Here is a 72,089-nt window from a genome sequence, read left to right on the forward strand (position 1 = left end):
TGTCATTTCATCGTCTGGGTGGCCTGCAGTCGGGAATGTGCCTCTACTGTGTCCACAAGAGCCACCCCTGGCTGTTGACTCACTGGTGGTGCTGGGCGTCCCAGTTTACAGGGGTCTCCACTTTAACCTTAGGCCATTCCCTCCACTACCAAAAAATGGGATGGTGGTGGCGGCATTCCTCGCCACCCGGTGAGCCAGAAAGTGCCGGGAGGGATGCTAATGAGAGCCTGGGGGCCTGAGTCCAAGAGGCCTAAATGCTTAGGCCTGATGTACTGGAGAGAAGACATCAAATCCCCGGGGGCTTCCCTGGCCGTCCAGTGGTTAAGACTCCACGCTGCCACTGAAGGGGGCGCGGGTTCGATCCCTGGTCGGGGAACTGGGATCCCACATGCCGCAGGGCATGTCCAAAACATAAAGCAACAGCAAATATATATATAAGGAACAAATTGGGAAGAAATATTTGTAACATATATAATAAAAACTTAAAAAAACAAACAACCAAACATCCAATCCCAGCCCCAATCAAAGGGCTCAGTGTCCAGATGTCTGGGAGGCTGGTCTGCCTGGGAAACAGAAGCCCATCGCCCTGGGTATCAAGAATAAGAGACCTGGTATCTAAGGCCAAGTCTGCATCAGTTCCAGGCTATCCCTTGGCAGGAGACTCAGGGCTGCAGTGAAACAGAAATGAACCAACCCAAGGAAATCACCAAAGCCGTCTCTGAATAAGGATTTGACAGCTTCTCCCTTTTCATTGTGTTAGACTCTGTGATGCTATAGATGGAAGACCCCATAATCATGATTTTATTAAAAAAACAAAAACAAAAGCAAACTGCTACCGAATGCAACTCCTGCGAGCAGGGAGAGCCAGGATGGGCCTTGAACTTGGAGCCAGAAGTTACGGAGTGCGGGTCTTGGCTCTGCCCCCTGTGAACAGAGGGAACCCCATTTCCTCACCTATAAGAAGGGGGGGCGTAACATGATGCTGATCACTGTGTGTGTGAGAGCGCTCAGGCCCTGGGGGTGCACAGGTGGGCGTGCTCCCGGGGCTCAGGTGCAGTGGCGGGAGGGGGACGTTACCCTCAGGGGCCACCAGGGGGCACTGATGGGGTCCCCTCCTGAAACTCCTTCCCCCACCATGCGAGCCGCGCTTCAGGCTGTTGAGTCACCGTAATATTAATAGTAAAAGCCATGATTTCCTAGGTGGGTTTGACGAGCCAGTTGTTTCACACATACATGATGTTATTTCTAAGCTTGAGTCACTATGACATTTATAATATTTACAGCTGTGAACTGTCCTAAATTCCAAATGAAGAAACTGGTTCTCAGCAGATGGGATACACGGCCGAGGTCGCGAGAGGGTTCTGGAAGGACGCGGGTCCTGTCCTTAGCAGAGACGCACCCGACACGGGCGCCACTTTTCCTTAGAATGGGAAGTCCTTTCCACACGTTGTCCGCTTAATCCTTGCCGCCATCCTCTGCGGTGGTTTATTATTTGCACCTCCTACCAGAAGACAGTGTGGCTCACGGTGCATGTGGTGGCACCAGATTCTGCAGCCCAGCAGCTCTGCCAAGGGTGGGGATTCCCTTTATATAACATACTTGAAACAACAAAACTACAGAGATGGAGAGCAGGTTACTGGTTCCACGGGTTAGAGGCAGAAGGAGGAAGATATCTGTATGGAGGCGTACCACGAGGGAGCCGTGCGGGGATTGGACAGCCCTGGATGGGCGAGGGCTTACATGAAGCTGCGCACGTGGTCTAGCTGCAGAGAACCCACACATGCCCCAGGAAGCGCCGGTGTGGCGAGAAATCTGAATAAACCCTGTGAGTGGTCCCCACGTCAGTTTCCTAGTTTTTACCTTGAACTATGGTTGTGCTGGATGGTCACTTTAGTGGGGGGCGGGGAAGGGGGGCTGGAGAAAAGGTGCGTGGGACATTTCTTTGCAGTTTCCTGTGAATCTGTGATTGTTTCCAAATAAAAAATTGGAAGACATCTTGCAGAGTCAGAAAGCAAGGAAGTGCTAAAAAATATGCACGTTGATGGGGCATGTCAAAAGCACACGGAGCCAACAGAAAGCGCTCCCAGTGGCCAAAGCTGGAACCTCTTCTTCTTCTTCTTCTTCTTTTTTTTTTTTTTTGCGGTACGCGGGCCTCTCACTGTTGTGGCCTCTCCCGTTACGAAAAACAGGCTCCAGACGCGCAAGCTCAGTGGCCATGGCTCACGGGCCCAGCTGCTCCGCGGCATGTGGGATCTTCCCGGACCGGGACACGAACCCGTGTCCCCTGCATTGGCAGGCGGACTCTCAACCACTGTGCCACCAGGGAAGCCCCCATGTGGACAGTGAAACCTCATGGGTGTACCCCTGCCGTGATGCGGTGAGGATGTCCTTGGTGGTCTTCACACCCCCAAACCCATAACCCCAGTCTAATTGTGAGAAAAAGCAGACAAATTCCGATAGAGGGACATCTTACAAGACACTGATCCACACCCCAAAACCATCAAGGTCGCTGAAAACAAGAAAAGTCTGAGAAACTGTCACAGCCCAGAGGAACCTAAGGAGACAGGCCAACCAGATGGAATGTGGGATCTTGGAAGAGAAAAAGGACATTTGGTAAAAACAAAGGAAATCTGAATGAATTATGGACTTTGATTAATAATACTATATCCATATTGGTTCATTAATTATAACAGATGTAGCATACCAATGTAAGATTAGTTAATAATAGGGAAAACTGTGGGCTGGGTATATGGGAACTCTCTGAACGATCTTTTCAATATTTTTGTAAATCTGAAGCTGTTCTAAAAAAGAAAGTCTATTACCAAATAAAAGTTAAAAGAAATTAAAATTTTGATGTGAAATTTTTGAGCCACTTCTGCAAATCAGGAAGGGTTCTGTCGTCAAAGGCATCCTAGCAGTGAGCATGGTATTACTAGCTGTGTTTTGCTGAAGCTTATTTGGCTTGGCTGGAGTGTGCACCCAGGTCTCCTGGCTGTTACCCCGTAGTTCTTCCCGTTATGCTCGCAGGGACCCAGAGAAAAGAGGTTATTCGGTTACAGTGGGGAGACCAGTTAACCAGAATGCTCCATCCTCAACCATTCGTGGCTTCGTCCTCCCTCTAGGACTCGGCGCAATTCCCTGAACTTTGCACACACGAGTTCTCATTGTCACAACCTTTCAAGGGGGTAGGAATTGTTTGCTCCATGTTAGGGATGGAGGAACTGAGACCCAGGGAGGTAATCTGCTCGAGGTCACTCGGTGGCCAGCGGTGGGTTGGGATTCCAATGCCAAGCATCCCACCCCCCCCCCACACACTGCATCACGCCCCTCCCTGAATGGCCTGCATGGTCCCACTGAGGAATTTCACACAATCACAGACGTAGCCATGATTCCTGGGTTTTTTTTTTTTTTCCCCTCTGGCTGCTCTTTGCTTTGTGGGGACAGTTAGTGAGCAAGGATTCAGTTTCGTCTCCTGAGGAAAGTCTTTGGAATATTTTCATAACAGGGATGGGAAATGGGGATTGGTTGCTGCCCTCACAGGACACATGATAGAATCTCTGCTTATAAACCAGGTCGGCACAATATTGCACATCAACCCCCATGTCCCCATGCCTGCTCCCAGGGCAGACATGACTAATCGGTCTTGAGCTCCTGCCTGCTGAGCCTGGACTCAGCCTGACAGTCGTTCTTGTGAGCTCTCCAGGCAGCCACCATGAATCCTCAGAGCTGTCCCCGAGATGAAACCACTCTGCCATCCCAGCTAGAGCACAGCCACCCTTTACATTTTTCAACGTTTGAGACACAGGAGGAGAGCAGGCGTAGGCTGGTTACTGCATTTGTAGCTGATGCTCTAGTCACAACACAAAATTATTCCTCCAGCCTTTAATTAGGAGGTGCTGTCACGACCACATTCCTGACGGCTGGGGGAGGGGCAGACGCCATCGAGCTGCTGAGTGTCAGGGTGGCAGTGATGCCATCCCGGTGCTGCCTGGGCGGCACCACGTGGCAGGATGCCAGGGGCTGTGCAGCCCAGCCACCGTGGGAAGTGACGTTAAGGCTTGTCTTTGGAAGAAGACCTGGGCAGTTGCCAGGAGGGATGCCTGCAGGACGAGGCTTTATGTTTTGTTCCAGAAAGCAACAGCCTACCGGCTCAGGAACAAGCTGGAAAATTGCCTTGTGATCCCTGCCCACTTGCTGACCGTTTCAGGCCCCGGGATCAATAACAGTAAGAAGTCCATCGTGTTAATTGCAGGCAGTACACGGTCTTCTGAAATACGAAGCCAATTTACCCAAGACTAGCATTTATGGGGAGTTGTCAAGCCTGATGAAGGCTAAAACAAATCATTAGGTCCTCATACTTCTAAGTAGCTCACAAACTGTGCGTTAGCTTAACTCATATTTACTAGCATTTTGGTTTTCGTTTATAGCCATGTTTCTTCCTTCTGTGGGTTCCCACAGCTCCAAATGGAGGGACCACATAGTCCCACGTAACACAAACACAGGGGCATGCTCTCTGGCGAGTTTCACGGACAGACTGGACCAGTTCTGCAGGTGCTAAGCTCAGCTTGTTAATGTTCTAAGAAAGTGAGCATCTCAGGTCACCTTTGGCGCCGGGGGTTCAGTGAAAGATACCGGGAACCTGGATGGCAGAGGACATCAGCTCCTGAGCTGCGTGGTCCCTCTGGGCTCCCGCACGCCCCAGAGCGGGGCGTACAGCAGGGAGAGGATGCAGCCTGCACTCACCAGGCCTGCCCTCTCGGAGCGCACCTGGCTTCCACACTTCCCAAAGGTCCGATGTTGTCAGTTTGTCACCATCCGACGTGGATCACCCGTTAGGTACCGTTTTGTGCTGGTCCACCTCAGAGGCCTCATGCTTTTACAACCCAGACACGATTGCCATAGGCTTGGGCACCACTTTCGGATCCATCCGTTTATTTACTTATCCATTCAACAAGTATTTATTGAGCATCTACTATGTGCCGGGTCCTGGAGCTTCACCGACATTGAGACACTGCTTTGCTCGCGCAGAGCTTGGTGTCCCAATTGGTTGTTGTCGGGGTAGCAGCGGCTACATGTGATTGACACACGGTGCATACATACAACTTGGGGTAGAAAGACCACCTGGGTCCACTTTCCCCAAAGGAGGCCGTGGGCAAGGCAGGGGTTTCAGGTTCACGCGTATCTCACCTGCACACTAGGAGGAGTACTCCCTGCTCTTCTCTCCATCCACTCCAGGAAGCCAGGTGTTTCAGGGGACGGGTTTGGAGTCAGAAAGCCTTGGCCCAAATCCCAGCTCCCCCCTCTCTATCACGGTGCCCCAGGACAAGTCACCTGGCCTCTGTAAGCCTCAGTTTCCTTGTCTGAGAAATGGGGTGATAACTACAGCTGCCTCATACGGTTGAGGGTTAAATGGATTAATGAAGGCACTGGCACATAGTAAGAACTCTGTAAATATTAGCTATTACTCCTCCAGTCAAGTGGGCAAGGGTCCGATGCTCACCCATTCCTGGATGTGAGCCGTAGGCGCCATGGAGGGGGGCGGACGGATGTTACAGGAGACGCCTGGAGCAGTTTCCTTCCATAAAACAGCGTAGGGCTCAGCACGGCCTGGTGCCCTTTCTTATAGGCAGCTCGATGCACCCAGGAGACCAGCAGCCAAGGGGCCTCACGCTGTAACAGTGATAACAGCAGAGGAAGTGGACGCAGGAGAAAACGCAGGTGCTCGGCCTACCCATGGGCACCCAGGCAGGACCCGATGCGTATAAGGAAATGCACAGCGATCAGCCCACAAGAACTTGGGGGTTCTGTTTGCAGACGGGTACACTGATTTAATGAACAGCTATTTCTTAATATTTGGATTTTATTTCTAGATAAAGAAATGAAAATAATCAGAATAGCATTTTATAATGGGGGCACAAACAACTCATTTTTATTTTTTGGAAACACCCCACATGCAAAATTAAGACAATTTCCAAATCATCTTGCGGCCTCTGCTTGTGAGACAGCTCTTCCTGGGCCACACCACAGTGGTCACAGGTCATTTTCACCCCGTGACACTGATCCCACACCTGTAGGTCATCAAAGGCCGCAAGGATGGCTGCAGTGCATTTTCTTTGGCCCGTGGAGCTGTGGTCTGTAGAGTTTTGCCTTTGCTGCGATCTGCCCATCTGCTGCTGTGTTTGCGTCGCTCTGGTCAGCTCTGAGCCAGGACCCTCAACTTTGATCTGGTCCAGCGCCCTGAGGACATTCGCAGGGGTCAGCCACCTCTCTCCCCTCCCCACTGTCTGCTGGCCTGTGCATGGCTCTCCCTGCACACAGGAGACGGAAGCAGCCATGTCGGGGGCCTCGTCAGAGAAGGGACAGGCCAGGAGGAGAGCCGAGAAGAAACAGATTTCGGAAGAACTGGGTCTCTTTTGCCAGCTCTCTCCCTCCTGCGCTATTTCTGCAGCTGGCAAACACAAGAGCACAGTGTGTGAAGTTCAGATCTGTTTCTGCACCGTCAGATCAAGCCTGGGAAGCAGACAGATGAAAGTGCTCTTTCGAGATCCAAGATCAGGCTGAAGAGGAGAGGCCAGGTCACAGCAACACCAGGCCCAGGTCCTCTTGGCCGGAGCCTCTGCAGCCGGACTTGTGCCCAGGCAAGCAAGCAGCTTTGGGGCCTGTGCCCGCTCTGCACCCCCGTGCCTGGGAGCACACTTTGAAGTGCAGGCCGCTCTACAAAGCATCAGGCAAATGCCCCTGGGCTCTCGGGGGATAAAAGCTGGTGTCAGTGTTTACTTACATGACACTGAGCCCAGGCAGGAGGGAGGAGAGCCGGGGGGCTAGGAGACCTGGCCAGACACCTGCCCTCAGAAAAGTGGCCCCAGCGTTCAAGTCAGCCTCCCAGGTGGCTGGTGCCAGGGCCCGGGTGGCAGGGGAAGCTCTTACACGTGCTGTGAGGTGGAGGCAGGGTTTGTGCCACATCAGTGACGGGCAGGAGGAGGTGCTGAGATGTGACCATTAAATCCGTGTGAACTTAGATGCCTCTCCGAGATGGGGGTTTCTTCCGTCCGTCCGAGCCAGCAAGTGAACTTTGCACACAGAGTTAAACAGCCCTGATGGGACTTCCCTGGTGGTGCAGTGGTTAAGAGTCCGCCTGCCAATGCAGGGGACATGGGTTCGAGCCCTGGTCCGGGAAGATCCCACATGCCGCGGAGCAACTAAGCCCGTGCTCCACAACTACTGAGCCTGTGCTCTAGAGCCCGCGAGCCACAACTACTGAGCCCGTGTGCCACAACTACTGGGCCCGTGCACCACAACTACCGAGCCTGTGCTCTAGAGCCCGCAAGCCACAACTACTGAGCCCGTGTGCCACAACTACTGAGCCCTCACGCCTAGAGCTCGTGCCCCACAATGAGAAGCCACTGCAAACAGAAGCAAGTGTACTGCAATGAAGAGTAGCCCCTGCTCGCTGCAACTAGGGAAAGCCCGCGTGCAGCAACGAAGACCCAAGGCAGCCAAAAATAAATAAATAAATAAATTTATTTAAAAAAAAAAAGCACAAAAAAAACCCCAGCCCTGATTATCCTGTGACGTCACTCCCCGTACTGGATGCCGTGCTCTAGACAGGGGACTATTGCTGGCTGCCCATGTGACAGCCTCAGATACTTTTTTTTTTAAAGATCTTTATTGAGTATAATTGCTTTACAATGGTGTGTTAGTTTCTGCTTTACAACAAAATGAATCAGTTATATATATACATATATTTCCATATCTCTTCCCTCTTGCATCTCCCTCCCTCCCACCCTCCCTATCCCACCCTTCCAGGCGGTCACAAAGCACCGAGCTGATCTCCCTGTGCTATGCGGCTCCTTCCCACTAGCTATCTACCTTACGTTTGGTAGTGTATATATGTCCATGCCTCTCTCTCGCTTTGTCACAGCTTACCCTTCCCCCTTCCCATATCCTCAAGTCCATTCTCTAGTAGGTCTGTGTCTTTATTCCTGTCTTACCCCTAGGTTCTTCATGACATTTTTTTCCCTTAAATTCCATATATATGTGTTAGCATACGGTATTTGTCTCTCTCTTTCTGACTTACTTCACTCTGTATGACAGACTCTAGGTCTATCCACCTCATTACAAATAGCTCAATTTCGTTTCTTTTTATGGCTGAGTAATACTCCATTGTATATATGTGCCACATCTTCTTTATCCATTCATCCGATGGTGGACACTTAGGTTGTTTCCATCTCCGGGCTATTGTAAATAGAGCTGCAATGAACATTTTGGTACATGACTCTTTTTGAATTATGGTTTTCTCAGGGTATATGCCCAGTAGTGGCATTGCTGGGTCATATGGTAGTTCTATTTGTAGTTTTTTAAGGAACCTCCATACTGTTCTCCATAGTGGCTGTATCAATTTACATTCCCACCAGCAGTGCAAGAGTGTTCCCTTTTCTCCACACCCTCTCCAGCATTTATTGTTTCTAGATTTTTTGATGATGGCCATTCTGACCGGTGTGAGATGATATCTCATTGTAGTTTTGATTTACATTTCTCTAATGATTAATGATGTTGAGCATCCTTTCATGTGTTTGTTGGCAATCTGTGTATCTTCTTTGGAGAAATGTCTATTTAGGTCTTCTGCCCATTTTTGGATTGGGTTGTTTGTTTTTTTCTTACTGAGCTGCATGAGCTGCTTATAAATTTTGGAGATTAATCCTTTGTCAGTTGCTTCACTTGCAAATATTTTCTCCCATTCTGAGGGTTGTCTTTTGGTCTTGTTTATGGTTTCCTTTTCTGTGCAAAAGCTTTGAAGTTTCATTAGGTCCCATTTGTTTATTTGTGTTTTTATTTCCATTTCTCTAGGAGGTGGGTCAGAAAGGATCTTGCTGTGATTTATGTCATAGAGTGTCTGCCTGTGTTTTCCTCTAAGTGTTTGATAGTTTCTGGCCTTACATTTAGGTCTTTAATCCATTTTGAGCTTATTTTTGTGTATGGTGTTAGGGAGTGATCTAATCTCATACTTGTACATGTACCTGTCCAGTTTTCCCAGCACCACTTCTTGAAGAGGCTGTCCTTTCTCCACTGTACATTCCTGCCTCCTTTATCAAAGATAAGGTGACCATATGTGCGTGGGTTTATCTCTGGGCCAGCCTCAGATACTTTTGAAAGCTGTTTCTTTCTTGGGCACTGACTCAGGGCCCCAAACCACAGACCAGCGTTTAAATGCCTCCAGCTGAGCCTTTCCCCTCCCCTGAAACACGCAGGCCCGTCCTCCATCTGTTGTCACCCGCCTGCAGGTATAAAGCAGGACCGATCCCCCCTTGGTATTAAAAAGGCTGCCTTGGCTTAGGAGGAGGGAGTAACCAGGTAGTAAATAAGGTCTTTACCACAGACAGTGAATAATGAATGTTAGTGAGAAAATGACGGTAATTCTTCACCTGTCAGATGAAAAGGGCACAGGAAAGAGCAGTTTAAAAATAGGGACGATGCTCAGGGTGTGATGGGGACAGCTGGCAGCCTGGGAGCCACTGTCTGGCAGGGAGGCGGGAGGTGGGTGGCCAGGGCATCCTCGGAGGAGCTCTGGAGCTCTTGGCCAGGAGCACCCTGTTAGGATTGGAGAACCGGGCAGGGTGTCTCCTTGACCATGACTGCTTGGAACCTCGGCCTGCGGCCCATCTTCATTCACATCCTGCGCAGACGCACGCAGAGTGGGCTTCCCCACCCCTGCACCGTGGAGTCTCTGGGTGTCGGCTTCCCTCCAGCTCCGCAGGGACTGCCTGTACGAGGAAAGGGCTGGACGAAAGTGTCATGAGGCAGCACGAGGAAGTCAGCACAGGCTATGGAGTCGGATGGCCTGGAATCGAGCAACTGTACCAGTCAGTTACTTCCTGCACAGCCCGGACAGTGAGCCAGCCTCTCGGAGCCTCAGCTTCGCTGTGTGTGTCTGAGGATGTGATTCCTTCCCCAAGGGATTTAATGAGATCGTCTACCTGAGTCACCTCTTTGAGGATCTCAATAAACACAGGTTCTTCCCCTTCTAGCTTTAATGCCCTGGCCACAGCTCCGCCCCTGCCTCTGCCCTCCCAATGCTGGTCCTCTGCACACAGGTCCCGTGTTCATGTCCGTCTTTGCTGTCTTCTGCCTTAGACAAGTGCCGACCCAAGAGGGTGGGGGACGTCTCTGTTATTTACCACTGTTACCCAGTGAATGGTACTCAGTGCCTAGCTCTCTATTTATTGAAGAATCCAGTCCTTCCTAAGTAACTATTGGTTTTATGAAAACAAAGATGCACATTTTTTAAAAGAATTAATTCACTCAATGCTCAGGTTAGTGGTTGATAGCTGAAAGGGCTTAATTAAAATTCCCGGGGCTTCCCTGGTGGCGCAGTGGTTAAGAATCCGCCTGCCAATGCAGGGGACACAGGTTCGAGCCCTGGTCGGGGAAGATCCCACATGCTGCGGAGCAACTAAGCCCGTGCGCCACAACTACTGAGCTTGCGCTCTAGAGCCCATGAGCCACAACTACTGAGGCTGTGAGCCACAACTACTGAAGCTTGTGTGCCTAGAGCATGTGCTCCACAAGAGAAGCCACCACAATAAGACTGCGCGCCTCAATGAAGAGTAGCCCCCGCTCGCCGCAACTAGAGAAAGCCCGCGCAGCAACAAAGACCCAATGCAGCCATAAATAAATTAATTAATTAAAAAAAAGAGAAACCAAAGGGCACAACTTCACTGACGCACAAATGTACTGTTAGTAGAATTGGTCCTAAAGTTTAAAAATAAATAAATAAATTCCCGCTTCAGAATATCCAAAATATACAAAGAACTCATATGACTCAACATCAAAACAAACAACCTGATTAAAAACTGGGCAGAAAGGGCTTCCCTGGTGGCACAGTGGTTGAGAGTTCGCCTGCCAATGCAGGGGACATGGGTTCGTGCCCCGGTCCGGGAAGACCCCACAGGCCACGGAGCGGCTGGGCCCGTGAGCCATGGCCGCTGAGCCTGCGCGTCCGGAGCCTGTGCTCCGCACGGGAGAGGCCACGGCAGTGAGAGGCCCGCGTACCGCAAAAAAATTAAAAATGGGCAGAAGGGGAATTCCCTGGCTGTCTAGTTGTTAGGACTCCGTGTTTTCACTGCCGAGGGCCTGGGTTCAATTCCTCGTCAGGGAATTAAGATCCCACAAGCCATGCGGCGCAGCCTGAAAAACAAAGTAGAAAAAAATGGGCAGAGTACCTGAATAGACATTTTTCCAAAGAAGAAATACAGATGGCCATACAGATGGCATTCAGACACATGAAAATATATTCAACATCACAAATCACCAGGGAAATGCAAAGCAAAATCACAAAGATCTACCACCTCACACCTGTCGAACGGCTGTCATCAAAAAGACAACAAATGAGTGTTGGTGAGGATACAGAGAAAAGGGAACCCTGGTGTACTGCCGGTGGGATTTTAAGTTGGTGCAGTTACTATGGAAAATAGTATAGCCTCCTCAAAAAAATTAAAAATAGAACAGCCATATGATCCAGCAGTTTCACTTCTGGGTATTTATCAGAAGAAAATAAAAACACTAATTTGAAAAACAATATGTACCCCCGCCCATGTTCATTGCAGCTCTATTTACAACAGCCAAGACATGGAAGCAACCTAAGTGTCCACCAGTGGATGAACGGATAAAGAAGATGTGGTATGTTATGCAACGGAATAGTAGCCACAGAAAGATGAAATCTTGTCATTTGTGACAACATGGATGGATCTAGAGGGTATCATGCTAAGTAAAGTAAGTCAGACAGAGAAAGACCAGTACAGTATGGTCTCATTTATATGTGGAATCTAAAAAACAAAACCGACCAGCCAACGAACCAACCTACCAACCAAACAAAGCAAAAACAGACTCATAAATACAGAGAACAAACAGGTGGTTGCCAGAGGGGAGCAGGGTGGGTGGATGGGTAAAACAGGTGTAGGGAATTAAGAGGTTAAAAACTCCAGCTATATAATAAGTAAGTCACAGGGGTGTAATGTACAGAATAGGGAATATAGTCAATAATATTTTAATAACCTTGTATGGGGACAGATGGATACTAGACTTTTCATGGTGATAATTTCATAATGTATGCAAACGTCCAATCATTGTGTAGTACACCTGAAATGAACGTAATATTGTACATTGACTGTATTTCAATTTACAACATCCTACTTTAGTAGAATTTCATAGTTATTCCCTGTCAACAATGATCCTCCTTCCCATACCTGGTCGGACACCTACCCACCCACCCAAGGCCTGCAAACTTCAGGGGGTCTGGACTTTCTTTCCAGGTCAGCCCTATGCCTCCTTTGACACTGCAGTTGAGCTGTGTGGGGAGAACTGACGTGGCTCAGAGGAAGCCAGTCCCAAGCTTCTGACCCTCGAGCCTCCACTGACCCATCCAACCTTTCTTCCTAGGTTCTGCTGTCCGAGAGCAAAAGAAAGCGATCATAGTGTGTCGTATAAATCACCTTGTTGACAACATACCTGGTTACTGTGATTGATTAGAACATTTGAAAATTCTCAAGGGGGTGTTTGTGACTAGATCGCAATTATCCATCTTAGATTGAACAGAACCGGAGCAGAACCCAGAATGTTTATAAAGAGGCCCTGACTCTGGTCCCCGAGAGGCTCTGCTTGCCTCCAGCTAAAGACCTCGGACATGGGCATCCAGTGCATCATGAATTCCCCGCCTCAGAGCCTCCTTGCCAAGCCCTCAGGGGTCCCGGGAGGTAGCAGGATGAGGTTTCTCTCCGACAGGAAGCATCACTGGGGGGCTACCTGGCTGAGGGGTCAAAGGATCAAGGGCACCCAGCAAAGCCAGGGTGAGAAATTCCCATCCTGAGAATTCCGGTGTGCTCTCCTTCGGGGAGGGAAGCGTGCCAGGAGGAGAGGTCTGTGACTGGGAGCTGACGTTGGCAGGTCCCGACAAAAACCATCGCCTCCTGGTGGGGTTAGTGACTATGGCTTCTGCAAATTAAAGCAAATTTGCACCTGCTGTATCTCAGAGCCGTGTTCCGCTAAGGTGCAGGGAAGAACAGAGGGTGTCTTCCTCCGCTGTGTGCCAGCTCCAGCTACCCCTGGGCTCACCCTAGTGCAGTTATGAGATGGACGCATGCCCTTAACCTCCATGGAGTTGCCGCCACACTCCAGTGGCTGCCATCGCGTCCAGGGCCGATGAGCTTTCAGGGAAAGCAGTTTTCTCCTTGGAACCGCAAACACTGACCTGTAACAGACTAGGAGAAAAAAGTAAAGCAGACTTTTTCCGTCTTCAGCATTGTCCTATCAGGACGCCAGCAATTCCCTGTTATCAACCACGAGGATGACCAGAACATGTACATTATAAACCAGCTTTCTGTAGCAGCCAGCACCGTACAGGCACGGATGGGAATTAAAGACACACACACACACACACACACACACACCTGATGGAGATGATGAAAAGGCTGAAGATTTTCAAATAATCTTTCTAAATTTCTTTAAAAAATTGAAGCGCAATCTGCTTTCTTTATCCAGTGATGCCTTTATTGCTTTTTCAGCATCACAACCTGAATTTAGATGGAAAGAAAATTGTAGCTGTGTCCTTCCTTGAGGTAGTCAGTGACATGATAAATCTGTGTATTAAATGAATCTATTGGAGCTGGGGTGCTGAGACTTCATATTGCTGAAATGCAGTATTCTCCAAATTGATCTACAGATTCAAAGTCCCAGATGGATTTTCTTATAGAGACTCACAAACATCCTGAAATTCCTACGGGACCCCAATTAGCAGAAGAACTAATTCCTACACTTCCTAATTTCACAACTTACTCTAAAACAGTAATCGCGACAGCGTTGTGCTGGCATAAGGACAGACATGTCAATAGACTAGAATTAAGGGTCCAGATATAAGCTGTTCCATTTATGGCCAACTTATTGATGTCAAGACAATTTACTGGGGAGAAAGAATAGACTTTTCCACAAATAGTGCTGGAACAACTGGATTTAAGAAATTGGATGGTTTCTTAAAAAGCACAAGCAACAAAAGAAGAGGTAGATAAATTGGACTTTATCAAAATTAAAAACATTTACACTTCAAACTGTACATTAAGAAAGTCAAAAGACAATCAACAGACTAGGAGAAAATATTTGCAAGTCACCTATCTGATAAGGGACTTGTATCCAGGCTATGTAAAGAACACTTATAACTCAATAACAAGATTAATTTGTGTCTTTGAAAACACACTCCGCTTTAAAAATGGGCAGAGGATATGAACAGACGTTTCTCCAAGGATGATATATAAAGAAGGCCAGTACACACACAAAAAGATGCATACCGTTATTGATCATTAGAGAAATGCTAATCAAAACCACAGTGAGATACCACTTCACACACACTAGGATGGCTAGAGTCAAAAAGAGACAGTAACAAGGATGTGGAGAGATTGGAACCCTCATACGTTGCTGGTGGGAATGTAAAGGTGTGCGGCCACTTTGGAAAACAGCAGTTCCCCCAAGAGGTAAACATAGAGTTATCCTGTGACGTCATTATGGGGGTTTCTCATCTATTCAGCTATTGAATTATTTTTAAATTATATTTTAGTGAGAATCAAGCCGATCTCCGTTTAGTACACATTTTCAGAAACCATCTTTTAAAAGTGTCATTTGCCAGTGTGTTATACATAATCTAAAGGTAGTAAGTGGTGGGCTGATTGAGATAGTGATTTCCTATTATTCTATGAATTAATGAATTGATTAAGTAGGCCAGCCCCGGGAGTCTTTTGGCACACCGAGTTGCAGAAGTTTCCAGAGTTCCTCAGGCTCAGGTCACTTGACAAAAATGGACAAAGATTGACACTTAACAAAAATTGTACTCTCTTATGCATCATCCTTCATGCGGCTAAAACATGCATCTTGAGTTTGAAAGATTTCTCTCAAATCTTTGATTTCCTGTTTAAGTTGAATTTTTTCCCCCCGATTTCATGCAACCCATTTGTTCACCAGGCTCGTGGCTTCCCTCATTACTGCTGCCGTTTCAGTTATCTGGTCAACGGGGGCTTTAAGGCCATGGAATGCTGCTCATCAAGGCTCGTAATTATCCCGAGGTCACCGTTTTAGTTAGCCGTTAGCAGCCCAGACATGAGCTCTCAGTTCCGGCTCATGTGCCTCAGAGTTTCCCAGGGTTCCTCGGGGGATGTGTGAAGCTCTCGCGCTCTGGCCACGCTTCTCTGCTGCTCTCCTGCTGTGCCTTGGCCAGTATCTTGTCTTCCTTCAGCTCTTGAATTTCTTCCTGACGCTGCTTCATCACTTCCACTCCTCTTGAAAGCCCTGGTTTTGCTCATAAAGCGATTTTCCTGCTTTGTCATGGTCTCTTGATCTTTCTTTCTTTCCTTTTTTTTTTCTTTTTTAATATTGAAGTATAGTTGATTTATAATGCTGTGTTAATTTGTGCTATACAGTGACTCAGTTATACACTTATATACATTCTTTTTTATATTCTTTTGCATTATGGTTTATCCCAGGATATTGACTATAGTTCCCTGTGCTGTGCAGTAGGACTTTGTTGTTTATTGATTTCTCAGCAAGAGTTTTAGGATGAGCACTGTACTTCTCCATCTGACCCCCATTCTTCTCAGCTGAAATGGCTGGTTGGAGGCCGGCATCCTCTCCTTAACCCTCGAGGGAGCGGAGGCAGGCAGTCCTTTCAACAAGGGAGAGCGAGGTGCCAAGGGGAGCCATCTCCCGGGCTCTCACTGGGGTTGGGGGTTGGCCACCCAGGCCCCTCAACTGAATCCCATTACCGGTCCCTTTCCCCTCCCTTTAGCCCGACAGACTCAGGAGCATGTACCCTGGGGGCTCTCTCCTGATGCTTAGGGCTAAATGCTTCCCCAGTGAAACAGTGAAAAGAAGCGCTCATCCCCAACTGAAGACAGGAAAGCACGGGGACCGTGACCCCTCCCAGAAGCAGGTCTGTCACTGCTTTTACCTTAGCGTAGACCTGCTTTTCCGTGTGCAGGCTGGAGCTTGAGGACATCCCCAGCTTGGGAGCCTCGGCCCTGATGAGGGAGTGTTCGTGGCATGTCCCCCGTCATGCAGTGTCCCTCAGGTGAGACTTCTGGGCAGCCCTCCACCTTCAGGGCCTTCCATCTCAGACCACCAGGGCCCCAGGCGAGGTGAGCACAGCCAGCTGCCCCGTGCTGCCCCATCTCAGGTGGAAGGCTCTGGAAAGCTCTTGGCAGTTCTGATACGGGGCTGCCTTGAGCCTTGGAGTGTGAAATGCCTCTCGACAGGCTTAAGCTATGCATGCCGTGTCAGTTTGTAACACGTGAGGACAGAGCTGATGGGACATCCTCAACTCACGGTCAACACGCACTTAGATTGGAGCGCTAGGAATCAATTGTCCCCTCTGCCGCTTCCATCGAACCGTGAATGCTCTTCATGGCGGATGCTGGTTGGGTGGGTTAGAGAACCGAACACATTAACCCTCATCCCCAGTTCTTCAGTCGGCGTTTCCCAACGTGCGGCCACAGGTCATCTCTGTCATGTAATTACCTGGGGGTCCTTTGGTAGACACACCTTTTCCAGGCCCCAGCCCAGACTTACTGCCTTCAGATCTCTGGGCACGGGGGGTGGAGTCTGCATTTCAGACAAACTTATTTTGCACTTGAGTTTGAGACCTGTAAGTGCTGGGCTGAATGAAGTCTGATCCCACAATTCCACACCCTGGGGATTCAGCTGTCTGTCAGATTCCAAGGGAAAGAATGACAGAGGAATGCAAATCTCGGATACTAAATAAGCACGTCAGGTGATCACGTTCTTCCTCGCAGGGCTGGCTTAAGGTGTCTGAGGGGCATTTTAATAGGATTTAGTTTGCAAAATCCGACTCCTGTATTGCGGGCCCACAGATTGCATCAGGGTAGGCGCTCCTTCCTTGCACAGCTACCATCCATCTTTCCCTTCCTCTCCTGCCCCCAGACCCCCATCTAAGACAGACTTACTTTCCTCCTCTCCGCCAGCACCAGGGGAGCTCTAGAACATACCCACGCCCAGGTCACAACACAAACCAAGTGCATCTGAATTTCTGGGGGTAGGGCCCAATATCTTTAAAGCTGTTCAGGTGACTCCAAGGTGCCACCAAAGTTGAAACCATGGCTCTGCGGGCACATTTAACCCGTTTCTGATGACTCTCAGCCCATCCGCATTTAGGGGGGCAGTTCTGCCTCTGCGTTCTTCCCCATCCACTGGTATACACTGTCCCGTGACTCTGTCTGTGCCCTGGGCTCTGACACCCCCAGGAAGACCCCGTGTTGCCCCAGGGCAGCCTTGCAGGCCCCTCCACCACCCGTGAAGTTGTGCCACGTGGCTCTTTGCGCGGACCTGCCCCTTCTGCTCCCTGGTCCGCTCAGTCGAGCTGCCCGTTTGCTGCCTGGGCCACCTTCCCTCTCTCGCAGCCTCGCTTCCCGCCCAGCGCAGCCGAGCCACACGGCTCCCCCTACGAGCCTTGAACGTGAAAGCCCATCGCATGGTCTGCAGTAGCCACTAAGTCAGCTCACCTCGTTGGCCAGCGCCCGAAGTACTGCGGGGAAGGAGTGAGAGGCATAGCGGCCCAAGCTGACGTTCTGTGCTAGAAATGAAGCAACCTGTGCGCAGCCACGCAGACCCTCTGAGAGGCGGTGGCCCCCGGGAGCCCAGAGAAACAAGGGGCTGGTCTTAGCCCCTCGGTGAGGGGCCGGCAAGAGCTTCGCTCCTGTGTATCTTGACCCTGGGAGGCACTTCCAGAACCTTGTTCTCGGCACTTTATAGCTACTGTCCCCATTTTATAGACAGGAAACTGAGGTCAGCTCACCCGGAAGGGGCTGTGTGAGGCTTGGAAGCCAGTCCAGTGGGGTCCCCCCGCGTCCCTCGCACTAACCATCCTGGTCACAAGCCCCTGCACTTCCCCATCCTCATGTCCGGCCGCCCCCCCACCCACCCCACGCCGAGCTGCCGGGTCCAGGTGGGCATCGCGCTGGTGGCTCCTGGCCGGTTCCTCCTAGCGCGGCAGCGCCTGGCCAGAGCGGGGCTCCGTAAGGCTTTGCGGATGGGTGATGGAGTTAAGGGACTTGATTTTCCGAGATGGCGTCTGATGCACAGAAGTATCGTCTGAACAGAAGAGGACCAGGGAGAGTCACCTCGTCCACGGAAAACCGTGCTCCCGAGAGCTGGGGGCCCGTTCTTCACCCTCCACCTGCGGACCCCATCTCTTCCAGGACCTCAAGGCTCGAACCTGCTGAGCTGACTCTCTTCTTCTCTGCCCGTGGTGGGTCACTACGGGCAGAAGAATGTGTTTCTGCCTTTCCTCCTAAAGGGCCATTTAAACGCATTCCTAAGGAGCCCTAGTTTCCAGCTCAGCTGACCTACTTCTGTTGCCTTAGCTCTTTGTCTAAGGGCTCCTCAGGCAGAAGAGATGTGGTCTGTCTTCCTTCTCCTTGTCTCCCCCGCTCCTTTCCCTCCTTCCTGAAATAATTCATGAATATACTTAAAATAATTAACATACAGGAGGACGTAAACAAATAAAATGTAAATATCCCTGTTCTTACAGTTCTATCTCTGGACTCGTTCTCGGGAAGCTAACACTTTCCCTTTTTATTTTTAAAGCTCTTATGGTGATTACTTATAATTCTGTTTCTTATCTTTCAGAGCAGATTGTCCATAGATGGAGAAGTTGTGACTATCTAGGGAATTTACCTTATACTACTCTCACCATCTACTCCTCTGCCTTCCCTTTCCCAATTTTTGTTGTAGTATTGTTTTTATTTCTTCTAATAGCTAGTTGCCTTTATGACTTTAACTAATGTACATAAACTCCAATTTTTGATTCATTCACCTTGGACTGTATCTATGGAGTCCCAGCCAAAAGATTAAGAAATGTGTACGCTCCCTTACCCCTAGTTTCATCAATTTGACATTGCCTAGGCTTATAAATTTTACATTCAGTTTTGTGACTAAATATGTCTTTCATACTTCATATTTTCATTGACTTTCAATATTGAACTTGCATAAACAGATCTATAATATTATCATTACAGAAATTATTTTAAGTGGTAATTATATAAAAATTTTAATATAATTATAAAATTGCATAAATGAGAATGTTATTGACTCTCTAGAAAAGAAAACATAATTTTTGTCCTCAGAATCTTGCCTCTCAAAGGAGAATTATCCAAGCGTAAAGTTAAAATGGTTGTCTTTGATCCATAGCCAACTCGGTGACTGCTTATCCTTCCCACATCATTCTCCTTCTTTGATTCTTTTTCTGTATTTTGCTGGTGTGGATTCAGGAATAATTTTGTTTGTATAAAGTTTGTGAAAATGCATAACTTTTTCTGAGTCTTTGCAGTCCCTCAAGTGTCTTTCTTCCATTTGTTTGACAATTTTTTGCTTTTATTTATTTTGCTAGTTGTTGATCTATAATTTGCATTTGTAAAGAAACAGATCTTAAGTGTACAGCAGGTTGAATTTTCGTATGTAACCACCACCCATCTTAAGATAAAAGAACATCATTTCCATCACCCAGAAAATTCCCTTGTGCCCCTTCTGGGGCAGTGGCGTGGACACAGAACACCGCAGGCAACTGTTGTGGTCTCTACACCACAGATTCGTTTTGCCTGCTCTAGAACTTCCTATAAATTGAATCACTCAGTTTCTACTCCATATTTGCCTTCTTATTAACCACAAGATTCTGCGTCGTCGTGTGTATCAGTAGTTTGTGCTTTTAAAATTGCTGTGTAGTAAGGAGTTTCTCCACTCTTCTATTGGTAGACATTTGGATTGTTTCCGCGTTTTGGCTATTACAGATAAGGTGCTATGAGCATCTTGTACATGTCTTTTTGTGAACATCTCTTGGATATAGAGTAGACACTGTCAAACAGTTTTCCAAAGTGATCGAGCCATTCACACTCCTACCAGCAAAGGATGAGAATCGCAGTCAATCGTCAACACTTGTAATTGTCAGCCCTTTTAATTTAGTCATCCTAGTGGGTATCTCACTGTGGGTTTAGTTTGCATTTCTCTGATAAGTAATCATGTTGAATACCTATTCAAGTGTTTATTGACCATTCAGATATCCATTGGTTGACAATTTGATGGGAGATACGATTCCAGGCTCAAAATAACTTCCCAAACTTTGAAGGAATTGCTTTGTTGTCATTGACAGGATGACTGTGGACAGTTTTATTCTTGTCTTTATGGAAGCCACTTGCTTTCCTCCCGCTGATAGTTTTCAAACTCTCTCTCCATTGTTGGAGTCCTGTAGTTTTACCAGGATGAGGTTAGATGTGTGGTTTGTTTGTTTGTTTCCGTACAGTTGCCTGGTTCTCTCTAGATACATCATCTGGTCACGACTGGTTGCCTGCAGCAACCTCCTCCCAGGCTGCCTCTTCCCATGTCACTACGGAAGCACTCTGTTAACTCATACATGCTGTTACCTAACTAGCAGGCATATCGGGCGTCAGCTTGTTCCTGGACACTCCTGCCTGGATGGCTTCTCTTCCCAACCATGCTCCTTGAAGCCAGGGACTCTCACATTCCTTTTCTGGTTCCTCCATAGCACAGTGCTGGCTCTACCAAGGGGACGCCAGATATATTTGGGTCTCTCTGGGCTCCTGCAGGTGGGAACGTACCTTATTCTTCTCTGAAATACATACCAACCCAGCCTGGGTCATAGCAGGCACCCTGTGTATCTTTACTGACAGAGAGAATTTTCCATCCATCTGAACCGGAAGATCATATACATACTGTTTTTCTTAAGACCATCTTTCCAACTCTGGGACTCCATATGGCATAGTTAGTTCAGAGCTAAATTGGCTTTGGGGACAGGAAGGTCCTTCTCTTAATATCTCTGGATCTTCAAGCAACTTGCAGGGTTGTCTGATCCTCGTGTGGAGTAGATCATTTCCAGTGGACCCGGGGTGAGGAGAGTTGAGAGGGCGGGATTCCTACTGCAGGTGGTCATTGCTCGGGTAAAATGAGCTAGAGAAATAGAATGTGTGTCAGCTGTAGGTCACAGAAAAAAGCCCAGTTCCCTGCCCTCTCCCTCTTCCCCAACCACAAAGTCATTAGCCATCAGCCCAGCTACCTTCTCCCTCAGCCCCCTACACATGGGTCAAAGGAGGAGAGGGTTTGCTATAAATTAAATGGAAGTGTCTTTAGTGATCAATCTACAGGGGTTTGCAGAAGGAAAGGTTGTTAAAATTTAGAACCTTTCATTTTCTTGTTAATGAGCTCCCTGGGACTGGAGGGGGTGATAAATATAGCCTCTCTCACACCTTTGAATCAACCAGCCACAAAAGAGTTTTTAAACCTCCTCTAATTAAGCATTTACACAGGCTGTACTCTGTGTTCATTCAGGGCTTTCCCTCTCTAATAAGCTACAGTTTTCATCACTGCCGGGCAGAAGCTCCAGGGACCCCACTGTTCTATCTGAAAGCAGAAGCTGGTCTCTGCCCGACTCAGGACCCGTGTCTAGTCCCCATCCCGTGTCAGGGACCAGTGCTGGCCTGTCGTCCTCGAGCTCCGCTCCCTCACCCTCTCTGTTCCCTCCCCGCGGGGGACGGGAGCCTAAAAGGCAGTCCGAACTGCGGGCCAGGGCTGCACAGCCACCGTTTATATTTCTAACGAGAGCAGGAGCTCCTGTCATTGCAGCTTCCGAGGGAGGCTGGCAGGAGGTGGGAACGGGGCTTTTTATTTTTAATTCCCTTCAGTTAAAATGCAGGTGGGAGTTTCCTAAGTGACACATGCAGATCCACTCAAGAAAGATTTTCTGAGCACCGGCACTGCCAGCTCACTCTCAGGTGCTCCACACGAATGTTCCACGCTTTCCCCACTCCCTTCCCCCATCCCTGGCGCCTTCCTTCTCCCCTGTCATCCTCACTGCCCGGAGAAGAGGTGGGGACTCAGAGCTTCCGTCTCCAAGTCCGGGGAGCGGCCGGCCCCTCCCAGCCTTTCCCCCTCTCCTCCTCCAGCAGGGGACGTGGATGTTCTCCCAGGAAGGCTGAGCCATAGGAAAGAATGAAAGTTTGCCATTTGCAGCAACATGGATGGCCTTGGAGGACATTATGCAAAGTGAATTAAGTGAAACAGACAAAGACAAATACTGTATGATATTACTTATATATGGAATCTAAAAAATATAACAAACTAGTGAATGTAACAAAAAAAGAAGCAGACTCACAGATATAGAGAACAAATTAGTGGCTACCAGCCAGAGGTACGGAGGAAAAAAAAGGTTATTATTGGATTATATGAAATCATGTGTGTGAAACTTTCGAAAATTGTAAAGCACTATAGAATTTAAAGAATCGTTCATTCAATCAAAAAAATAATGAAGTAAAAGAAGGTTGCTTCCCTCCCTGGCTCTGGCTCCCAGTGCCTTGCACTTTCTCAGGGGCCTGGGGTCCTTGACTGAGAGCCCTCCCCTCTTTCTTCTCCCAGAACGTCCTCTCCACTGTTGCCCTCCCCCTGCACTTCCGAAGGCCCAGCCCAGCCTTGAACTGGTGGAGCCCAGTGCCCCTCTGGCTGCCAGCCTAGCCCTTGGCCTGCCCTCTGCAAGCCAACTGCTCTAAGGAGCCGTCCCTCCTCCAGCCCCGTGCTCGCTGGCCTGGCGGGGGGCGCAGCTCAGGTGGGCTTCCAGCCCTAAAGGTGACTTCACAGATTTCTTGAATAACACGATCAAATTTCATAGCTCAGCCAGTTGGCTTACAGGCATTTAAAACTGAACCTGTGAAGTCCTTTTCCTACCTCGAATTATATTGCATTCATATTATATTTACTTATCATACGTCTGTCTTCCTTGCTAGATGCAGCTAAGCCTCACCAGGGCAGGGATTTTGTGTGTCCCCATCACCCATGTGTCTCTGGGACTGGCCCCTGTGGGTTCCTTCTCAATAAACATTTGTTTTAAATTGTTTAAATTATAAATGAACACCAAAATTTCCAGTATTGTCAAGAAACACACAGATTAAACAATGATTTACTGGATAGCACAGGGAACTATATTCAATATCTTATAGTAAACTATAATGGAAAAGAATCGGAAAAAAAAGAGTATAGATATATACATATATATGTACAACTGAATCACTTTGCTGTACGCCTGAGACACAATCTTGTAAATCAACTATACTTCAATAAAAAAAATAAATACATAAAAATAAATAAAGTTTTAGGCAATTTAAAAAAAGAAAAAGGAACAAGAATTAAAAACCCAGTCCACCATAAAATGCTAAAAATTGGTGAAATTAGGTGAAGGGGATCCAGTTGTTCATCAAACAATTCTCTTCATTTTTCTGTAAGCTTGAAATTTTTTTAAAAAGTCAGTGAGAAAAAAACATACTGCCTAAAATAGTGTCTTTCCATTTCAGAGCTATTTTTCATATTGAAATTAATATTCCAGTAAGAGAATTCCAAATTCTTCCCTAATTAAAAAAAAAATCACCTTCATCTTTTTATCCACACTCAAGAACCAAAAAGTGAGCAGCAAAATTAATTTTTCACATCTTATTTCTATTGCGGGAACTCATTTCTTTTCACAAAGTCGGGGAGCGCATGTTCACCATCTTTAGAATTAAAAACCAGGCAAAGCTTCCCCTGCCTGGTACCTTTGGTGGGTGGACAGAGACCCTGAAAGCTGAAGTTCCCAGAGGATCCTTGGATAATCTCCAGGAGAGATAGCTTGTCCATGTCTGATCTATTAGGATTCACGTCTGCCCAGATTCCTTTAGAATCCCTCCTGATTGGGCTCACACACTGCAGGGTTTGATCTTGATTTCTTTTAGTCGATCCAGAGAGCTTTGTTAAGTCCAGGTTGGATCACCTCTTTATCAATAGGAATGCGTCCAACCTGTTTATCGTAGCCTACGGTGTGAGATCCGCGTCCCAGAAAGCATGTTCTGATGCTGGATCTGGGTTTCTTGTGGCTTTCTTGGTTGTATAAAAAGGTGGAATTAAAATGGGATCCATTAACCACTGGCAAAGCATATTGAATGAGTATAGTTAACAAAGATCACAAAACCCTGTGATCTCAGTCACTAAGGACCCTGTAATTTAGAGACCTCTTTCACTCCCCACAATCCGATCCAGGGTCTACAGATGGGCGGGTGTATGCAGACATTCGAGAGAAGGTGCAGGGTAGGGCATAGGTCCAGACAAGTGATCAGGTCTGGAGGCAAGAGCTCAGGAGTATAGGAATGTAAATGTCAGGTTAAACCTACAGAGAAAGACAAACATCACGTGATAGCCCTTGTGCGTGGAGTCTAAAAAAATGGTACAACTGAACATAGAAACAGGCTCATAGACATAGAAAGAAACTTATGGTTACCGAAGGGGAAAGGAGGGGGGAGGAATAAATTAGGAGTTTGGGATTAACAGATACACTCTACTATATATGAAATAGATAAACAACAAGGACCTGCTGTATAGCACAGGGAACTATACTCCATAGCTTGTAATTACCTGTAATGGGAAAGAATCTGAAAAAGAATATATATACGTATCAACATATTGATACGTATATATACGTAACTGAATCACTTTGCGGTACCCCTGAAACTGTCACAGCATTGTAAATCAACTATATGTCAAGAAAAAAAAGACGTTAAACATAAAAAAAAGAATATAAATGTTAGCTAGAACTCGGGCTTGGAAAGATCACCCCAAGAAAGTACACAGAGTAAGGAAGGCAAAGGGCCAAAGGAAAACGTTATAGATATTGCTACTTAAGAGGTAAACAGAGAAAGAGAAGCCCATAATGAGTACTTTCAAGAAGTGGATAGAGAGGTAGCAGGAAAGCTTTAGAAGGGAGAGGTGTCTTGGAAGCCGAGGGAAGAACGACTTTCCAATCGAGGATCTATCCTTAGCGCTAAATGCAAGGCAAGGGGAGAAAGTGTATATAGAAGATGGAAACCACTGTATAAATTTAGAGGGAGCAGTTTCAGGCATGTGGTTTGCAGTGTTGAGAAGAAACATACTCAAGAATGAATGGTAGCTGGAGGGGGATTTGGGATTGAGTGGTTTGGCTTTTCTGAAAGATGGAAGAGGCAAGAATGTTTATAAGGCTTTGACAAAAGAGACTTTACGGAGAGAAGATCGCAGCCTCAGAAGGCAGCCTAAGAGAAGTTCCTTGAGCAGTGTCTTTAAGGAAGCACGAAGTGGGGGGGGGGGTGAGTCCCCAACACAGGTGGGATGATTAACCTTAGAGGCAGAAGCACACGCCCACCTGACCCGGCCAGGAGCCAGAAATACAAGGTGTGGGCAGAGTGGGGTAAATCTGTAAGACTCCCTGGGAGGGGCTGCTTAGATGGCCTTGTCTTGTGACAGTCATTTTCTCAATAAAATGGGAGGCCAAAGTTATCTGCCAGAAGTGAAGAGAGGAAGGGCTTGGGGAAGAGGCTGCACCAGAGCCCAGCTGGGTGGCAGCAGCCGTGTGCACGGAGCAACTGCTTCTCCAGCGGCACCCAGGGGCCTGGGCAAAGGGCTGAAGGAGCAAATGGCTGGGTTTCCTGAAGGCTGGGGGTCCTTAGGTCGCGTGTGATGGGAGAGAGCTGGGGAGAGGAAAATCGCAGTGGTGGACGTGGGCTCTGGGGTGATGGGGAAGGGACGGAAGCCAGAACAACGTGGCTCATCTAGGACGGCACGTTGTGAAGAGATGGAAGAAGAAGGGTGTCGGCAGTAAGAATGAGAAAAGGCCGGGGGGAGGGGCCGGTGTGAGGATGGGATGCCGGAGAGGCCAGGGGAACAGGGGACACCATGGGTGCGGGGCTGGCGTGCAGCTGAGACATCCGGGGTGGATGACCGAACGGACAAAGAGCCCGCCCAGGGGAGCGCGGACTTGAGGGCAGAGACTGGAGCGAAGAGCAGAGGTGTGTCTGGATGTGAACAGCAAGGCAGCCATTCTCACCTCCCCATCGTTCAGGATACTGATTATCTGTCTGTCCCGGTGAATGATGTGCTCCTTTGAGGTCAGGGGCATTCTTCCTCTTTGTGTGGCTCACAGCGTCAGGAGCAGTACTGTCAAAACATGAACAAAGCGGGAGGTAGCAACGCCGGGACCAGCCCACCAGGCTGTGTCCTGGACCTCCTGACACTGACAAGAGCGAAACTGCGTCTAAATCCCGTTGAGTCTGAGATAAGGATCTGAGCCTGTTTTCTAGGACTGCCTCCCCATCTGTCAGATTTTCTCCCCAGGATGAATGTGCCATGTCCCCGGCCAACCTCCAGGGACGTCTCTGGCTTCCTTTAGACTGAGGGTCTGCCTCTCACTGTCTCCAGTTCCCTGGTCCGACCTCACCTGAGCACCCACAGGACGGGTGTTACGCACCACTGTCCTCCTGGCGCTATAAGAGGATTGCCCTTTAGAAGCAAAGGCAGAGCCTCCAAGACCTGATAGATCTGCCCTCTTGTCCCAAGACACAATCCTCCTGCCACCACTTGCTCCCAGGAATGAATTTCCTAACTATTTCAGTTGTCCAAAGAGAACATTCTGTGCAGGACTTGGAATTCTCTTGTTGTCCGTTGTTTGAGAAAAGGTTAGAGAGAACCAGAGGCTCCTTTGACATCAGGGACAGACAGCTCTCAGGGAACTGGGACCCCATCACAGAAACCCTCTATTAAAATCAGTCTAATGCAGCGGATGTGTTTGAGAGAAAGGGGAGGAAGGATTTATGACGGTGTGGGGTGGGCATATTCGGGCTGGTGAGCACAGTGGTCTGGTCCCAGCACAGCTGAGCGGGTCTGGGAGTGTAATGTGTGTGAAGGGAGCCCTCCCCAGCCTGCCTTTTTTTTTTTTTTTTTTTTGCGGTACGCGGGCCTCTCACCGCTGTGGCCTCTCCCGTTGCGGAGCACAGGCTCTGGACGCGCAGGCCCCGCAGTCATGGCTCACGGGCCCAGCCGCTCTGCGGCATGTGGGATCCTCCTGGACCAGGGCACGAACCCGTGTCCCCTGCATCGGCAGGCGGACTCTCAACCACTGCACCACCAGGGAAGCCCCCAGCCTGCCTTTTAATGTCAGGGGAGCAGAGGAAACCATCAGTTCAAAAACCAACTGCCCATCTTCGTGGTTTCACCTGCGCACGCCCGATTTGGAGGCTCCTATGCACATCTCCATGACAACAGAGGATTAAAGAAATTCACTCAGTCAGAATTCTGGGCTGACAAGTGCCAGGCAAACATTTCATTCCTTTTTTTTTTTTTTGTCACGGAGGGGTGGGGAGTGTCGATTTCTGTGCCAAGAGCCAGATTTTGTTCTGGCGAGCTGGGAAGCAGTGGCTATTTCATCAGGCAACAGTCACAGCCCATTACCCGAGGGGAGTGGAGAATGGTCCTCCTGGGGAGCAGGAAAGATCCAGAAAACCCCATCCCTCTGTCGGGGGAAGCTAAAACGGGAAAGCAACTTGGATACATCAAAGGTTATTGTTTGTCTCAGCTGAGCTCAGCTGTGTTCCTGCAAAAGGCACATTCTCCTTCCAGGACCTCACACTGCACCAGCCAGCTGACTCCCAGCAACGACGCTGTCCTCACCAGCATTCTCCTTCTTTCCCTTCCCGCTCAGCCCCGGCCCCCATAAAAGAGGCCCATCTTTTCTCTTTGATATGCAGCGGTGAATCACAGCAAAGGATGTCACATAATGTTTTCCCTGGGAGACTGAAGCTCTGAGGCCTGATTTTATGTGGGTCGAGTCATTATGAGGCACACTTCAAAATGTTTCTAAGTCTAATCTCAAGATAAAACAATAAAAGAAAGATGCATATTGGGGAAGAATCCCATCCTTAGGGCCACCAAATGGTCCCAGGATCTGGGACGCTTGTCACTTGGTCCCCTTACCTCCGGCTACGTCATGCTCAGGAGACTAATTCCTTAGATGTCCCTGCTTTGCCAAAGAATGTCACTGTCGCACCCCGTGCAGAAACTGCACTCGCCGGCCTGGAGTGTGCTTGCTAGAGGTTAGTTTATTCCACAGGCTTAGAACTGGGTCATCGGGAGAGCGGCACGGCAAGTTATGTCAATGAACATGCACCAAGATGTGGAAATATGATAATACATTTTTCCAAATTTCCTGAAAAATAATATCTTGTAAGCGTCTCAATATGGCACTTCATGAGTTTGGCAGATATATTTAGATGATAGCAACTAAAATGTACTAAATACCCAGTATCTGCTAGATGTTGTCCCCATACCTAATTTCATTTCATCCGTGCAAAGACCAGTGTTGTCCTCACTTTACAGGTGATGAACGAGGGTAAATGGCTGGTCTGAGGTCAGTGGAGGTGGGGGTCTTGGGCTCCCCACCCTATGCTCTCCCACCTCTGCCCGTCTCAACACAGGTGCCCCCCTGACTAACAAGGGAAACTCTCCAGCGGAAGCTTTGGCCATGGAAAGGTTTCCCTCGACGACCCTGCTCTAGAAGCCCAGTAGATGAAAGAGACTGAAAGAGACTCATGGCTGAGTCGTGAGGGACAAAGCCTTTTCACTCTCCTCACTCCTTCCTCCCTCTTCAGTGTTCCTGGGTGCTGTGAACTCTGCTTAAAAACCACCTCCCTACAGCATCCTCTAGGCTGTTTGTTTGGGGTCTATTGGAAGATTCCTTCATCGTTCCAGCCCTGACTTTGGTCTTTCAGGACGTACAGAAGTGCAAAGCCCTGTGCTGAATCTGCCAGCCTCCCACCAGCTGGATTACAACTCTGGTAGTTCTCAGGGCTGCGCTTTCTGTGGTGCTGAGGGAAGGGGTGATGTCAGATGAACAGGCCTGGGCTCCCAGTTGCCCCCCGACTGTTCAAATGCACAAGGCCTCCTACTCACCTCCCTGTAGGGTGAGTCCTCAAACAGCACTGTTAACTACTGCTAACTTTTTAGGTATGATGATCGTGCTGTGGTTATGCTAAATAAAAGAGTATGTCTTTTAGAGATATGTACCAAAGTACCTACAGATGGAGGGATAAAACTGTTATTTCAGCATTATCTAAGGAGGGTGTGTAGGTGGGGTATTAGGTGAAACATTCATTTTCTTGAAGTTGGGTAATGAGTACATTGTTATATCATTCTTCTACTTTGGACAGGTTTGAAATTTTCCAAAAGTTTAAAATACATAGAGATAGATAGATAGATAGATAGATAAAGGTACAGGCGAAAAAAATTCAGCATTAGGCCCTTGCTCCAGGACTGCCTACTTTCCCTCTCTCAATTTGTCCATTTGCTGCTCTCTGGCAGGGCCTAGTCCTTTTCCTGGAGTAGGTGAAGACTTTGGACCTGCTTCTCTAACTTGTCAACTAGGATTCCACCCCTACTTGCAGCTTTGCCTGCACCTTTGATTTTGGCCTCTCCCACAGCCAAGAGTGCAATATATTTCTCCATGAAGGTTTGTGGTAGAAACTTTACCACCCAGTTCACCCTGGGAGATGTGAACCATTACAAATATTTTCCAAAGCTCACATACTTTCATGATCTCCCATTTTACAGATGAGAAAACAGAGGCTTAAGTAAACCACCAAGTTCACACAGCCAGAAGGTGGGAGAACCAGGCATGTGAACTCAGGCAATCTGAGTCCAGAGATGGCCCTTTTACCACTGCATATTATAGATGCTGTATTTGACAGTTATAAACAAGCCCAGCAGGAGGCAACTCCCAAAACCAGTGGAGCAATTGTCAGCTTTTTTTTTTGGCAGTACGCGGGCCTCTCACTGTTGTGGCCTCTCCCATTGCGGAGCGCAGGCTCAGTGGCCATGGCTCACGGGCCCAGCCGCTCCGTGGCATGTGGAATCTTCCCGGACCGGGGCACGAACCCGTGTCCCCTGCATCGGCAGGTGGACCCTCAACCACTGCGCCACCAGGGAAGCCCATCAGCGTTTTTTTAGTATTAAAAAATCAGAAAATAGAGAAAGTAATCCAAAACCCTACCATTCTAACAAAATAGCTAGTAGTTTTTTCTTTCTGCATATATTTTAGATAATTATATTCATGATGACAAAATAATATACATTTTAATGTTCTGATTTTAAAATACTATATCACAAGCAATTCTTTATAATGATTTTCTTCATAATATCATTCCAAATGTGCTATAGTTTTATTACAAATGCCCCTCTTTTAGGAATTCTTTGTTGTTCCCAATTTTATGCTGTTTGAAATAATCTGGGAACAAATATCTTGAGCTGCTGCTTCTTCTTAATTTTTTCCTTCATGTAAATGCCCAGAGATAAGATTATTGGATCAAAGGCTAAGTAATCTATGGCGCTTGAGTCTTACTGACAGTTGAATTTCAAATTAATGGTATTATTTCATATCCTCTGGTATTTTTGTTATATCCTCTGAAGCACTGTGTGTCAACAAATAATTTCTATTTTACATACAAAAAAGATGAGGTTGGCTTAATTTAAATTTGTTTTATTTCTAGTAAGTGGAATATTACGGTGGAGGGTTGTAATTCTTTTGGCACTCAGTGTAGCCCGGTGCTACACATCACTTACACGCATGTGCACACACACACACACACACACATACACACAGAAACCACACTCCACTCATTACAGCAGATACTGTTTGCAGAAAGAAGGGACTGGAGGAAACATAGGAGCACCTGGTGTTGACTTGTCTTCTTCACTTTCGCTAAAGTTTTGCCATTTAATGATTCGACAGCGGTTGTGCAAATAGCTCTCTAGCTTCCAGGAATTTCTTCATAATCCTCTGTAATCGCCGTCTCTCAGTCTGAGAAAAAGTTCTTTCAAGTGACTGAGGCTTGATTATATCTTTTCTCTTAAAAAATCACAAGTTTGTTCTAATTTTACATTTAATTAAAACATGCAAATTGTAGAAAATCTTAAAACATGGGAAAGTTTAAGAAAGAGAACAAACGTAACTCATAATCCTGCCATCTCAAAAAAATCCCTCTTTGATGTATTCTACTCTTATATGAAACAAAATTGCTATCACACTATATGTATTCAGTTTTGTAGCCTGGTATTTTTTCATTCAACATTATGTTGTGAGTGTTCTACCTGGTCATTAGATATTTTCCAAAAATGATTTGTAATGTTTGCATAATTACAATAGGCAACATATAATTATAATTGTATAATATTTAGATATTAAGTATATCACCACTTATTTTATAATTCTCTTAATGTTGGCCATCTAGATTGTTTCCAGATTTTCACGGTTATAATTAATACTGCAGTGGACATCTGGTCCATGTATTTGTGAAAGCTTAGTCCAAGAGTAGGACATGCAAATCCGTCCTTAAGTATGAAGCCTCCACCTTGCCAGCCTTCCAGGTTGGGGAGTTGGGAGGCCTGGGTTCTGGCCCCACTTTGCAATTGTGTGACCCCAGCAAATGGCACTGCGTCTCTCTGAGCGTCAGTTTCCTCGTATAAAAACAAAGGGTCTAAATAAATGATCTTTCCATGTCCTTTCAACACTAGCATTTGATAAGTCTAAGCTAAAGCCACAACTCTCTCTTTGTGAAGATTATACTTCTTCCTATCGCCAAAGAATTTTATACTTTTTATTACTTTTGCCTCCGCACATGTGAAATGAGAATATGTAGTGACAATAGTGAAAGAACGACTCTTCCAGACCTTTACACGTGGAGCTTCTAAGCTGTGCTTATTAGCAAGCACGTTAGAGTTAGATTACTGCTAGCAATTAAGAGAGAAAACCGTCATTAGGCAGGCAGGGTCACACGAGCTGAGACACGGTCTACACTGTCTCAGACTATCTGTACCACAGACACAGGCTATAAGTGGGGGTGGGTGACATTCTTTGCGGCAGGTTTGAAATAGGAAACCCAAACTTCCTGGCTAAAAGTCTCTCTGCATTCAAGAGTGACTAAAGACAATACAGGGCAAAGGAAAATAAGAATCAGAGTAATCGAGGCTGCCAGGGATCCCCCGAGGTCTAGTACAAAGACGATTATTAAACCTAGTTATTGTCGTGCATTCACACTCTCCAAAACTCTGGCACAGAACTGCCCCTACTGGGTCACTCGTGGTTCATCTCACAAAGCCCAGAGAAAGGATCTAAGTCTCAATGACATTTTCTTCCTGGTTATGGGAATATTTAAAATAAGCAAAGAAGAAAACAGCCCACATGTTCCCTTTTGATAATGGGACTCACCCAGCTCTGGCTCTGCGACCCTGACAGTCACCTGGATGTTTTCCCTAAGCTGGCAGGATGCAAAGCGGGCAGAAGATTTAGTGTTTACAGTGTCCTAGAGCCAAGGAAACTGCCTCCCAAGTCCCTTTTCATCTAATGGAGTAACCCATCCAAGGCTGGGAGGGCCCTGTCCCCCCAGGCCCCGGGCGGTTCACTTCAGTGGTGTGATTCAGGGCCTGGAGTGAGTCAGCTGGCAGTGCACGGGGCTCTGCCTCTTCTGGGCAAAGCTCACAAGGACAGTGTAAGAGAAAACGGACTGCAGGTCATTCTTGTCGTGCCGGGAAAAGAGAGTCACTTCTGCTGTTCCAGAACACTCCCTGGACTATCAGAGTGAAAGGTTTAAAAGAAAGAGACACAGACCCTGGGCCGAGGAGGCATGTCCTCCCCTACCTCGTGGCTTTTGTTTTCCACTCGAAGATCACGGGGCGAAAAGTGGCCAAATGTGATAACCCTGCCAGGTGAAAGCCGAGTTCTGAGTAATTCCATCCCCTCTCATTGAAGGCACAGCGCATGTCACCCAGAGAATCTCTCCCAAAGAAGAGGAGTTCTGCAAGCTAAGACTTTCCATAAAAGGTTTGCTTTGTAGAGACTTGGCTCTCAAAGAGAAATCAGGCAGCTCCCAGGCTGACCCACAGTTCTTGAGCCAGCACCTGAGGGCGCCATTTCCCTGGGGTCACGGAAGGAGGGCCTGCTTAGATGGCCCATTTCTGCTTCTCTCCTCTGCCCGGAGTTTGGTCTCATGTAAGACGTGGCTTCGTAGGAAAATGTCTTCAAGCTCGGCTAGGCAGGGAGGTGAGCATCCTGGAGGAAAGTAAGAGGAGAACTGTTGGTGTTTCCTGTGCACCCATGAACCCCAAGGAGAAATGGAAGCCTGTATAGGGTAAGACATCCCCGCTGCACACCCAGGCCCACAGATTAGAGAGGGAGCTGGGAGTGCGATGGCCTCAGTGCGGAGGGAGACTGTGTGATCAGCATATACGAACCTCAACTACAGAACAGCCTCACGCAGGGGTCAGAAACCACTGATGTCAACAGGGCCCTACTGTACAGCACAGGGAACTATATTCCATAATATCTTGTAATAACCTATAATGGAAAAGAATCTGAAAAAGATTCTTATACATAACTGAATCACGTTGCTGTACACCTGAAACTAAACGTAACATTGTAAATCAACTATACTTAAAATAAAAAAATAAGGCCAGAAAAATTAAGAAAAGAAAGAAACCGCTGATGGGATTTCTTTTCACTGTTGGGCCGTTCTTCTCCCTTCTGCCTCCTGGCAAAAGGCTTTCTGCTGCTCACCTGAGAAGGTAGCCACCTGTGTGCACAGAGGAAGTGGTGGTCAGAACCTTGGCAGGTCACTTCTGAAAGGCCCTAGCTGATGTGTTCTAATAGTGATAATAACACCAAGTGCTATCCGGCCCGGCTATGTCCCAGGCCGTGCGAAGTGTTTTACGTTCATTTTCCCTGATGCCCACAGCAACGCTGAAAGTGTCAAGGAAGAACCCGAGGCTCAAAGAGGCTGATGACTTTGCCCAAGATGACACCGCAGTAAGGGGCAGAGACAAAAATTAACTCCCAGTCTGCATGGCACTAAAGCAATGTACTTACCACGCCACATACTGTATCCCAATTACTAATCACTGTTTTATATATATAGACAGAGCACATGACTATCCATATAATTAGAACTAGTAATAATTTAAAAATTGATAAGCCTCCCTGATGCAAAGAAATAGGGGTTTCCAGGAGAGAGTAAAGATGTTCATAGACCAGAGGCAGCATCCGGCTAAGGAGCGGGGGTGAGATCAGCTTTATGACCCAGCAATTCCACCTGAGGACGAGAATTGTTTCCACGGTGCAGTCTTGTTCTAAGTTAGTAGACAGCAGTTCCCACGGTTCCAGCCTTGCCTGGGGTCAAAGGAGGTGACCAAATATTGGCCCCTTATTTTCCTTTCCTTAAGAGTATAGTCGTAAGTAAGAACAGAACATGTAGAATTCTAGATTTGCAATATTACACCCTAAAAGGAAATAACACAAGTGAAGCTCATATGTATTCTTCCCTTTTTCTTAGCATTGATGTTTTCCTTTCTGTTTTTTTTAGATTTTATTTTATATTGAAGTATAGTTGAGAAATAACAGCTTGATATTTCCTAGATCAAGGTGTATACTTAAAAGACATATTCTTTTGTCTGTGTGTAGTGCAGGTCAAGCTTCTTCCTCAGAGCCCGGAACAGACCAGCTAGTTAGTGTCATTAAAGGAAAGGGCTCCACGCTGACAGCTGAGCAGACATAACCTCCTCAGCCTGGGATTCAGTTAGGAATAGCTCAGTGTTCAGCACGGACTACCTGGGTTTTAATTCTGCCTCCACTGCTTCCTAGAGTGGGGGGTCTTTGAGGGGTTACTAACACCTCTGTGCCTCAGTTTTTTCATCTGTGAAATGGGGACAATAGTCATGCCTCCTTTTAGGGTTGTTGTGGGGATTAGACGAGTAATCCACGCAAAAAGTTTAGAATCGTCCCTGATACATAGTTGGCATTGCTAGCCTATGCGAATGTGGTCGTTCAAGGGAACACTTGCACACAGTTCTTACTTTCCTTTAGGGGTTCACTGGTTCCTCTGTTTTGGGTTGTAGCTTCTCTCTTGTTAACACTAACGATTTGGATGAGACAGCAAAATTTTATTTTCCTGAGGAGTAGCTATGCCGCTGGACCTCTCTCTCTCTGTCTCTCTCTCTTTCTATCTCTTTCCCCTCACTCCTGTATCCTATATCTTATATCCTCTCTCTCTCGACATAACATATCCTATAACCTGTGCAATGGTTAATTTTATGTGTCACCTTGGCTGGGCCACGGTCCCCAGATAATTGGTCAAACAGTATTCTGCATGTTTCTGTGACTGTGGTTTTGGGATGAGAGTAACATTTAAAGTGGTACACTCTGAGTAAAGCAGATTATAACGGCAGGTGGGCTTCATCCAGCCTGTGAAAGTCCTTAACAGAACAAAAGACTGACCTCCCCCACGCAAGAAGGAATTCTTCCAGTAGACTCTGCCTTTGCACTCAAACTGCAACTCCAGCCTGGACCTCCAGCTTGCCGACCTACCTTGCAGATTTTGGACTCATCACACCTCCACGATCATCTAAGTCAGTTCCTCATTCATTTTCTCTCTCTCTCTCTCTCTCTCTCTCTCTCTCTCTCTCTCTCTCTCCCCCTCTCCCTCTCCCCCTCCCTCCCTCTTTTTCCCCCCACGTCTGTCTCTTTCTCTCTCCTGTCATCTATATCTTAACTGCTCTCTCCTCTCCCCGTAACATCCTATAGCCTGGTTTCTACTTTGCCGGAGAGTTTGGACATACAGCAATCCACACACTACCCAGCTGTGCTATTTCAGGACCCTGGACAGCAGCTCCACAATTTTTCTCCCCACTGCATCCCAGCAGGAGTAGTTTGGTCATATTCAGCTCATGTTACTATGTGACAGGCACTGTGATAGATGCTTGAATAATAATCAGTCCTTGCCCTCAAAGAGATTTAAAGTACAGAGGGGGAAACAGGCTACAAACACAGGTTCATTGTAGAGAACTAGGGTGTGTAAATATAGGACACTATGAGAGTACTTAGGAAGGAAAGGTCCTAATTTGGCTTTGGGGTGGGAGATGGCATAAGGGAAGAGACATCTAAGTTTAAATCTTAAGGCATTAGTTGGCCAGGGGAGGGGGGTAGGGAAGACTGCTTTGGGCAGCAGTGATAGCATATGCCAAGGCCTAGAGACAAGAGGGCAAGGCTCACCTAGAGAAATGCAGTTAGTACTGTACAGCAAGGTGTGAGAGCAGTAAGGTGCCAGGAAGGAGGGGGAGAGGCCCTGTGCTGTGGGATAGATAAAGGCATGTGTGAAGTGTTGGAGGAACGTAGCTGAGGGAGTGATTAAGTCTCAGGGGACGAGGGTCAGGTGACAGAAAGCTGTAGTGAGGCAGCACATCTAAATTTGTCCTGATGACCCTTAGGGGTTTCCTGGACCCCTTGTGGGAGTAAGGGGAGGAGAGAACAATAGAGAACATTTCGGCGAGAGCTGTGCTGCCCAGTATGGTAGCTGCTAGCCACGTGCGACTGCGGGTATTTACATTTCATCAGTGCAACTTAAGTAACATTAGAAATTCAGTTCCTCAGTCACTGGTGGAACACTGGTCACATTTCAAGTGGTCAGCACCCATGTATGGCTAGTGGCTACCATACTGGACAGTGTAGATACAGAATTTCCATCATTGCACAAAGTTCTGTTGGGTTGGAGGGAAGAGCGCATGCAAATGCTCAGAAGCTTGTGTGTATGTGGTTCGTTCAGGAGTTGGTGGCCCATCGTGGGAGCTGTATCAAAAGGCAGGTGGATGGAAGTGTCTGGAGATGACGCTAGAGATTTTAGCTGGAGCTGGGTGGCAAAAGGCCTTTTCAAAAAATTAATTAATTTATATCTTATTTTTGGCTGCGTTGGGTCTTCGTTGCTGCACGTGGGCTTTCTCTAGTTGCAGTGAGCAGGGGCTACTCTGTTGCGGTGCGTGGGCTTCTTATTGCAGTGGCTTCTCTTGTTGCGGAGCACGGGCTTCAGTAGTTGTGGCACGTGGGCTCAGTAGTTGTGGCTCGCGGGCTTTAGAGTGCAGGCTCTGCAGTAGTGACGCATGGGCTTAGTTGCTCCACGGCATGTGGGATCTTCCCAGACCAGGGCTTGTACCCTTATCCCCTGCATTGGCTGGTGGATTCTTAACCACTGCGCCACCAGGGAAGTCCCAAGAGGCATTTTAAGTCATTCCAAAGGAAGGTGGACTTACGCATTTTGGCACTGGCAGACAGGAGCAGGTCCAGACTTATAAAATGAATTCAAGTAGCAGTTACAGGGTCTGAAAGGAATAGTGGGCAAAGAGAAGGCAAGGAGAATAAGACAATTAGCTTTTGTCAATACAGTTTGATGAAACAGCACTTTTTATCATGTCACCTTATGTTCGCCAGTTTCCTTGGTCCTAATTAAACTCAGCTTTCTCTGCCTGGTTTCAAAGGCCCTTACCTTGTTGCTCACTACTATCTAACGCATGAGCTTTACCCCAGTGATGACAGTAGTTGCACTCTCCCCCTCACATGATTGAGCCCTGTCTCCATTCCTCACGGTCCCTGATTGGACTGAACACTCCTTGAGAACAGAACCATGTCTTATAGTAGGTAAGCCCATAGGAGACGCTTACACAGCTCATAGGATAGACAACAGTCATAACTGGGGCGGCCCTTGCAGGTTGTGGTCCCTGTGGGCAACAGGGTAAACGTCTGTGTAAAGTAAACTAGTAAAATGCTATTTATTGATTGGCCGTGAAGGTGCTGACTAGTAAGATAAGATATTCTCCCATTGGTCCTTGGGCCATCAGGCAAGGGTCCTAGAAGAAAATAGGATTCTACTAAAATGTACAACTAGAGGCAAATTAATAAGAGGACAGTTCCAGAGGTGTGGGCACGATTAAGGGAACCCACAAAGGTTGTTGAGCATCCCAGAGGTTAGCAATATTCAGAAGCCATTACTACCCCAGGTCTAGAGGGAAAAGAGGAAAAAGAGTGTTGCCAGAGCCCAGTGAAAACTGGAGATAAGGAGGAGAGGCCCCCTGGCAGGAACTGTAGGGTGAGAAAGAGCAAACCCTGCTGTATCAAGGCACTAAAGCATGGAGGAAGCAAGGAAGAAAAAATATCCTTCTCTCTCTCAACTCTCACCCTCCATTCTCTTGCCAGTGCCTCCCGTTGCCTAAATCTAATCAAAAGTCAGAGGACAAGGGAGACAAGTGATAAAGCCCATAGCATATGGGTAGAATTAGACATTTTAAAAAAACACCACAATTAGGATTACAATTGGCTGCCATGACAATCAGGATAACAATAGCTTAAATAATTTAGAAGTTTGTCTCTTGTAAGTGAAGCCCAGGGTTGATATGTCAGCTCCCAATAATTGGGGACCCAGGCTCCTTCTATCTAGCTACACTCCACTTCCTCAGCATATTACCTCATAGTCCAAGATGGCTGCTTAAGCTCCAGACATCATGCTGGCATCCCAACATGCAGAAAGATGAAAGAAAAGCAAAGAAGAAGAGCACACTTTCTTACTTTAAAGGCGCTTATTTGAAGTCACACATGACACTTTCATTTATTGGCCGGAACTTAGTCACATGAGCACACCTAGCTCCGAAGGGGGCTGGAAATGTGACATCTCTGTCAAGAAGTCTTGTGTCCAGCTAAAAATCAAGCATTCTTCTACTGAATAAAAGGGGGAGATTGGATAGTGGAGGACAACAAGCTCTTTGTTACAATCTCAGAGGAAAAATCCTAGCGCATATGATCTGCTGGAGAAATTCCAGGACTCTAAGCCAGAGTCTTCTCGATTTTCAGTAACCAACAGAGTGGACACATTAATAATAATGACATTGTGTATTGTGACACGTCACGTGTCCTTTCACTACATGATAGTTACTTGTACACCAGCTTCTAAAGGAAAATCAGTTTTGCTGTGTGTAAGGATGATGCACGTTCGACGGGGAAATGCCAGTAGGAGACACTTGCCAGAGGGGAGTTAAAGACTCGTTCCTGGAAGATATGCTGTCCATAGATATGATGAAGCCAGCTGGTTTGATAACAGAAGCAACAGATCGTGTTTTCAGAGTTGAGGGATAAATCTGCATTTAACAAGATATTGTAAAATATATGGTTCACTGATTCTCACGGAGAAGAGCCCCAGTGGCTGCTACAGTTACGGCGTGCATGCCACTGGCTTGGTCCCAGAGCCCTTCCTTGGGGCCACTAGTCTCTTTCTCAGCAGCCAGCCGTGTCCGCAGCCTGGGCAGCCTGCTCTGGCACTCACAGGGAGCTGCTCCGGGTGAGGAGTGACAGTGGGAGCTGCCCAGCCTGCCTGGGAGCTGCCCCTACCTGCTTCAGCCCAGGGCAGTCCCAGTCACCCTATCACCCTGGGCTGTGCCCAAGGTCCACAGACAGAGTGGAGATGTCTCTCCACTTCTCCCTTCTAACAGCCTTTGGTCAGCCTGTCCAGAGAAGGAGGGGAAGAAGTCTTGGCCCTTCAATCATTCATTCAACCAACTCTCGGGAGGCCGCTACTGTGTGTGCTGCTGTAGGCACGTTGAGGGTACAGAGAGATGGAGCATGAAGGCTGATGGTCTGGTTAACATGGGCAGGAGTCCCACACATGCAGTTAGATCATGCATGGCAACAACACAGATGACATCGCAAGAATGCAGCGTCCTGTGCAGACGCTGTCAGTCCCATAGGTCTGTGGGTGGACAGAGTTAATGTGAGTTGGAATACTCAAGGAGGACTCAGAGCCAAAGGAACCAGTGGGTGGGGCCTTGGCGTATGGGTAGGAGTCGGCTTACGGGCAGGGACTGGGAGGGGAGAGGGTCCAGTGACAGATGAGTGGAGGCAGGGATGAGCGTCTGTGCCCAGGGACAGCCAGCTGCACAGTGTAGCTGGGACGGAGGTTGTGCAGCGTGATGATGGAAGAGGAAGGGAGAGGTGGGCTTGTGCAGGGTCTCGGCTGCCGGGCTAAGGAGGGTGGCGTTCAGAGAGGAGCCACTGAGCTTCTGAGCCGGGAACCGCATAACGAAAAGTGTTTGGGAGAGGCTGTCCGGCCGTGTGTAGAATGCATTGGCTTTGTAGCGAAGGAGTTGTCTCACATTTGAGGACGTACGTGATTCTCTGGGACAGATAACAGTAATCCGTTTGCCTATTCTGTTCATGACTTCCAAGAATAGCTCCCACAAGGCAAATGCTCTCCCTTTATTCAGCGATGTGTGCAGGGTGCTGCTGTTCGACAGGTACTGGGGTTCCAGGTGACCTCAGCGACCTGCACAGGCATGGTCCCTGCCCTGGGATGGCAAAGCACCCTTCACCCCAGCCCGAGAGCTCGCTGGGGGTGAGGGCACGGGAAGGAGACACATCTGGGGAGAGGGCTTACAGTCACAGGTCAAGCCCCAAATGCAGTCAGACTCCAGGGCAGGAGCGAGATGGGATAGGGCTGCCGAGACCCCAGGGGGTGGTGGGGTTCTGATGCCGAGCTGGATCGTGTGCAGGGAAGTCTGTCCAAGGGGATGTGAGGTGGAGGGGCCACGGGCCCAGCTTCTGGAAACGGGCTGGTTTGAGAGAAGTGGAAAATCCAGATCCAGCCTGGAAGGTAGGGGCTCCCAACATGTCTCGCGGGCGCCCTCCAGGCAGTGGTCTGGAGATCCATGTAGACCCTCCCTGAGCTTCCTCCGCCCACGCAAGCCCACGCTGTAACCTCCCTTACCCCCTGCCGTTCCCCCTTCTCTCTGGGGAGCAAGCACGTGCTCTGGAGCCACCCGCCAGGACCGCCAGGCCGCCAGGGCTTTTTGTTTCTGTCTGGACTGGCTGGGAGCCCCTTCCTCGGGCAGAAGAGAGATTCGTATTCAAGCTTGGGGTGGCGAACGGGGACAGGGAATAGAGAAGGAGCAAAGCCTTTCCAAGCCGGGAAATCGGAGATCAAGACCATTTCTGCCACCAAAGAAACCCACTGGTTTGTCTGATTAGTGAAATGACTCGTTGTTCAGCTTTTTAAAAGCTAGTGATTTGATTAAACAGGCAAACCCGTCAACATTTAAGCTTTGACATCTGCGAAGTCAAATAGACTCCACTATGGGCAGAGGGGGTGTGGGGCGAGCTCGCCTCCCTCCGCAGCACCTCGGGATGTAAGCGGCTATTTCAGGCTTATTGCTTGTTCTTTCTTGTCCTGTTTTAGAAAGCAGGGAGGCCATTCGGAAGCCACCTAAGTGTGGACTTTCTTCAGGGTCATGTAATTTCAGTCACCTGGAAAAAGACAGGGAAATGAAGGTCCATCTATTTCCTCTTCAAGTAAGACATTTCTCACAAAAGTGAGAAATGCACTTTTGAGGCAGTAAGCGGCCAGAGCAGGTGCTGTCCCTGGGAGAGGACTTGAGTTTTCTGACTGCATCCTCCTCTGTGGGCACTAACTGAGCCCTTAGGTGTACGGAGAGCAAATGTGAACCATGGTCCCTGTTCCTGCCCTCAAGGAACCTGTCATCCGAAATGAGCAACAGTGAAGAGACGCAGGAGGGGAAACAAGAACAAGCCCCGGGTGTGTGGAGTTTCAGCCGTAGGTGCTGTGATGGGTTGTGCACAGTTCTTACCCATTTGGCCCCGGGACGTTGGTTGCACACTGGGCATATGCCCAATGCCCAGCTCAAGGGACACTGAGGTTGGGGGCCAGGAACAGAGTCCTGCTGAGGGCCAGCCTGTCCCCTCTGCCACCACACTGGTCAGACTGGATGACACTGAAGTCCCGAGGTCCCTTCCTGCCCTGGGAGGTAGGACCTCGGCCTCTGGCTGGCACAGCTGTCGTCAGTACCAAGTGTCCCTGTTCTCCGTGGATAACTGAGAGATGGCTGATTGTCACGTGTCAATAAAACTCACTTTATACGCACGAAAACTGAGAGGAAGCAGATGAGAGGAACACACCAGCATTTCTTACCAAAATTCTTAGAATTGTGGCATTTCTGAGCCCCCTGGAATCTTTACTCTTTTTATAAGTACAGTATGATGTAGATACAGAAGAACTGAGATGGGAACAATTTGAGTGACAAGTGACCCTATTCATCCAGTTTAAACTATATGTCCAAAGCAAAGAAGTAAGCAAGGAGAACACATTTACTAAGTTGATAGCATGATACACACACTGAGAAACTTTAACTAGAAAGAGCGTGGAGGGTCCAAGTCCACTGAATATGGTTTCTCAAGAGGGGAGGCTCGTTGAGGTGCTGGCCAGGCAGATGTGCCAAGCCCAGCCCTCATCCCGCCTGCCGTCGCCTTAGACAAGGAGGTGAGAGGGCTCCCTGGTGTGTCTGCCTCACGATGGATGGGACAGGTGTTGAGTAGCAACAATGACAGCCCTCCCCAAAGGGCCACGTCGCAGGGTGTCAGCCTGGCCTTCAGGATCCTGATGGCAGCCTTTCCCATCGCCAAGAGTGCTCTGCGTGGCCCAACACTGGACCATGTGGCAGGTGTGTTTTTCTGGGGGCACTCTCTAAAATTCCCCCTTTACTCTATGATTGTATATTTTGGAGGTGTTCTAATGAGAGGTCGTCAATAACTAGTGAAATTTTACTTCCGTGTAGAAATATCATTGATTTCACGGTTTGGACGAAGAGTTTAAGTAAGTTGGCTTTTTAGTATCTTCTGAGAGAGGGTGTGGCTTGGGAGGACCAGAGACAACTTTTAGCGTTTACTGGCTACCAGACTGTATCAGTAAGGAATTCAGCTGCTTTCATTCCGTGTTCAGCAAATTACTGTGAAGTGCTTGTTATATTCCAGGCATAATATACAGCAATGAGCAAAGTTGACGCCCTTGCGGAATTATATTCTAGCGAGGAGAGACAAATAAACAAATAAACGCGTGCATGTTTGTCAGTCAAATGGCCGATGACTTAAGCCACACAGGGATTTATTTTTCACTCAAAATGAAAAGGCTGGAGGCCAACAGGTGCTGGGGTTGGTTTACCGGTTTAAGGACATCAGGGCTGAGACCTCCAACCTTCTCTTGGCTTTCCCTCACGGTCGCTGGAGGTTGCCTCGGCTCCAGTAATCAAGTTCTTTTTCTAGGAAGAAAGAAGGAAGACGTGCCAAAGACACACCTCCAGCTGAGTCTACTCTTCTTATGAGAACCTTTTACAGAAGCCCCGGCTAACTTCTACTTATGTCTCATTGGCCAGTTTTGGTCACTTGACCATCCTTCTCTGCAAGGCAGCCTGGGATATGTAGTTCTTTAGCCCAGGACCTTCCACCCACAGTTCAGTCACAGGATATTTGATATCGTATAAGCCGTGAGCAGCCTCAGCCTCTCAGATATTCAGTATCACCAAATGTAGGACAGACTGCTGAGGAAAGCTTGTTCATTCTCCTTTTGGGTCTATAGCTGCAAAGCTGTGATTAAAGTGTTTGATTGATATTGGCTGATCTACTGCTGTCTTTCTAAGGAAAAAAAAATGCTCCAAACACCTTATACCCGAAAAGCTGTTTCTTGGACTAATCTATCAGTTCTTTAGGTCGATGAGAAAAACCATTGCTCAAAACAAATGGAGAGTTAAGTGGATGTGACTACCTTTCCTTGTCTCGCTCAACTAATTTTGAAAATGGGAAAAGAAGTATTTTCTTTTTATGGCTAAATAGCATGCTGCCAGAAGAAGCTTAATTACGGAACGATAAAATGAGATCATTAGAATTAGGTAACTGGATGAGTCATAATTAGTCTGAGGCAATGGCTATAGCATGTCAAGTAGAAAGACAGAATGGCGCTTGGTCCTGGAATAATGGAGCCTCCAAAAATGGTGAGATTGCCTGCCTTTCAGTTTGTTGCTCAGTCATCATTTCTCCTTTTCAGTGCCCCGTGTAATCATAACTACTATCACAGCATAATAAAATGGCATTTTATCCAACGAAGGCTTGCAGGGCGAAAAGGAACTTAACCGTAATCGTGTGCTCTGCCTCTACAAAAGGACACTAAAGGCTGAACGTTCCCCTGTGCGGTGTCTGTGGAGTGTGGAGCGGGGGGATGGTGCCGGGGGATGGACTGCATTTTTCGCTGAGCAAAGGGTGACTCCGGTAACCCACGGCCTCTAAACACGCACACTACAGACAGCTCAGGGCTCCCGGGTCTGTCACCCACCTGCTGTCTTTCACAGCCTCTCTCTAGGACGGCCGGTCTCCTTTCAGTCCCACCATCATATTAGAGATCACATTGAACCTGGGAGATGAGGCCATACCAAGAAGTCCCAAAGGAGCGTTCTAAACCTGCAAATCGCTGTGGGTTCCTAGGGCACGATCAGGAATCCCTCGGGGGATGAGTTGCACGTTTTGTACGTGTGTGGAAGAGGTGGGCAGGGATCTCGGTTGTCCCTTACGGTATGTTTGTGGGCTCGAGGTTATGGGCTGGAACTGTGACAGATGGCCACCGGTGACTCGCGCGGGTCACCGAGCCCAAGGGACAGGGGGAGTTGAAGGCCTGAGGAATCTCAGGCAGCCGGCCCAGCCCCTTCACTCTGCGCACAAGAAAGCAGGTACCCGTCTTCTCCGCACATAGTGGGCTTCGCTCCGAGGAGGAGACCGCGGCCTGGGGGGGGCGGTGTCGGGGTGCCTCTGCTGGTGCTGGGGGTGAGTGCGGACCGCCGCTCACATTGTACCCGGGACCCCCGGGACGCTGGCCCACCAGACTGCTGAGAAAGAGGGGTCAACACGGAGATGTCCAAGCTGGCGAGACACACGTCAGTAACAACGGCAATAAAATGCTGCTAGCCTATTTTCAGAACAAATCGGTTAGACTCAGGGTGGCTCCGCAAGTACTTGCAGAGGAGGTGGCATCTGGGTGGAGCCTTGAAGAATTGAGATTCCATCGGTGAGTAATAAAGGGAGGGCAGCTCTGTAGGCCGCCATTGCAAAGCACGGGGTGCCTGGGAGCATTTGGAAAACTGCCCTGTGTCCGGTGAGGCTGGAACGGGGCGGGGGAGGGGAGACAGGGCAGCAGACAGGGCATTACTGGGATTCACAGAAGACTTTTGGAAGGAATTCATTCTTTAATTTCCTCCATTTTGGTTTTTCATTTACTACTTTTCATACTACTTTTTTTTTTTTTTTTGCGGTACACGGGCCTCTCACCGTTGTGGCTTCTCCCGTTGTGGAGCACAGGCTCCGGACGCGCAGGCTCAGCGGCCATGGCTCACGGGCCCAGCCGCTCCGCGGCATGTGGGATCTTCCCGGACCGGGGCACGAACCCGCGTCCCCTGCATCGGCAGGCGGACTCTCAACCACTGCGCCACCAGGGAAGCCCATTTTCATACTACTTTTCATTTCATTCACTTATTCAACAAATTTTTATTAAGGCCATAGGTGTACAGAGCAATAACAGTGCACATTTGGGGAGATCTTACTGTAAGCCAGGCACCGTGCTGAGTGCTCTCTATGCACCATTCTGTTTGAATTTCACTAAGCCCTAGTACATAGGTACCATTAGAATCACAATTGTACAGGAGAAGAAACAGCCCAGAACAGTTAGGTAGCTTGCCCAGAGTCACACAGCCAGGACGTGGCGGAACCAGAATACTGACTCAGAAGTTTTGACTCTCCATCCTGCCTCTCCGCTACCTGGGGCCAGAGGTCTTCCCATTTGCCCTGGCTCCTCTCCCCCTCCCCTTCTCCTCTTAATTCCTTTTAGGAAAAAAAAAAAAGGTCTTTTAAATCACCAAACATGATACCGTCCAATCATCATATAAAGGTATCATCACTTGTAAAAGGAGAAGGGAGCTGAAGTGTCGTGCAGAAAACCCTGAGTCTTCAGAGACAAATGCCCCAGATGGAAGCAGTAATAACTGCATGGGAGCCACAGTGTGCTGTGGTTACAGCGTCCCCTGCTTTCTTTATCATGTGTCACCTCATTTAATCTCCTCTCCCACCCTGAGGGAGTGTTCTGCCCACTGCAGACGGGAGTGTTGAGCCCTGGAGGGATGCTCAGTGATTTGTCTAAGTTCACACACGTGAAAGGCCGAGTGGGGACCAGCACCCCGGGCCCTGGACTGTGCCCTCCCAGGGTCTCGCCTTCACCCTCTGCGTTTCTCATGGACCAGCTGGATAAGCACCAAGGACAGAGCCTCCCGTGGCTGGTGCTCATCTTGGAACGCAGAAAAACCAGCCTGCTCCTTGCTTTGCCCAGCAGACTGCTTCACACATCGAGCCTTTAAGGAAAACTGAATTCTTTATTCCCTTCTTGGGTTCTGAGAAATGGTGAGATACACATTTTCTGTATTTCTTAGAAAGTAAAAGAATTCATGGATTTCTTCCATGATTTCCTTGTTTCAGAACTCCATGAAAACTCTCAGTATTTTACAAGAATTGTTATCAGCTCCTCCCCGTAGGTTTTAGGCTCACTAATTGGCAGCTGATGTCCTGTGACTGAAATGCAGACTCGAATCCCCCTTTCTTTTGGAATACAGAAATCCCCTTCTGCTGCTTCTTCAGGCCGGCTTTGTCAACACGCCTGTCCCCCCGTTAATAATTCTCCAGGGCACAAAGAAGCTTCCCTGGTTCCTCTTGGGGAAAATACGCCATAGTCAAGGCAAAAAGCCTGAATCTATTTTGGGACCTCGTATTAGGAGGAATTGAATGAGCGAATGAATTATGGAGGCCGATCGCAGAGTTGAGGGCAGCCTGCCAAAAATGGAAGACAGAAACGACATCTTTAACGGATTACATCACTTGGAGATATTTCTTCATCCATCATGTCATTTTACTCCTCCATCTGAAAAGGCCAACATGAATGATCTCGTCCATGTTCACAATTGCAAGATAATCACAGCGTCGGCCGCCAAAACCTGATGACAGGGGAGCTCTGGACCTCTTCTCCATGAATTTTCTTTGAGCAATAAAGATAAATGACAAAAGGGCAGTAGGGGCGGGTTTATTTTGTGGGCTTTCGCTGCTGGGGCTGTCATCGTTAGAGGAGCCGGCCGCAGCTCTGCCCTTTCTCTGGAAGCCGTGATCCAGCGCCGATGCGTAGCCGGGCCATAAAGCACGAGATGTTTAAGGGGGAATGAGCTGGCAGTTAAAAAAAAGCAGGGCCCTGCAAGACACTGTAATCAATTATCCATCTGGAGGGAACTGAGAACAACTTGCTTAAAGGAGAAAGCAGTCTGGCTGAAGATTGGATTCCGTTCAAAACCAGATGATACCCTTTTGCTGGCAAAGCACAGAGCGACTCAAAACAGGAAAAAAATGTGTTTCGCCCTGCAGCTTCTCGCATCCCGAGGCTTGTTGTTTACTGACGGTAAGCCTCAGGTGTGCTCAGCCGTGCTGGGAAAGGTGTGCCCAGACCATCAATTACCGGAAGGAAAACGGGTCACACACACACACACACACACCCTGCCGCGGCCACACAAAAGTGTCCAGCGGATGGTGCAAAACACCTTTCTTTACTTTTGCCCTCAAGTCACCTTGCTCAGAACAAGTCTCAGATGGGTTTCGGAGGCCCCTGGGTGCCCTCGGTCCCGGCCCACCGCTGATACCCTTAGCCACTTAGCCTGTTGCTAGACCCCTCCACCCCAGGGCCTGGTCCCATCCTGGGGGCTGGAGCGGATCTCAGTTCTGGGAGGAGCCCGTGGTCAGTCCTTCCAGATTCTTCAGCCCTGAGCCTCTCTAAGGTGAGCAGACCTTTCTCTCGGGTTTGTGCCCTTCCCACTGGGGTCTACACGCCCCGGAAGCCTGGTACTCTGTGTAGACAACCCAAACCACCAGAGGAATGCCACGCAGAAAGCTTCATGCGCTTCAATACTGGCCGGCAGGTTTTTGTTAAGATGAGCAGAGGTTTATTATGTAGATGAGTGCAAAATTAGCATTCATTTTTAAGCTTAGAATGAAAGGTCACAAAGAATACACTATAGTTGTAACCTTGGACTCCTGGGGGGTTTGAGCAGACCAGGTGATGCCAGGATGGTGGGCTCGCATGGAGCAGGGCTGCCCGTGGGACCCGTTCCTCAGCAGGAACTATGTATGGGCAGGGGCAGCACAGGGAGCCTCCGGCCTGCTGGGCACCAGAGTCAGCGGGTTGTTACCAGTGGCTCTCAGGGCACCCAGCGCCCCATTAGGTCCGTTGAGACCGCAGCAAAGGCTGGACCAGGGTGCTGGCCAGGGAGTTACAGCCTACAGGGGACACAGACACAGACATCCCAGGGTCTTAGAAGTGTGGTCATCGGGGCTGGAGCTGGAAGGGGTCTGGTGCTCACCCAGAAGGGCTTTGTGATGACACGGTCCTTCAAGGAGAGACTAAGAGGATGGCCAGAATTTCTTCACATATTGTTTTGTTCCCATCATTCTTTCCTCTCCTCGTTGGACTTCAGTGAAACGTGTGTTAGGACTATTGATATTGTCCTGCAGAGCCCTGAGTGTTCATTCATTTATTTTCAGTCTTTTCTGTCTTCACGTTGGATAAGATTTTATTGACTTTATCCTCCATCATCTCTATTTTGCTACTGAGCCTATACCCGGTGAATTTTTTACTTCATATATTTTTCAATTTTCCACCTCATTCTTTTCTATAGTTTTAATTTCTCTGATCAGAGTGCCTAAATTTTCATTCATTTCAAGTGTATTTTTCTTTACCTCATGGAGCATAGTTTTAATGTGGCTTTAAAGTCTTTGATAATCCCAACATCTGGGTCATCTTGGGGTTGGCATCTGTTGGTTGTCTGTTCCCTTGAGAACTGGTCATGTTTCCTGCTTCTTTGTATATCAGGCAATTTTGGATTGTATCCTGGACATTGTGAATGTTATGTTGTATACATTTTGAGTCGCACTGTGATACTGTGGAGATACCAATGGTTTTTTTTTAATTAATTAATTTATTTTATATTTATTTTTGGCTATGTTGGGTCTTTGTTGCTGCGCACGGGCTTTCTCTAGTTGTGGCAAGAGGAGGCTACTCTTCATTGCGGTGTGCGGGCTTCTCGTTGTGGTGGCTTCTCTTGTTGCGGAGCACGGGCTCTAGGCACACGGGCTTCAGTAGTTGCAGCACACGGGCTCAGTAGTTGTGGCTCGCGGGCTCTAGAGCACAGGCTCAGTAGTTGTGGCTCACGGTCTTAGTTGCTCCATGGCATGTGGGATCTTCCCGGACCAGGGCTCGAACCCATGCCCCCTGCGTTGGCAGGCAGATTCTTAACCACTGCGCCACCAGGGAAGTCCCCCAATGTTTTTATTTTAGCAGGCAATCAACTCGGTTAGATTCAGACCATAAGTTCTGTCTCACCTTCTGTGGGCAGTGGTTCATGACCCAGTTGAGTTCTCAAAGACTTTTGGTCTTGTTTGGGTCTTTCTTGTGCATGTGTACTGCTCAGGGGTCATGGGCTTTTCCCCTCGCTCTCCAGCCCTCAGGAGATGCCCCTTCCTAGTTTTTCTGACCATAAAGATGGAATTTTATTGGAGTGTTAGCTGCGTATGCGACCATGCCTGCCACACTGCTCAGCGGCTAGAGGCCATCCTCAGAGCAAAGCTATGAGAGATGGAAACTCGCCTTGTGTGGTCCTATCTCAAAGTTTAACTCCCCCTAAAATCCACCTGGTTTTATTCACTTTTCAGAGTCAGAGTCCTCGGGTGTTATTTTTTGTAGTTTTTCCAGTCAGAACTCTTAGTTGGATCTGTTGGGAAAGGCAGCCACACTGCTCGGCTGCATAAGAATGAGCCTTGGTCCTGGAACATTCCTCATTCAGAGAAAAGACGCGCTCACAGCCGTGCTGAGCTTGTCTCCCTGGGCGGGAATGTTCTGCCCTGTTCCAGGCTCAATGGTGCTCCTTCTTCGGCTTCAGGGCACGTGTCCATGGCCTTCAGACACATGCTCACCTTTGTGCATTTCAGAACCCACAGAGGAGGGGTCGGGATCCTCCCACGGCAGGACAAAGCGGGGTTCATGCGGCCACCCTGCCCGCGTCAGCCGAGGAATGGGTCCTCTGGCCGCGGGGACCCAGACATCGCAAGGGGCTGGATCTGTGCTCTCTGTCTCCTCTTGCTGTAAGTAAGCCCTGCACCACTGAGCCTGGGGTGCGTGTTGGCCGCTCTGAGCCAACTCGAATTATGCACTTACCTGCCTTTTTACCACGCTCATGCTATAGTCCATCCTGCATCGTGGCCTGACCACCTGGTGAACGGTTGAACATATAACCAGACGGCAGAATGGGATGCAGTGGGTTTATGCTGCTTTAGTGAAACCAGAACCTCAGAGGTCACTTTAGAATGTTGAAGGCTCTGAGAAGCCTTGTGATGGTTACCTTGACATTATCATCTTTGCCATGTATTTATATATAGTAAATATTCAATACAGATGTATCGAATTGAGTTTTATGTATTCATTGCTTTAGGACCATCTCTTAAATACCAAAGTATATATATTTTTATTGAAATATAGTTGATTTACACTGTTGTGTTCATTTCTGCTGTACAGCAAAGAGACTCAGTTATACATATTAGACGTTCTTTTTCATATTCTTTTCCATGATGGTTTATCACAGGATATTGAACATAGTTCCCTGTGCTCTACAGTAGGACCTTGTTGTTTATCCATTCTACATGGAATAGTTTGCATCTGCTGATCCCAACCTCCCACTCCATCCCTCCCCCACCCTCTTCCCCTTTGGCAACCACAAGTCTGTTCTCTATGTCCGTGAGTCTGTTTCTGTTTCATAGATAGGTTCATTTGTGTCATATTTTAGATTCCACATATAAGTGATACCAGGTGGTATTTGTCTTTCTCTTTCTGACTTACTTCACTTAGTATGATTTTCTCTGGTTGCATCCATGTTGCTGCAAATGGCATTATTTCGTTCTTTTTTTATGGCTGAGCAGTATTCCATTGTGTCTATATACCACATCGTTATCCATTCATCTGTCAGTGGACACTTAGGTTGCTTCCATGTCTTGGCTGTTGTGAATAGTGCTTCTATTAACATTGGGGCGCATGCATCTTTCTGAATTAGAGTTTTGTCCTGATATATCCCAGGAGTGGGATTGCTGGATCATATGGTAATTTTATTTTTAGTTTAGAAAAGTATATCTTAAACCAATAGCCAGTAAAGACAGAAACATTCTCCTTTCCCTTCCTCTTCCTGCCCTGGTCTATAACATGGGTATGTCCCCAACAATCCTTGCCTCAGTGGGGAAGAATTAGGGAATAAGTCTTTTGTTCGTTTATTTGTTTCCACTCCCCTCCCCCCTCTCTCTTCCGCATGAGAGAATGGTGAAAATCTGTCCTTCTTTGGCCTCTGTTTCTAAATGATTGGATGTAAGGTGTTGAAGGTAACCTGTGGCTTGGCTCTCTGAGTCTTAGTTACTCCGAATCCCTGGGATCAGAGGAGCCGCAGGTCTCCACGGCTGGGGGAGGGTATGCTGACCCCACTCCCTGGACCCGTAAGTCTCGAGGTCTGGACTGCAAGGGAGAGGCCAGACAGAAGGAGAATCCACTTTAGCAGCGGGTGCACTCTGCGTTCTCCAGTGTAACCATGACAGCAATTAAGTGAATATTGTGTGTTTTTTCCTCTGGGATCTGTGTCTGCTTCTCAATTAGCTTGAAATCTGGAGAAAAGGAGGAGGGATGATGAGGCTCACACGGAACCCCTGACAGCCGGCATCATGCTTAGTGTGAAATCGTAGAGGTTGTCAAAGGGGAATGGCCAGGAGAGGGGCGGTACAGTTGCCATGAAGACAACAGTGACTGTTACCAGGTACTGTCCCCCACTACACGCCCGATAGTGTGTCTGTGCCCCAGGACAGACCTATCAGGAAAGCATCATTGTCTCCACTTCGCATGGAAGAGAGAGGGGCTCTGAGCGGTGCGTGAGTAGGAAGGCTCAGAGCTGGGACTTGAACTCAGGCTCCAGGACTCAAAACGGTAGGCTCTGTCTATGGAGTTTTCCTCATAGCACCTCTCTTACTGAATGTCAGCTGCTCAAAGCAGCACATCAGGAAACAAATATTGGGTATAAATATTAACAAAGCATAGGGAAAATATTTGTGGACAACTTATTTATATGAGAGCAAATTCACAATAATAAAGTGAAGAATAGTGAGAAATCATATATATATATTTTTTGTTGCTGTTGTTGTTTTGCGGTAGGCGGGCCTCTCACTGTTGTGGCCTCTCCCGTTGCGGAGCACAGGTTCCAGACGCGCAGGCTCAGCGGCCGTGGCTCACAGGTCCAGCCGCTCCGCGGCATGTGGGATATTCCCGGACCAGGGCACGAACCCGTGTCCCCTGCATCGGCAGGCGGACTCTCAACCACTGCGCCACCAGGGAAGCCCTCTTTTTTTTTTTTTTTTAGAAATCCTATTTAAATCCTTCTTCACCTTCATCGTGAGAGTCCAAATGGCAAGAAGTAATGGGTCATAAAAGACCTTTTTCAGTTTGCCCGGGAGTAAAAACATGCTCATCGCAGTCCTTACAGTTTTAACTTATATCCTCAGAAAATCATTCAAATTCCATCTCTTGAAGGGAAGCATGCAGTTGTATATAGTGATATGCATAATAAAAATGCTAATTGACTCTCTTTTTCTTTATGGAGAAGGAAGAGAATACCTTTTATCTCACATATCTATATTCATGGTTTGGCTTTGTTGTATCTAGTATAATGCTCAGGAAGTCTTCAAATAACAAGAGTCGAGTGAATTAACTTGCTGGAATCATAGTTTGTTTAATAAGTCTCTGTAAGGGAAGAAAAGGATCGTTTCCAGGACCCTTCGGTTCACGTTTTGGAGACTGGCAGTCTGTGCCCACGTTCCTGGCTCAATGAAGATTCCAGCAGAATAAAGGGGAGATACTGCTTTTTTTGGATAAATTTGGGTTTTCATTTCGGCTTTTACTACCTTCTAATGTTTGTGGCTCCAAAAAGCAGGCCCTGGACATCTGGGTTAGAATAAATCTGGTGATAGGAACGAAGTAGGAGGGATTCTTGCTGAGAAGTGAATGGTAATGGAGGAAAACCATTCTAGCAAACTCCGTTGAGATCCCAGGCTTTTCCTTGTCTAATCTCACCATGGTCATCGTCATGTGGCTTTTTATTCTAATGCAGATTCTGAAGAACTGGGATGAGGCTGTGATTTCATAAAAGGTTCATAAACATCACCTGGATATATTCACTCCTTCCTCAGTGAAATTGGAAAAAAAAAAAAAAAATCAAGCTGCACAGAAGCTTGTAGGGAGCCCAGGGGTGGATGCCAGAGACTCTGGATTTCAGTCTGTCTTGAGGTGAAGGTTTTGGTCTCTCTGTTGAAGGTTTCCTGTCGTGGAATGAGACCAGTGAGCTTTTCTGATGCGCGGGTTTCCCGCTTCAGAGGGGAGCTGTAACCGTTGTCTTAAGAAATTGCTTAAGGCCCCCTGCTCCTTATTTTAGCCCCTGAATGCAAAAAGTCTTGCTTGGCCTAGGCCTGAAAGCCAGGGGCAGTGATCTGGGTGCTGGCTGCGTTCAACCTGGAGGAACTCAAGCTTCCTTAGTGAACTGAGTCGAAGGGCAGCCCAGCTTCCTCCACTGCTTTTCATTTCACCGCTGACTCCTTTATTCCAGACCCGTGTATTGATGGCCCGCTGGGTGACAGTGCCCGGCACTGGGGACGAAGGGGTGACAGGCACATTGTTTTGGGCCCCTGGTCCAGTGGGAGAGAGAGGGCGCGAAGAGAGCAGGAAGCTGCAGTGTAGCAAGTAGGGGGCGCACGGTGCTGGGCACACAGCTGAGGGGGGCCTCCTCGCCTCGGGGAGAGTCAAGCTGAGCCCTCAAGGGGGGCTTCAGCAGCCATGTCCAGGAACAGAACAGAACATCCACAGGGGCTGCTTTTCAGAGGGTTCCCTTGTTTACGTGGCCTCTAACCCTTTCAATAACCCTGTACCTCCAGCAAGTGCCAGCCGTGGAAACCTCCCCCATGAAGTGTCTACGCCTCCATCCTGGGCTGGCCGAGCGCCCTCCTCGTCGCGCCCCCCTCCATGGCTCCACTGCTGTGTTTTAGTGAAACCCTCGGCTTGTGCATCTTTCTCTCCCCCTAACCTGGAAGCCCCTGAGGGTTTTGGATCCCTAGTATTCAGTAAAGTGTTGACGTACGTAAGGCATCTGATCGCTTTTTGCAGACCTGCTCGTTGAAGTGATGATGATACAGTAATAGTAGAGGAATAGTATTAAGTATTAAGGTATCATTATCTCATTTTATATATTATAATCCACATATTATTTAATTCATATATTAATAATATAGTAGTGTAATGTATTAGTATGCTGCTATGTTGTTGTTGTTATTATTATTATTATTAAGAGACCCAACTCCTGAGGACCCTTGCAAACCTTCAGGCACCCATCATATTTCTTGGCTCCCTGAGTGAAGTTAAGTCCTTTTCATCTCTTCTGTTTTTTGATGGAACAGAGGAAAGTGTATTCACCTTGGCCAGGGGAAGGTAAGAAATGCCACCAGCTTTCTTGGGCAACTGTAGGCAACAAGGGCGCTGCAGGGGGAGAGCGGATGGTGCCATCCCACCAGCAAAACCCGCTCCCTCTGCCTGGGAGGGCCTGGGGGTGCCTTCCTGCCTTCAGGAGCCCCACACCCCGTCCCCAACAGGGTCCCCGGGTCTCAGGAGGAGCGTGTTTCCTGAGGATGGTCGTTCTCAAGACAGGGCAGCCAGTGGCCCCCCTTGACCCCAAGGGGGTGTCACAGCCGCTCCCTTTCCCCTCTGCCAGTGCGGGAACAGACGACATCTGCTGTTTGCCTAACGTGTGTGCTTTTGGCATTCTCTATTTCTACAAATAAATGCTTTTACAATAAAACTGAAATGCCAGAAAAGGAGACAACCTACTTTAAGGTCACTGCTGCCTCCCAGCAAGGGTGTTTAAAAATAACCCCCAATCTGTCATGTGCTCAACTCTCACTGCACCCGCTCAATGGCAGGCCCGGTGCTAGCCAGGATGGCGGGGTGGAAGGTTCCAGGATGCGCGCGCACGCGTGTGTGTGCATGTATGGGCGTGAGCGTGTGTGTCCCTGAGAAGTGAGGCGCGCTGTCCTCAAGCAGTGGGGCTGGCACCTGGCTGCGGGACCACCCCGTTGGTCTCTGCCTAAGGGCAAGTCGTTGCCCCCATTCTGGACCGGTTCTGGTGTCTCACTCCAGCTATGGTGAAATGGCTTTGGAAGTACTTTGTAAGAAGGAAAACTCTAAGGGGCTGAGTTCCCATGGACAAGATGGGTATGAATGCCAGGGGGAGACTCTGGGTGGATCGCTTAGTGAGCACTGGGGCATTACTTCCGGGATCTGCCCGGGGTCTGCTCCAGCAATGCTGCCAGAGAGGATGTTAGATTTTTGCAGCTGAACCTGAGAGATGGACTTTTCCAGTGATTTTCAAGCCATGCACCATAGATCCCTAGCAGCTCTGGGGCAGATCTTGAGTCATTCATTTCTGCTGATGGATGGTGTCTTTTACTCCAAATATGGCCTTTCTCAAGGACTGTTGCATTTAACTAGGGATCACATTCTTAAATAGAGGGGTAGAGTTTGGCTGGGAGCACCTGTAAGCCAACAGGCAAGGGCGGATCTGAGGGCCATTTGGCCCAGCACCCATGGAGCATCACCTTGGACAGATGCCCCTATACGCCCATGTCCAGAACTCACACTGGACAGCTCTTCTAGGTGTAGCTGGTGGCCAGCAGTAAGGATAAATCGAATCTCTATTTCCTGAGAGTTTCCTCAAAGACACGGGAATTAGGGCTGGAATCTCATCGAGCAGAGACAGCCGATGCCTCCATTCCATATTTCTGAGGAGCCAGTCTCAGGGCTGAGTGGGACCAGTATCTTTCCAACAAAGCCCTTTAACAAGGACCGCTCCCCTGGCCTGCCTTTTGCTGATGATAATATAAAGAGAACATGGGTCCCATTTTACCTAGGATCACACCAAGGTGCCCACATCTACATGCAAAAGAAGAGGAAGATTCTAGGGAGGTCTAGAGTCATGGAAGCAATTAAATCCCTAAAAGGGTACGAATCTAATGTTTTCTTCCAGTTATTGGGCATCTACCACGTGCCAGGGACCATCATCTCACTTAATCTTACTCCCGAGAGGCAGGTATCACTCTCCCCATTTTAGAGATGAGAAAACTAAGGTTCAGAAAGTTTAGGGTCTTGCCCCCAAATCCTTTAACCCAAGTCTTTCTGACTTCACAGTCTGTCCTCTTAACCTCTGAGGTTCCAGGGCTTTGGGTAAAGATGCAAAGCAGGTCATATAAGTCCTGAGAAGCCTCCCCATTGTCCAGTTACATGTGACATCCTCTTTCCCCTGGTGGTGATCCCTGTTCCTCACCTCCTCTCACACATGCGTGTACATGTGTGCACACCCTCAGTTATCTCAGTGCCCCAGCCAACAGCCCACCAACCTCTAGTCATGTGAATGAAGTCATTCTAGACCAACCCACCTGCCCCATCCAACCCACAGTAAACCCAAGAAGCATGAAGGACCCAACCAAGGTCGGCAAAGCTGAGCCCAGATCAGCAGAACTGCCTGGCTGACGTGCAGACTCATGAACAATAATCAAAAATTAATAATTTTTAAAAATAAATTTATTTATTTATTTTTGGCTGTGTTGGGTCTTCGTTGCTGTGCACGGGCTTTCTCCAGTTGTGGAGAGCGGGGGCTACTCTTCGTTGCGGTGCGCGGGCTTCTCATTGCGGTGGCTTCTCTTGTTGCAGAGCACGGGCTCTAGGTGCACGGGCTGTAGGTGTGCGGGCTTCAGTAGTTGCATCGCGTGGGCTAGGGTTTGCAGGCTTCAGGAGTTGTGGCACACAGGCTCAGTAGTTGTGGCTCACGGGCTCTAGAGCGCAGGCTCAGTAGTTGTGGCGCACGGGCTTAGTTGTTCCGTGGCATGTGGGATCTTCCCGGACCAGGGATCGAACCCATGTCCCCTGCATTGGTAGGTAGATTCTTAACCACCGTGCCACAAGGGAAGTCCCAGTGTTTCTATTTTTTAAGCCACTGAGTTTTGGGGTGGTTTGTTATGCTGCAGTAGCTAACTGGTACAGCTGTGTACACAGCGAGTGTCCCCTATCTTACAGACATCGTACAAAGCTGATTTCCTCTACTATCAGCCCTACTGGGGAAAAAAAAAAAAGTATTATTTTAGCCAATTCAAATCAGACCCAGCATAAACTGGATTTGTAACTTAACTTTTCACTGCATAGTAAAATATTACTTAGATTTTGTAAGAGCCATGGTTGTATTTCATATAATTTAGATCTACTTAACCTGCATTTTACTTATTAAAGAGAAGAAACTAAAATCAAGAATCAATCTGATGTGGTTGGCAACAGAAGTACTCACTAAATTTACTTTCACCATAATTGCTTTAAAATGTCCGGGTCAAATTTTTAAAACTGGTTCCTGGAAAGTCTTGGTTGCATTCTAGGAAAGACTCTGCTCACAGTTATTTGCGGGAAGGCCGTGTTCTGCACCTCAGCTGGCTTTCGCAAGTCAGGGCTCAGGCCTCTCCTTTCAGTGTCTTGGTGTGAATCTAGAAATGGCATTCTCCTGTGAGGAACCGTACAGGATGTGCTGTAATGTTTTGTTGTTGTTTTTAGCTTCCAATCCCAGACCTACTGCTGGCTCTGTGATGTTATGTGCTGAAGCACCTTCATTATCGATTTTAAAACATTGTTTAAAATGTAGTGATCTGTCGCAGAAGATCCGACGTAGTTCGGGCAGCAATTTCAACCAAGAGCAGTGCTATGGTCTGAATGTCTGCGTCCTCAACAAGTTCATATAGTGAAATCCTAATGCCCAGTATAATGGTATTGGAGGCGGGACCTTTGGGAGGTGATTGGGTCATGAAGATGGAGCCCCCTGAGTGGGATTAGTGCCCTGACAAAAGAGGGTCCAGAGAAACCTCTAGTCCCTTCCACCATGTGAGGACACAGCGAGAAGGCGCTGTGAACCAGGAAAGGGGCTCTCACTAGAATGCACCTTGAACTTGGACTTCCAGCCTCCAGAGCTGTGGGCAGTAAGTTTCTGTAGCTTATATCACCTCCCTTCCCCGCCCAGCCCGCCGCCCCACCGAGGTACCCTGTTATAGAAGCCCGAACAGACTAAGATAAGCAGTTTAGTCAGGTTGCGGGCTGTTGAAGAGTCTCCAAGGGAAGAATCATTGCTGGAAGAAAAACAAGCTATGGGTCAGAAGAGAGTTTTCTCAACCCAAACATTTTGTTGCGTTTCCTTAGAATTATTTAATTAAGAAAATGTAGCAGATGTAGAGAATGTCTCCTGTGTCCTTGCCCCCGATCTGTTCGACTCCCTGCCTCCATGGGGGTTAATCACTGTCCAAACTCCCATCACAAGCACAAGGAAGTTCCTAGGGATCTTTGTCAAAATCTCTGCCCAGATTCCGATCTACCATGGTTATAGCTACGACACCAAAATAAAAATTAAATTAGTCTAACATTCTAAGTGAACCCAAATTCTTTCCTAATTAATCACCATACTGTATTGTAAATGATATATACTGTACATAATATATACTGTGTTACAAACTATATAATAGCACATTATATGGAATATTTACTCTGTGCTGGACACTGGGCAAAGTGCTTTTCACATTTTCAGTTAATTCTCATAATGACTACTTGAGATAAACATTTTAATCCCCCGTCTACAGACAATAAAACTTAGGTTCAAAAAGTCGTTCATGGACACAGAACCAGAAAGATTTTATACCCACCCGGGTCCATCTGACTTGAAAGCCTCTGCATTCCATCCCAGTCAGCATTTTTAAATTTTCTAGATTTTTAAATAAAGCTAGGTATTAGACTAATTGGCATATAGTTTTAAAACATGGTCTTTGAAAACTGGAATAATTTAAATTCCTGATGGCAACCCTCCTCCCCTTCCTGGTCATTTCAGAGGGAATGGCTCCGAGATCTGATCTAGAAGCTGTAACCAAAACAGACAGAAAACCTGCTCACGATTTAAGATTCAGCTCACACATCGCCATCCACTGCAATCCCCCGAGAGCTGTCCTTGCTCTTTCCAGCCGCCATCGTGTCCTGAGCTTACATCGCACACAAGAGTTCATGTTTTTAAGCCTGACGGATGAATGAATAAATGAGTAGACACCTACTTACCAGGCAGATGGGTTGAAGAGGACTCATTGGGTGGAAAAGCATTTTTAAAATAGCGTCAAAGAATAAAGATCTGCCCTGAGGTTCTGGAAATAGGGTCTAACCTTGACTCTGCCACTAAGTAGCTGTGGGTAAGTTCAGCCTTAGTTTCTCATCTGTAAAACGACACTATTGGAAATTTTTAAAGATTCCTTCCAGCTCCAGTGTATGGTTCATAGGAATAGCACACTATTTTGTTTGAGAGGCCAGTGTAGTTCTGGAGCAATTCTGAGACCATAGGGCAGCCATTCAAATTCTGTTTGCTGGAGTGCTTGGGGGCAGCCGAGGCTGGAGGTGTGACACAAGCAAGGTGTGATGCCCCCAAGCCTCGGGGAAAACCGTCCTATGTCTGCTGTCCTGACCAGCTCTGAGCAGTGCCCCATCTCACCCTCAGCGTGCCCTGCCTGGGCAATAAGCTACGTGGTCACCCCAGTCACGAAGCTCTAAAGACCAGGGAGGCATGTCGGCCTCCACGCACACTTATGTTCAGAGAGGCACGGGCAACCCTAGGTGACAGCACGTCCTCAGGCTCTGGGCACCGAGGCTTCTTAAAACCCTTGTCAGAAGCCGTTTGGGAGGGGAGTTCTGTGCATCTGCAAAAGTCTGAAGGGGGTCCTGAGAGACGCGCACATCTAGGCCGGGGAGGGAAGTCCCTGTCCTCGGGGAGCTCAAACCACATACAGTGCGATAGTAAACATTTCAAAAGCATAAAAATAACCAAAAAGGAAACTTTAAAAAGTGCCACCCAAGAGGTGCAGTAGATAAGCTAGGGCCCCTCATGGAGGAATGATGAGGTCAGAGAGTACGAACAGGTGCCTGGGTGCTCTGGGCAGCCTGCATACTAGCATCCCAGCCGAGGGTAGTGCTGACGTGTGCTGCGTCCCCCTTACAGGGGCTCAGACTGGGGTCCCTAATTGGGTCTGGGGGCTACCTGCGTTCCTGCTTACTAGACACTGTGGCCTCCTCCTTGCAGCAGGCTGAGGGGACACCAGGAGGCCACACAGAGAACACAGGGAAGGAGGCGTGTCCTCCCTGGCCATGCAGCGGCCAAGGGGCGGCATCCAGCCAGCTGGGAGCCGGAGCCCCGGCAGCGCCAGGCAGGGAAATGGGATGAAGAGACTCCGTCTTTCTTATGGTGAAAATGCCCATGGGCACCATTTACGGAACACTGACTCTGTGCTGGGTTCTGTGTGTGTCACTAGTCAGTAGCTGCCCCCATATACACGAAATGTGGTCTTTTGCTCCGTGCCAGCCTCAGCACAGACCTCGGCAATTCTTGGAGCACCCTGATCAAATCCCATCCACCCGTAGCTGAGTGGTAGGGTAAGTTTGCTGAAGATTTCTTAGGGAAGACAGAGGAGGAAGTTACCTCAGATGTCCTAAAACAAACCATGTAAGATTCCCCTAACGGCGTGTCCAACCCCCAGAGGCCCTTCTGGGCTGCAACCGACCAGGGCGAGTCCTGGGAGCGGGGCTGGGGAGGGGGCCTTGGACCCTCCCGGCCAGATTTTTCCTCCATCCGAAAATACAATATGTCTCGAGTATTGACATATCCACCACTCGCCTGCTTCCCAAAACAGCTGGGCTTCCCAGTGACAAGACTCTCTCCCTTTAGAAGTCCATTTCCTTGGGCAGGATTTTTGAGCTTTCGTGCCTGACCACAGTGTGTTTTTTCTACACAAATTTAGTGTGCTGTCCCCCAAAAGAATTTTGGTGAATATGATTTTCTCCATCTCGTTATGTGGGTCACCCGAGGCTCAGGGAGATTAAATACTTTCCCAAGGTTTCAGAAATCCACATCAGAACTGGGTTTGAGCTCAGGCCTGGCGCACGTACCCTTGGTCTTAGCGTCCTCTTCCTCTCGCCCCCTAAGGAAACAGGTCCTGCACTGCCCCGGGGGTCACCCAGGCAATGGCAGACTTATTCCAAGGCCTCCTGTGAGAGGGACACTACGGTGATGTCCCAAATCCGTATCAGTAAAGCATTTGTTGATCTTTACCGGGGTTAAAAGACCCTCCAAAAGTGTCGCAGGGTCCCCAGGGCAGTCGCAACAGCTCCGCGGGTTGGTGGAAGCGAGGTTGCCGCAGCCCCTGCCATGTGTTGTCCGCGTTCCTCTGGCAGGGTGTTGAGAAAGCAATCTAGCACTAAAAGACATTCAGTACGAAGCAAGGACATGGAAAGTCTCCTGCCCCTCTAGCCCAAGCTATGACTCAGCCTCGGAAAAGAAGAGTCCAGGTCAGAAATTGCCATGGGAGCAGCAGCGTCGGCTGTGTGCCTCCTGTTTTCTATTCCTCACCTTCTTTCTTCCATCTGTGACCCTGTCCTCTCACAGGAGCCAGATTTCCTGGCTCTGTCCTGACGATGCGCCTTAGAGGCCGCCCCAGACCCCAAGATGCCCCGAGCCCCACCTCGGTATTATCTTCCGCCTGTCAGTGGTGACGACATTCTTATCGACTGACCTCGACTCATCACCCCCAGACCACAGGCGGGTGCTAGTTTCTTCAGCCTGTCTCTGGCCTTTTATCTTTGCCTCCTTGTTTCCTGCCTGGAGCAAGGGCCGTGCAGCCCTGCCTTCAGGAGGACCCCAGGCTGTGGGCAGAGGCCGGAAGAAGGCAGGGATTCTCCAGAGGCCCGCAGGCGCCAGGGCATCTTGTCTCCCTAATGCGGAGTCATGCTTGGGCCCACCCCAGTGGTGGGGCGCTGGGCCGTGTGCAGAAATGACTGAGAATGTTATTACTTTATAAACACAAGTTATTGTCGTGACCAGAAGGTCATTGGTCGTCTTCTTCTTCTTCTTTTTTTTTTTTAAGTGCACTGATCTCTTTTTTTTTTTTCCAATTAAAAATAAAAATTTGTTTATTTTGGCCACACTGTGAGGCACGTGGGATCTTAGTTCCCCACCAGGGATGGAACCCGTACTCCCTGCAGTGGAAGCGCGGAGTCCTAACCACTGGACAGCCAGGGAAGTCTTGGTCATTGGTCTTCTTGGTTGAGACTCTCAAATTTCAACTTTATTAAAATATTTACTTGCTTATTGATTAATTATCAAGACCTGGGCCTGGGCTCCCTTGTGTGGCTGTAGCTCTCTTCTCAGAGAAGAGAGATGAATCAAATGAAATAAAAAGGCTCCAGGGTCTCTGGACTTCCATAGGAATGTGACAACATGTCATGAAGGAAGAAACCAAGAATTCTGCCCACGGGACTTCCCTGGTGGTCCCCTTTCAATGCAAGGGATGAGGGTTCGATCCCTGGTCGGAGAACTAAGGTGCCACGGGGCACTAAGCTGCGCTGAGCCCACGTGGGAGCCTGCATGCCACAACCAGAGAGCTCACACACCGCAACTACTGAGCCTGCACGCTCTGGAGCCTGTGCACCACAACTAGAGAGAAAGCCTGCGCATCACAACTAGAAAAGCCCGAGCGCCTCAACGAAAAGATCCCGCGTGCCACAACTAAGACCCAATGCAGCCAAATAAAAAAATCAATAAAATTAAAAATTATTTTTTAAAAAAAAGAGTTTGGCCCAGACAAGTACCAACAACAGGATGACTCTGAGGTCAAAGGCCGGGCTGCGAGGACATCCAGGGTCGCCCCTGCTGGCCCACGTGTGGGCCCTGGGAAGCAGCCATCGTCATAGTTACTGAGGCCAGAGTCGGGACTGGGTCTTTGAGGAATCTGCAAGCATGATACATTTCTCCAAACAGAAGTTGAATCAGTAGTGGGGAATATAGATAGTAAATCAACCCCACATCCCTGATTATTTTTATACCAAGCTAATTTTAAATGCTCTATTTCTATAGGAATCAGTGAGACTTCCATCCATCTGCAGCTCCAGCTTCCTATTTTCTCCTAACCCTCATCTCACAGCCTGTTTTTTTGGAAACAGCACCAGCTAACATCTCAGGAAACCACGTTTACATCCCAGATGCCTCAGGCGGTCATTTCTCATTCGCTGCAGTACAGCCCTGGGAGACCCCAGAGGTGCTTTCTGTGGGGACGCAGAGATTACCCGCAAATACTCTTGACCTTAGGGGAGGTGGTGGTTAAAGGAAATCACGTTTACTCTGTTTGACTTGAGTATCTGGAGGCCAGGCAGGCGCACAGAATGAGAACCGTCTGTAGCTGGGTGCGCGGTTCATTTATTTGCTTAGCTCTGCGGACACTGCTCGACTCTGCAGAGAACGAGCAGGGGGCTCTCCGTGTACCCCGCGACCCTCCACCTGCCTGTGAAGCTTCTCTGGGGAAGCCCTGGGCTTGGCCAGGTTTGTGCTCACAGCCCCCCAGACACAAGGATGCTTCCTAATAAGTGTCGGTGGAGTACACGGCTGGCAGCCAACACTGTGGATGCCGGGAGATCTACCGGATCCAACTCACTCCTCCTGAGTTAGCAGTGGCGACTGCCACCTGTTACTGAGAACCCACTGTGTGTGGGGTCCTTGCACACATCACGCTCAGTCCTCACCAAAGCCATGCCAGGCTGGCGCTATTATCCCCTATCTCACAGAGGAAGAGACAGAGGTTCAGAGAAGACCCATGACTGGAGTCAGTCACAGCTGGTCGGTGTAGAAGGGGGATTGGAGTCCAGACTCCATGACTCCAAATCCACATCACCCCCTCCCCTTTGCAGTTTTGTCTTGTGCTGGTTGAATGATGTCGTGCCTCTCAGACTTGGGGCTCCCCCAGGAAGCTGCAGCCCAGGAGAGTTACTGCCTGCGAGTTCCCCAGGGCCTGCCCTCCCCATGGCACCTCTGTGGGTTCTAACGGCAGACCCCCCACTCCTCGGGTGCCTGCACTTGCCTCTGTGTAGCTTAGCCGGAGCCACATTGCCTGGGGACGCTGAGCTCCACATCCTGAGGACGCCCTGCTCCAGACTCTTGCACGTGACCCCGGCTGCCATCCAGGGTGCAGCCTTCCTCTCTGCACCAGCCACTCAGAGGGACCCCTGAGAGCACCCAGATAGAGCCCTATTTCTCCTCCCGGCTCCACTGCCCCAGCTTTGCTCCCCCAAGCAGTCCTGAAACAGCAGGGACTGCGTGACACAAACGTGTGGCCACCAGAGCTGGGTTCCCAGAGGACAGGCCTGGAGCTTGGGTGGAGGAAGCAGGAGACGCACGTGCAGAAGTCCTGGCCGTGGTTCCTCTGATGCTGTTTCCTTGGGTGGAATGAGGCCGGGCTCGCCTGTGGCCCCCGCAGCCTCCACTCGCTGACACCCTGAGCCAAAAAGCGGGGCACCTAAATCCAGACAAAAGCCGATGGCGCTGGAGCCCGTCGAGCACACCAGAGCCTTCGCACAGCTCTGAATCGTTGCAGGGAACCGGGCGCAGCAGACAAGAGGCTGTTTGTGGATTCACAAGCTGAGACGCGTGTGTCTGTTCAGGCAGGAACACACTGACATCTTCCAGTTGACAACCCGTTAACCCTCGAATTGCAAGCTGTCTCCGGGTCCAACATCTAATTTCCAGACCAGCGGGCAGACGGTGGGGAGACTGTCACACCTGTCTCTGTTGATGTGCTCCACGCCTCAGGAAGGGACACCTCTGGTCCAGATGAGAGGCCCATGCTCAGACCTCAGCCCGTTTGGCAGTGGGCAAATCCATTCGCAGATTGGAGGCTGAATTCTGTCCCAGTTCCGGACAAATCTCCAAGCAGATTTTTAAAACTTAAAATTTACAAGCTACTTTTATGAAATTACAAATAAAACCCTGAGTCCAAGTAAAGCTAAGTTTAAAAAGAGTCTCAATCTTTTAAATTCAATGAAAATATTTTTAATCTCTATGCAGTTGGCAGGTCAATCCGTTCCACTCCGAGGGATAGAAGTGTTGCCGCCCTCTGGTGGGATCCACCACTCTGACAGTTTAGGACGAGTGATTAGAACAGGTCATTAGGTTATTAGAACAGCTGGATATTCTGTTTCTTCCTACGGATCACACACCACCCGTCTCCACTCCACTTGGAGCCCACAGGGCTGTGACCCCATGGACTGGGCTTCTTGCCCTCCACTGCCCATCGGATTGATTGGGCTGATGGAGGCCCAGATGGGAGACGGAGGACCGGCGGGCAGTGGCTGCGTCCCTCTCTCCGGGGGCTGCAGCTCACGCCCAGCAGCCTCTCCTCCGGCTGCAGTTCTGAGGGTCTGCGACTCCCTCCTCCTTTTGTCTGGTCGGGCTGAGGGCAGTGGCGGCTTCTCCCCATCCTTAGTCCCAGAGCAGGTGCTTTGTCCTCCCTTGTTGGACGGCCTTGACCCTGTCTCTGCCTTTGTAGAAAGGCCCTTGGTCCCAGGCTCCTGATTATCCCAGCTGACTGAGCCATGTGTTTCCTGCTAGAACCCTGACTGACACAGGTGGGAAAAACCTAAGAGAGCTGCCGGGTGAATTATCTCAGTTACCTGCCAACTGAGCCTGCAGAGTGCCTGCCAGGTAGATCTGTTCAGTCAGCAGACGTTTACTGAGTGTCACTGTATGCCAGCTGCCATGTGAGGTGCCTCTAAGCACCTTAGGGATTAGCGTGGATATCAACTCAGTCTTGGGCTGGGCAGTAGGCAAGGAGGGCTTCCTGGAGGAAGAAACATATGTATCAGGAGTCTGAAAGATGACCCAAAAGAGAGCAAGGGTACGAGTGTTCTTTTTTTTTTTTAATTTAATTTAATTTTTTTATACGGCAGGTTCTTTTTAGTTATCTATTTTATACATATTAGTGTATATATGTCAATCCCAATCTCCCAATTCATCCCACCACCACCAACCCCCCCGCCACTTTACCCCCTTGGTGTCCATACGTTTGACCTCTACATCTGTGTCTCTGTTTCTGCCCTGCAAACCAGTTCATCTGTACCATTTTTCTAGGTTCCACGTATATGCGTTAATATACGATATTTGTTTTTCTCTTTCTGACTTACTTCACTCTGTATGACCATAATTCAAAAAGACACATGCACTCCAATGTTCATTGCAGCACTATTTACAACAGCCATGTCATGGAAGCAACCTAAATGCCCATCGACAGACAAATGGATAAAGAAGATGTGGTACATATATACAATGGAATATTACTCAGACATAAAAAGGAATGAAATTGGGTCATTTGTAGAGACCTGGATGGATCTAGAGACTGTCCTACAGGGTACGAGTGCTCTAAGCCTAGGAAACAGAACATGCAAAAGCCCATAGACCACAGGGAACAGGGTACGTAGCAGGAACCGAGTTTCTTCAGTGTAGTCCGCAGGGCAGCAAGCTGGCAGGACCTGAGGGACCAGATCCAGTGGGGATTGTAAACCACGGGAGGAAATGTGACTTTATACTAAAGGCAACTAACACTCATGGAGGGCTTTGCGCCCTGGTGAGTGTGATGGGATTTGCATCCATAGGGATCTTTCTTTTTTTTTTAAATTTTATTTATTTATTTATTTTTGGCTGTGTTGGGTCTTCGTTTCTGTGCGAGGGCTTTCTCTAGTTGCGGCGAGCGGGGGCCACTCTTCATCACGGTGCGTGGGCCTCTCACTGTCGCAGCCTCTCTTGTTGCGGAGCGCAGGCTCCAGATGCGCAGGCTCAGTAGTAGTGGCGCACGGGCCTAGTTGCTCCGCGGCATGTGGGATCTTCCCGGACCAAGGCTCGAACCCGTGTACCCTGCATTGGCAGGCAGATTCTCAACCACTGCGCCACCAGGGAAGCCCCCATAGGGATCTTTCTTACTCGGAGTGGAAGAGCAGACAGGCGATGGGAGGGCAGGCAGGGAGGTGAGTTAGGAGGACCTTGAAGGAGCCCAGGTGGCCCGATCTACAGTGGCAGTGGGGCGGATGGACTCACAGGTATTTGGGAAGGAGCCACACCTGCCCAGCACAGCCTCCCTGCTTTCCCGGCCTCGCTCGGACGTGGTTCTGACGTTCCTGATGCTGACTTCACCCCGAGGCTCCTTGGGCCTCTGCTTCCCCAAGTCTTTTCCCCTCTTTGTCAGTCTCCTGCCTGGACCCCAGGCCTGGCCCCATAATGTCCCAGCACTGGCTTCTCCAAACTCCCGTGAAACCACCGTGAGGACAGCCGTGTCTGTTTGTGCAAGCCTAGGGAACGTTTTTATAAATGCCTGCTGTGTGCCAGGATCGGGCCAGCGTCTGTAGTGTGCCATCTTGTCCAGTCCGTATTGTAATGCTAGAAAATTGTTATTTTTATTCCCATTTTGCCAGCAAGAAACAGCAGGCTCAACCTCTTGAACCAGATGGTACCATAGCAGAGTGATGGCAGACAGGATACAGGCGTGTCTAGCTCCCAAATCCCAACAAGACGCACTGTATTAAAATTAACTGTTATTAAGAGACTGTATTATACGAATGCCTGCAAATTAATGCTTGTGACTTTGGTAAGCCTCGAACAGAAGAGCCCTTGCCCTGTCTTGAATCTCAAGCAAGACATACTTGCTACCAGCTGCCACCCCCAGAGCCTCATAAAGGGGACTTCTTTAATCAGAACAGGATATGAGGAGGTGAGGCCGTGAGCCTCATTCCTACCTCTGTGTGCCCCCCGACCCCCCTGACTCCTTTTCTCCTATCAGCCCATTACTGTTTGTTTCGAAACCAGCAGAAAACCAGCACCTCACAACTTCGTTGTGCAAGTTTAGCACCCAGCTGACGATTTCAGTGCTTTTTACCTTTCTGTCTCGCTCAAGACAAATGAAAGTGTGGTTGGAAAAGTCACGTAACTGTTTTTGCACTCTATAAAAATGTTGCCGTTAACGATAAACTGTGAGCTCTTCGTGGGCAGCAACAGCGTACCCAGTTCTTGACACACCATGCTCGTGCCTCTGGAAATGCTCGTTAAATGCCACTGAACTGAAGGAACATGTCAAAATCGCCCAGCGCACCCAGTTCTGCACCCGGCCCTCTGGGACTGCCCTTGACCCTTCGCTGCCTCTTTGAAGTCTCCCTGTGCCCTGCAGGCAGTACCGCAGGGCCGAGGTCCTTCAATCCCCTCTGGAAAGTTTACCTTGCTCCTGAACCGTCTACCTGACCCACTTCACCCCTAATTTGCCGCCGGTCCTCCCACCTTCTGACTCACAGATTTTTCTCTCCAGGGGTGGACTTTGTTATGGGCTAAATTTGTCGCCCCAAACTTCATAGGCTGAAATCCTCACCCCAAGTACTGCACGCAGAGTGGGGACTTATTTGGAAATAGGGTCATTCATTAAGATGAGATCACACTGGAGTAGGGTGTGGCTGGTGTCTTTATAAAAAGGGGAATTTGGACACAGACGCGCACAGCAGCGACAAGAAGACTGCAGTTATTCTCCCACAAGCCAGGGAACAGCCGGAAGCCGGGAAAGAGGCGCGGACCAGGTCCTTCCCTAGAGCCTTCAAGGGAGCATAGCCCTGCCGACACCTTGATCTTGGACCTCCAGCCTCCGGAACTGAGACAATGCATTTCCGTTGTTTGGGCTGGGCTGGCAGCCTAGCAGACTGATGGGCCTGGTCCTTGACCCTGGCCTATGATTCCGGCCTTGCTTCCAGCTCCTCTGCTTCTGGCTGTCCTGAGGGGGCGGCTGCCATGCCTGGGTCATGCTCCTGTCTGGCTGCATTAGCCCTTGAACGGGAGCTGGACCGGTGCCCAGAGACCTGGCGTCCCATTGCTCATCAGAGTTTGCGTATCCTCGTCGGGCTCAAGGGCCCCTCGGAGGCAGCCCAGGGTGGGTGGGGAGGCTGGTGGTGGGCTCTTTGGTGAGCCCCGAGGGCCCCCTCCCTGCTCTGCTGCTGGGAACCACTGGCGTGAATCCTGGGCCTAGCGGGGGATGAGGAACCCTGAGGGGAAGGACGAACTCTCAGTTGTAGCCTCCCTCTGGTGATGTCCCACATCCAACCACGGAGGGGGTGGGGTCCACACCTGTCCTTCCTCTTCTGACCCAGCCCGACCACACAGCCCCTAGCGTTCTTGTCACTTAGGAATGATCAGGGCTTAAGGAGCTCTAGGTCAGGTACCGGGGCAGAGACCAATATTTTTTTTACTATTATCTCACACCCTCATTCAAGAATAGCTATGAATGTGGGGAGGAGGGATAAATTAGGAGTCTGGGATTAGCAGATAAAACTACTATACTGTTGTTTATCTATGTAAAATAGATAAACAATAAGGTCCTACTGTATAGCACAGGGGACTACATTCAATATCCTGTAATCAACCATGATGGAAAAGAATATGAAAAAGAATATGTATATATATGTATAACTGAATCACTTTGCTGTATACCAGAAACTAACACAACATTGTAAATCAACAATACTTCAATTAAAAAAATAACTATTAATGAAAGAAACTTTATTTGCCAAAGAAAATATGAAGGGGGTCTAGGTCTAAGTGTCCCCCCACCCCCCTGCCTCCTGGGCTTTCTAAAAGTGTGGCTTCAAGCATCCCCGTGGATTAGAGCACAGATCACAGGCTGTATCACAGGCTACAGAATAAAAGTTATTGCAGAGAGAGTGAGTGATGAATGATCAGATCTCCTGCCTGATTATTATATAAAGTGAAATTTACAGAAGAAAGCATTTGTAATCAGATAAAGAAGAGAAACTGACAAAGAAAACTGATTATGTCCTGAAATGTTTAACCCAGCTGACACAGAGCTGGATCCCAGCAGAACTTCATTCATTAGCAGGGAGGTGGCAGAGGCCGAGGCACAGCTGGCGGTCTGGATTTGCCCAGCCAGACCCAGAGCTTGCTCCCCTGCAAGAAGAGACCTGCTCTTACTAGAGGGGATGGAAGGATACATCCCTTTTTCCTAACAGAACCACAATAGAAATGCCAGAACATGGCACACACTTTATAAGAAATGGAAACCCACAACCTTAAGTATCTTCTTAATTCTACTTTTAAGTATATATCCGTTCGTTTATGAGTCTAATACGATAAGCAAAAATTCTAGTCTCCAAAAAATAAAGTTAATGATCCGTTACTTCTCCTGACCTGAGATTGGTGGCATCTCTTTTGTTGAAAAGTGACATTTCATAAGATGCCGAGTATGAAAGCATCACAGATGGTAAAAGGTTTTCTCCCGGTCCCAACACGTGACTATTATAAAAGGAATTGTGGAGTTTAATACTGTATTTAAAGCCAATAATGAAAATTTAATGTCAGTTCTGTCTCTACCATTAATGTTTTTATTTTTCCACTCAAAAATGTACTTCTCGGGCTTCCCTGGTGGCGCAGTGGTTGAGAGTCCGCCTGCCGATGCAGGGGACGTGGGTTCGTGCCCCAGTCCGGGAGGATCCCACATGCCGCCGAGCGGCTGTGCCCGTGAGCCGTGGCCGCTCAGCCTGCGCGTCCGGAGCCTGTGCTCTGCAATGGGAGAGGCCACGACAGTGAAAGGCCCTCGTACCGCAAAAAAAAAAAAAAAAAAAATGTACTTCTCTTTGTGGGGTTTTTTGTTTTGACACTTGTCAAACTTGCAGATATAGACACAAAAATAGATAGGCAGCATTTCTAGATCAAGGAATACAATGCTGTTCGAAGCACAGTCGTAACCGACAGGGTAGCTGGCAGCCCTGAGCATCGGTGCGCCGCGGTTGTGTCCAGGCTTTGAGACTGTACATGAATCACTCACCTCTCCCATCCTCAGTAAAGTCTCACCTGGGAATGGGGAGAAATCGTAGTAATCGCCTGTTCTACCATGTTACCTGCAACGTACAATAAACCCCTTACCATCTGTGGTTAGCAAAACAGGATGTCACTTCAGAAGACAGCTCCCCAGGGCCTCACTCAGGCCCCCAAGGAAAGGGTTTGGTTTCCCTTTCAGATTCAGAAACTGTGGATTCCGTTCAGTCTCTTAGGGACAACCTCCACCAACCGAGCTCGGGAAAGACTGTCAGGGTGATCCTCGGAGCAACGGCCTCCGTGGGGCCCAAGGACCCCAACACCTTCGTGGGATGTATTTTATGGCTCATGGTGTGTCTGTCAGTCGGGATGCAGCTGTAGAAAACGGAAACCACTCTAGCTATTTAATGCATATTTAATCTTTGGAAGGTCAGGGAGTCATGGCTGTATGTCGCCGCCAGCTCAGTTTCTGCCCTTAGGAGGTAAATTAAAAGGGCTCAGAAGAGCTTCCTCTCTCTGTACCGGCACCTGATGGCTGCGGCCTGGCTGTGAGTCGCAGGTCACCCCTCTAGGGTCTCCTGAGTGGTTTCTCTGCCCCGCTCCCCCTGCTGTAAACAGTACGTGCTTTGCACCAGGGACCCTCCGGGGAGATGAAGCGCCCTCAGCTTGGGGACCAGGCAGGAGCAGAGGGGGTAACATCTGCACGTTACTTGTACCGTCTTTGGTCAGTACAGGGGGCATGACCATACTTCATGTCGTCTTTGTCTATTCGGGGCCTGAGTGGTCATCTACTTGCAAACAGAGAAGCACAGCTGACTTCTGAGAGTGGAGGCAGCTCCTAGAACGCAAGTAGAGAGCGAATGATACATGAGTCCCTTACCGTGACACACACGGCCGCCCAGAGGACTAGAGAACTCAGACCAGGAGGGACCATGGCATTCCCCCCACAGGACAGTGCAGGTGCCTCTCCCTGGACAGCACTGGGCTTTCTCCACAGCCTTCCTTCCGCCATCCTGCGACACCATCACTTACAGCTAGGTTGGCCTCCTCCAGCCACTTGCGGTCATCGTCCTTTCCTGAGGATCCCCTTCCCCTGTCAAAAGCCATTCCTTAGGAAGTGTCGTCTCTGTAAAAGCCTGGTTCCATCCTTTCCATCCATTTAGTTCTCCCTAATTTTGCTCCTTGAGGGAAGCCCCATTTGGACGTTCAGAGTGTGCCTAACACTCGCTCTCAGTCTTTCCGCGTGGCCGTGGCGGTTCACTCAGCACCGCCGTCAGCTCTACGATTACTCCATTCTGAGAAGGACACAGGGCTCCCACCACATAGGCACTGACATTCAGCACTATATTAGTTTCAGGTATACAATGTAAATGATTTGATATTTGTATATATTGCAAAATGATCATCATAGTAAGTCTCGTGAACGTCTATCACCATACGTAGTTACCCAATTTTTTCTTTCATGAGAACTTTTAAGAATTACTCTTTGGCAAGTCTCTCAGATATGCAATACAGTATTCTTAGCTATCGTCACCACACTGTACATTACATCCCCAGGGCTTATTTATTTCGTAACTGAAGTTTGTACATTT

The sequence above is a fragment of the Monodon monoceros genome, unplaced genomic scaffold (assembly GCF_005190385.1).
Source record: "Monodon monoceros isolate NGI ecotype Baffin Bay Population unplaced genomic scaffold, NGI_Narwhal_1 Super_Scaffold_8, whole genome shotgun sequence".
NCBI lineage: Eukaryota > Metazoa > Chordata > Mammalia > Artiodactyla > Monodontidae > Monodon > Monodon monoceros.